This window comes from Mustela erminea, chromosome 1 (genome assembly GCF_009829155.1).
Source record: "Mustela erminea isolate mMusErm1 chromosome 1, mMusErm1.Pri, whole genome shotgun sequence".
Classification (NCBI taxonomy): Eukaryota; Metazoa; Chordata; class Mammalia; order Carnivora; family Mustelidae; genus Mustela; species Mustela erminea.
The window spans coordinates 147,965,999-148,038,087 of record NC_045614.1 but is presented as its reverse complement, the minus strand read 5'-3'; the positions used below and the strand labels follow the sequence as shown (position 1 = coordinate 148,038,087).

Genomic DNA, 72,089 nt, shown 5'->3' with positions numbered 1-72,089 from the left:
TTTTTGCTATTTTACTTCTCTCTTAACTTTTATGACCTCATACTATACATTTTATTTAAGTATATTCACCCATATTTCAGGGAAAGCCCAGGTCTGACTCTTCTTTGATTTTCTCAAAATAGCTAGCATATATCTTGTTCATTGTAAGTTCTCAATGGGAATTCTGGAATAAATGGTTATTCAAAAAATAAATTATTCAGTGTAGGGCAGCAGAAAAAAAAAAAAGAAAATGTTCACTTATAATATGCCTAAATTGAAAAGCTTTTATGCATTAAATCAAACCATAAATGTCTACTTTAGTCTTAGATCCTCTAATGTATATATAAAATGTCACAATAGTGATAACCATTATTTTTAACTAGGCACTGATTTCATTTTATTTACGTGTATTATAGCTTTGTATATGTGAAAGAAATACTTGTACTAAATTGAGTAGATAAAGATAAACAGTTGCATTCTAAAGAACAATTTTTCAGACTTGGCAGTGGCATTGGACTGCGTAGAAACTTACTTGGATTCTGCTTCTACTAGTAGAATTCCTGAAGGATATGGAATCACTGCTTCTCTGAAATACCTGTATTTGAGGAATTTAGGATGGGAAAACCCTTTCAGGAAATAGACCTACTGTTGAGCGAGACTAACAGTGCACACTAGAATTTTCAGTAGTGATCTGGAGCCAGTATGTTTGTCCTTTTCCATGAGAAAACTACTGTTGCGTTTATCTTATCATCAACTATGAGTCCATATATTCTATGTCTATATATTCTGTTCATATTTCAAGATTTATTTTTCTCCAGACACATCAAGCACTTTAATTTATACGAAGTGACTGAACTACAGCACAAGAAGTTACATATTCAAGAGTGAATATATCAGTGTGTTTGGCACATACCTTCCAGAAGATTAAAACGTTGACACACTAGTAACTGATTTATCTAATAGAGTAGAAAATAAAGATAGATGGTATGAAGTAATTAAACTAAACTTAAAGCACCTACCAAATATACACATACATTAATACCTATATTTAGGATATTTAAAGCAATTGACCTTTATCAACATCTCTCATTTTTTCTGTTAAATGTCATATACTAGTCTAAGTGTGAAGTGTTTTTTTTAGCTATCCATACATAGTATGCTCTAAAAATGTTTTTATTGAATTTTAAATAATTTACAAGTACTGTTAGACATTTAGCCACAGCAAAATTATAGGTTAAAAATAATTATAAATATGACTTAAATAGAAACCCAAACCTATCATGCAAGGGGGTAAAATTGCTTGATACTCTCTTTTGAAAAGTAAAGGATGAGGGGGAAAAGGTCTTCTATTCCATGTGAAAGATAGTGAGGACTACAAGAATTTACATGCTGTAAGTGATTTTCTGTGACCAAATTGATAACCCTTTGCCAGATTTAGTAATACAAAATAAAACAAAGCAAAAAAAAAAAAAAAAACCCAAAAAATAAAAAAACCCAGGATGCTCAGTTAAATTTGAATTTCAGTTAAATACTGAGTAGTTATTACTGTAAATATATGCCAAATAATGCATGGAAAGTACTTAACCTAAAAAAATATTTATTTATCTGAAATTCAAATGTAACTTTGTGTCTTGTATTTTATCTGGCAATCTTATGAATAGGCAAATGCAAAAATGAAAAAAGAGGGATTTCAACCCCCTGCCACTTGGTGGACTGTAGAGATTAAAAACAATATGTTTGCAACCTTATGTTTGTTGCAGCATCATTTATAATAGCCAAGATATGGAAGTGACCTAAGTGTCCATCAATAGACAAATGAATAAGAAAAATGCAGTATATGTACATGCAATAAAATATTATGCTCCCATAAAAAGGATGGAATTGTGCCATTTGAGACAACTAGATGGAACTAGAGGGTATTATGCTAAATGAAATAAGTCATACTGAGCAAGATAAATATCATAAGATTTGACTCAGAACTGGAATCTAAAAAACCCTATCAAATGAATAAACAAATGAAAAGCAGAGTCAGACCTATAAATATGAGAACTGTATTGGTTGCCTGATGGGACTTGGATATGGGAAGTTGGGAAAAATGGGTGAAAGAGAGTGGGAGGTACAGGCTTCTTATACAATGACTAAATCACAACAATAAAAGGCACCATATAAGGAATATAGTCAATGATACAGTCATAGTGGTGGATGTAACAGGACAGTTCACTTGATAGTTTCACTTGTGGTAAACATAGCACAAAGTATAACTTTGTCAAATCACTAAGTTATACAACTGAAATTCATATAGCATTATATGTCAACCATACTAAAAAACAAAACAAACAAAAACAAAACAAAACAAAAACCCAAGCAGTAAGGAACTAAAGAATCACTACAGTGGCTCAGTGGGTTAAGCATCTGCCTTCAGCTCAGGTCATGATGTCAGGGTCCTGGGATCGAGCCCCACATCAGGCTCTCTGCTCAGCGGGGAGCCTGCTTCCCCCTCTCTCTCTGCCTGCCTCTCAAATAAATAAATCTTAAAAAAAATAAAAAAGAATCACTACATTGGTTATTTACACAGACCAATATCACAGTGAGAAAATATAATGATTAATCCAAATGCTCTAAGGAGCAATCTAGATTTTTTCAAAGCTAGTTTTATAAATGTTTTTGAGAAACCTTATTGATAAAAGTACATTTTTAATTTGTAGCAGTCAAAGACAAGCATGATTACCCCAAAGAAAGATGAGCTTGAAACAATGGATGTAGAAGCAGGTATTACATGTGCATGAGGAGTTTAAATATTTTGTGTAATGAATACAATGATTACAGAGTCAAGGTCATCTTCTAAGTTGAGACTATTAGCCTCAAAGTTTAGAGTTCCTTTCTATCTTTTACTATTGCATTTTCTAGCTTCTTCCTGAATATTAGGAGGGTTGTGGGAGTGTGGGAGTGATACCTCACTAGGAGAGTTTAACTACATGTCTCTGTAAACACTCTGAATCAACAAAGGGCTTTTGGGGCTGCCTACAGATATGTGTGGACAGAGAAAAGATAACAAACAATCTGAATTCTGGAGCATGAGAAATCTGAAAAGATGGGTGGCATAGAGATGTGAAACTGTAAAGAAAACATGAACTGAGGGTCAGAATGCAATCATCTGAGCAGTGTTAATGTTACTTCAAAGGAGGCAGGACACTCGGGTGGATGTATAAACCTGGCTACACCATCAGGGGATTTGGTCTTATAAAGTGTTTAAAAGCTTTAGCTTCTGACTGCTTTTCACCTATTACCATGGCTTATATCTTAAAATAATTAAAAAAATAGCCTGGGCAACACTCAGATCCTACATGGTGTCTTTATGAGTTGTTGCTCTGTCCCTGCATACATAACACTTAAGTAGGTTTTGAAATAATTCCAGCATTTCTTTAAACCAAAAGATCCGGTAGCTAAGGATTTCAGACATAGAGAAATTGGGATGGATTGATTAGATCTCCTCCTTTGCATGTAAGGGAGAAATAATCATGAAATATACACCCACTAAATAATCTAATAATAATAATATATAATATAATAATCTAATCAATCCATCCCAATTTCTCTATGTCTGAAATCCTTAGCTACCGGATCTTTTGGTTTAAATAGTTTCTATCATTCAGTGGGTTGCTTTTCATTTTATTGTTGGTTTCCTGTGCTGAGCAGAAGCTTTTTAGTTTCATGTAGTCCCACTTGTTGATTTTTTTCTTTTATTGCTTTTGCTTTTGTTGTCAAAGCCAAAAAATCATTTCCAAGACCAATGTCAAGAAGTTTAACTCTTTGTTTTCTTTTAGGATTTTATATTTTCAGGTTTTACATTCAAGTCTTTCATCTATTTTGAGTTGATTCTTTGAATGGTGTAAGGTAATGATCCAGTTTCATTTCTTTGCGTGTGGCTACCAGTTTTTCCTGGCACCATTTATTGAAAAACTATCATTTCTCATTATACATTCTTGACTTATTTGTTGAAAATTGATTGACCAAATATGCATATATGGATTTATTTCCAAGCTCTCTATTCTGTTCCATCTATGTGTCTGTTTTTATTCCAATACCATACTGTTTTGTTTAGTATGGTTTTATATATAGTTTGAAACCAGGATGCCTCCATTTTTGTTTTTCTCTCTTAGGATTGCTTTGGCTATTGGGGGTCTTTTGTGGTTCAGTTTGGATTTTAGGATTTTGAAAAATTTGTTTCTGAAATATAATAAGTGTTGCATTTAATATGTAGATGGTTTTTGGCATTATGGACATTTAACAATATTAATTCATCTGACCCAAGAACGTGGGATATTTCAATTTATTTTGTCTTCCATCTCTTTCATCAATGTCTACAGTGTTCAGTGTAAAAGTTTTTCACCCTCTCAGTTAAATTTATTCCTAAGTATTTTATTGTTCTTGATGCCATTGTAAATGAGATTGCTCTCTTCTCTTTCCGATAATTCCTTGTTAGTCTATAGAAACAGAACTGATTTCCGTATGTTGATTTTATATTCTGCAACTTTGCTGAATTTGTTGATTAGTTCTAACAGTTTTTTATGGGAGTCTAAAAAGTTTTCAATATTTAAGATTATGCCATCTACAGAGACAGTTTTACTTGTTTTTTTTTCCAGTATCAATGCCTTTTATTTCTTTTTCTTGCCTAACTACTGTAGTTATTAGTTCAAATATTATGTTGAATAGGGCTGATGAAACTGGACTCCCTTGTCTTATTCCTGATCTTAGAGGAAAAACTTTTAACTGTTCACTGTTGAGTATGTTAGCTGTGGGCTTGTCATATATGGATTTTAAAATGTTGAAATACATTCCTCCTATACCCAATTAATTGAGAGTTTTTATCATGAAAGTACATCAGATTTTGTCAGATGCTTTTTCTGCATCTATTGACATGATCATATGGTTTTTCATTTTTATTTTACTAATGTGGTATATCACATTTATTGATTTGCACATGTTGAAACCCCCTTGCATCTCTTGGATGAATTCCATTTGATTATTTTAATATGTTGTTTCATTTGGTTTGCTGTATCTTGTTGAAGATTTTTGAATCTATATTCATCTGGGATATTATTGACCCATGATTTTCTTCTTTTTTGTAGTGTCCTTGGCCCAGTTTTGGCATCAGGATAATGTTGGCCCTATAAAATGATTTTGGGAGTGTTTCCTGCTTTTCAAATTTTTGGAAGTTTGAGGAGGATTGCCATTAAGTTTTTAAATGTTTGGCAGAATTTACCAGTGAAACCATCTGATTCTGAGACTTCTTTGTTGGAATTTGTTTGATTACTGATTCAATCTCCTTATTAGAAATTGGCTAATTCAAATTTTCTATTTTATCATGATTCAGTATCAGTAGGTGGCATGTTTCTAGGAATTAATCCATTTTAGGTTCTCTGATAGCATATCATAGTTCCTGGTAGTCTATTATGAGTCTCTGTATTTATGTGGTATCAATTATAATGTTTCCTTCATTTCTGATTTGATGTATTTGTCTTCATTCTTTTTTTTTTTTTTCTTCTTAGTCTAGCTAAAGTTTTGTTGATTTGTTTATCCTTTCAAAAAATCAGCCCATTTTGTTGATATTTTCTATTGTTTTTCTGGTTTCTATTTCCCTTATTTCTTTCTAATTTTTGTTATTTCTTTTTTTCTTCTAACTTTGGGCTTGGTTTGTTCTTTTTTTTAATTATTAATTCCTTTATGTGTACAGTGAGGATGTTTATTTGAGATTTTTCTTTTTTTCTAATGTAGCTGTTTATTGCTATAAACTTCCTCATAGGACGCTTTTGCTGCATCTCATGAATTTTAGTATGCTATATTTACAATTTCACTTATTTTAAGATTTTTTTAACTCTCTTATTTTTTTGGCCTTTGGTTATAAAGGAGTGTTTTGTTTAATTTTCACGTATTTGTAAAACTTCTAGTTTTCCTCTTAACTGATTTCTATTTTCATACTATTGTCATCAGAAAAGATATTTGGTATAGTCTCAGTCTTCCTAAATTTGCTAAGAATTGTTTGTACCTGACATATAATCCATCTTGGAGGATGTTCCATGTGTATTTGCCAAGAATGTGTATTCTGCTGCTGTTGGATGGAATGTTCTGTGTATGTTTGTTAGATCCATTTGATTATAGTTTTTATTTATTTATTTATTAACAACCTAGATTTGAATTTTGGTTTTGGCCTTTACTAGGTGCACAACTTCTTTTTTTTAAATTAAATTATTTTTAGTGTTCCAAGATTTTAGTGTTCCAAGATTCATTGTTTATGCACCACATCCAGTGCTCCATGCAATACATGCATGCCATCTTATTTTTTCTATTTTTTACTTCTCCTCTTGCTATTTCCTTTATGAACTGATGATGTTCCATAGTGCTATGCTTTGATTCCCTTTCTTTATCTTTTGTATTTCTACTGTAGGTTTTTGCTTTGTTGTTACCAAGAGGCTTACATAAAATATCTTATAGCTATACCAGTCCTTTTAGAACAGTTAACAACTTAACTTCAATTGCATACAAAAACTCCACACTTTCATTTCTCTCCCTCACATTTTATGTTTTTATATTGTGTATTCATTAGCAAATTATAGGTATTTTTCATCCTATTGTCTTGACTTTTATACTTAAGTTACGTGATCAACACACTATTACAGTATGAGAATATTGTGAATTTGATTTTGTACTTATCTTTTCCATTATGTTTTATATTTTCATAAGTTTTCATATTACTAATTAGTGTCCTCTCATTTCAGTTTGAAGAACTCCTTTCAACATTTCTTGTAAGGCAGGTGTTCTGGTGATGAACTCCCTTAGTTTGTATTTTTTGAGAAAGTCTTTATTTCTCCTTCCTTTTTGAAGGATGACTTTTCCAAATAAAATATTCCAGGTTGGCAGTTTTTTCCCCCTGCATTTTGAATAGATCATCCCATTCTCTCCTAGCTTGCTAAATATCTGCTGAAAAAACTGCTGATGGCGTTATGAGGGATTCCTTTGTATGTGAGGGTTTTCTCTCTCTTTTTTTTTTTTTTAATAATTATCTTTAAAAATTTTAGACAGTTTTGTTGTGGTGTGTCTTGGTGAAAATATTTGGATTTGAAATTTTGGTGGAACCTATGAGCTTTATGAACCTTATGTCCAACTCTATCCTTAGATTTGGAAAGTTTTTGACTATTCTTACATTAGGTAAACAGTGTGCACTCTTCTTCCTTTCTTATACTTCTGTCAGCCCAGTTAGGGATTCTGAGACTTTCTCAGACCTTTCCTATGGATGTGCTTGCTTCACATTCCTTGTTCCTTCTTTGTGGTAAACCTTAAGATTATATGATTCTCTTGATGCTAGAGGCTATATACTGATAGCTTCCTATTTGCTTTCCCTAGGTCAGTGCTGAATGCTCAAGTTTGTGTGATTTTTTATAGTTCCACATAGTTGGGCCTGTTTTCTTTGTGCTCACTAGCTAACTGGAAAAGTTTCCTTTGGCCACTTTTGGGAGTATGCACAGGGAGATGTTCATGAGGAAGGGATGTGTGTGTGTGTGTGAGGCAGACAGAGTGTTGTGAGTGCCTGTGGGCCAGTTAGGAGGATCTGCCAGGGAGGCATCCCCAGTGGCTTGTGGACGGGTTATAGTTGGAGTTTGTGACAGAGTTGGTAGGATCCATGTCCTTTAATGCCCTCGCATAGCCCTAGATGCAGTTGTCCAAGCTGCCTCCTCATTGTTCTACTCAGTATTCAGGATGGAGAAAGAAGTAGGTCTCTTTTGCACATATGGAGAAGCTGGGCACCCATCTATTCAACTTTCTCCTATGCAGAAACCATGAACCAAAATGGTCTTTCTTGACAGTGAGCTCTGCTTCCTTGGAGGAAGTGTGATGTGGGTAGGGTGAAGCTATTTCTCTTACCCTCTTCAGTGTGTATAATCTCAGAGATTTGTCCTAAATTCAGAAACCCAGGTATCCTCTCCAAAAGGCAGCCCCCTTTTCACATATAACAGAAGAGCAGTAATAAAGCCTCTGCAAATTTTTAGATCCTTTTGCCTAAAGATGATAGTTTCCTAATGTAAGTTTTAAAATCTCCAATAGATAGGCCACAAAGAGGGCCATAGGCCTAAAAAAGGGCAGAAGTAGTTTATGGTGACTGAGAGTTGGAACATATCATTCTCTGGAAGCTTCATGTGACATGGCTACCTGGTAGGTAAATTAGAAGAGGCTTAATCCTCTATCTGGCCCACATCCACAGCCTCTCAAAGTTGTGAGGAAGAGATAAGATGCCCAAGCAGCCATGGCAAGGAAACATTCCATTTAGAACTTTGAAGTTAATTCGTTCTATGAATACTTCCATGTGTATTTGGATATAAAGTTAATGATTCTCTGGCAGTCCTGGTCCCTACACTTCCAATATTGGTTTACTTTTTTGCACCTTGTGCAAGGGAATGTTCTTGAGAAGTCTCCCTTTATAAGACTTCATCCAAATTAATACATTGAGAACTTCCCCATTTTCTGAACCAGGAAGGTGCAAGTGAGCAATTCCAAGGACTGTACCCTGTTGGCCCTAGTAAACTTGCATCATTTAAATAAGTGATTAAAAGAAACATAGAGATATTATGTCTAACTTAAATTCTAGTATTTCCAGAATTTTGAAAGAGACGTGTTATCACTTCACAAACCTCTTTATTCAAAGTTACCCTCTTAATTTCCTTTTCTTTTAGTCATTGAAAACAATAAGCTATGTTTCCTACTCATACAAAATTATAAGATATATAAAAACCTCAAAAATAAGAATTGTTTAAGGGTTATATTCATACCATGAGCTGTATCTTAACTATCTTAAAAACATTAGAGTCTCAATTTTCTTACCTTATATATACTTTCATGTTTCATCTAGTTATTTAAATTTCCAGTTGTGCATATACTCTCAAATACTCCTTTTTGAACACTAAAGGAAATTCAAGTATTTCTCTTTTAGTATGTAGAAATCAATCTGAATTAAAATTATGAGTACACAATTTAAGATAGAACTTTAAGAAAACTAAAATTGGAAAACGAAACTATAGAGTGTGTAAGTTGTTTAGTAAGTAAGTACACACACATTTGTAATTATTATTGGAATTATATATCAAAACCTAAATTTAGGATGTCACAAATATGCATAGTAGTCTAGGAGAAGACTTCTTTCCTCAGTGCAGAAAACACCAGCTATATCCAGTGCTAGGAATGGATAAAATTATTCTTAAAAAAATTGTCTATCAGAACATTTTTGGCAATATCTGAAAGTCATTTAAAAAAATGCTTGCAGTGTAACATCATTTGAGTTGAGAATTGATGGTGCATTAACAATAAACATAATAGTAATGGTAGTAAACAATGTTTATCTAATCCTAATAAAAACCTTAAACCTTAAAATAAAAACCAATGTTTATCTAATCCTAATAAAACCTTAAACCTTAAAATAAAAACCAATGTTTATCTAATCCTAATAAAAACCTTAAAAACCTTAATAATTAAATTATTAACTTAAGTATAGAAATACATCAAAGCATAGAGTGGTTCCATTAAGATTTTCATCCAGAATCACACAGCTAGAAAATTTAGGAGCTGAAATCAAATCCTGATCATATTTTGATTTGATAAGGAAAATGCTGTAGTTTTACCTATTTCTTACCTGCTCATTTGGTTGAATTTATCTACCAGTTACTCTTAATTCCTTAAGGCTACATGAAGTCAATTACTTAAAAGACTTTTATGAATAGAGTATGTCAACTAATCCTCTAAAGATCAACTCCCATAAAACTTTGAAGAGGCACGAGGTGAACCTGGCACAATTTCTCCAATTGAAAATTTGATCAGTTCCACCCTTCACAGATGGAGACTTGTGACATATCCAATAACACAGAAGAGTGCTAGAAACCATGCATGAAAAAAAGGAGAGAGAGAGAGAGATACAGACTACTCCTTACAATGGGTTTTACAGATCTTTGTTACTTTAAGACTGAGCCTTGAGTCTTGAGTGGTGTCACCTGAGCTGGGAGCAGTCTCTGATCATTTGACAAAATTCCAGAAGATTTTGTTCCATAATTTGACCACTAGAGAAGACCGGTGTCATTTTTTGTCTTTAGACTCTATATACATTAACAAAGAATGATAAGACTCAACTCTTTCTCTTAAGTATGTGGTGGTTGTAGTAATGTACATCAACTTTTCAGCAAGATAAGAAAATGTAATAAAATCACTTATCAGTTTAAATCTGTTCCTGTTGCTGGAAACATCCAGTTTTTCCTACTTCAAATCTATATGCCTTCTACATTTATGAAAAACTTCATAAATATGCCAAGTAAGGTGAAACTAGAGTCAGTACCCTCCATATGAGTACCTACTGCCACTCTTAACAAGAGTGGCAGAGCAAGGTTTTTCAGTGTTATCCTGAGAACATTGGCACAAACTTAAATAAACAAGACTCATTTACAAAATACAAGCTAACTCTGGTTTCAATTGGCATTTTTCTTCCTTAAATTATTACTATGATGCAACTAATACTTATTAAAAATTCAACATCACATAACCTAAAACACTTCATAATTATGTTTTTTTCAAAAGGAATACCACTTTTCGAGAAATAATCCCAGAACGTCTCATACATGTGAAAACATGTCAAATTACATATGAAAACAAAAAAAAATGTTTTTTATTTGTTGATTATTTTTTTAATTGGAGATGTACCAAGAAAGGGGAAAATGGGCATAAAGGAGGACATTTAGGGTACTTACTTGTTCTAAATGAGCAGTGAAGACCTATAAGATAAGGACAAGTTGATTAGTTAGTCATTTTGAGAAACTAATCTCGTGTCAATAAAATATTTAAACCATTTTAAAAAAGATTTTAATTTATTTATTTGGCAGAGAGAGTCAAATAAAGAAAGCAGGGGGAGTGGCAGGCAAAGCAAAAGGGAGAAGCAGGCTCCCTGCTCAGCAGGGAGCCCCATGCTCCATCCCAGGACCCTGGGATCATGACCTGAGCCAAAGGCAGACGCTTAACTAACTGAGCCACCCAGGCGCCCCAATTTTGATTCATATTAAATGTTAAATATATGTAGTAAAATGGAAGATAATCAATGAAAGAACACCTTTGTTTCAGGTGCCTTGAAATAATATATTTAAAACACATTCTAATAATGGCAACTTAACAATGGTAGAAGTGTTAAATAAATGTTGAACATTCCAAATATGCGTATTTGCACAATCCCTTAATAAGTCTGACCTTTGGGGCTTGAACTCATGACCCTGAGATCAAGACCTGAGTTGACTGAGACACCTGGGTGCCCCATTTCTCACTTTTAATCATGAGAAAATGCTGATGTTTATAATAAATTGTTGAGATACCTATATTTTATTTATGGATTATTTGCTTCTGAAAAGTAATGCATAGGTGTGACAACCCTATTGGTAAGTCAGTACAAATAGAGACCTTTGGACCTAATCAGGCCAGCCTGCAGGTCAGGATTTGGCCAGCAAAGTGGTTTGCTTGTTTGTTTTTAATTTGAGAAATACTGGGCTGAACTGCACTACCAATTCCCGACTCCCCTACATTACCTTACTCCCTAATGTCTTATACCTGCAGCCCCATGAATTTATCTTACTTGCCCAGAACTAGCAGGCAATTAAATAACAGGAGGTTCAGTTGACTAGTTAATATGAGTCTTAAAACAAAGCTCTCAAAATCATAAGCTCATGGATGCCTGGGTGCCTCAGTTGGTTGAGCATCTGCCTTCGGCTGGGGTCTTGATCCTGGGGTCCTGGGATGTAGCCCCGTATCGGATTTCCTGCCCAGGAGGAGAGTCCGCTTCTTCCCTTTCCTCTGCCCCTAACTGCTGCTCATTATCTCTCTCTCAAAAAAATAAATAAAATCTTAAAAAAAAGAAAAAAAATCACAAGCTCAGTTGATGGAGTGTTTACTCTTTATTCCTCATCTGGCATGAAGGCTTCTTTGTCCACATGAAGAGTTCCTCTGTGGCAATTTCATTCTATTCACCCTAGATGCCTGAGTGTGGTCTGGCATGCATAACAATGAACAAGAAAACAAATGGGAATCAACAGAAGCTATTTGAACAATCAGGTCCCCAGGGTATATATTTTCTATTTTGAGTTACAGATTGAAAAATGAGTCAATGAACATAAGCTGATGCAAATCACATTTTTGTTCTTTTGTTTTTGGTGATGGATGAGTCAGTATTTATTAACTAATATTTGTCTTCATCTTTAGTTTCTTTTTTCTGCTTTACTGAGACATAGTTGATAACATTGTGAAGTTAAACATGTGCAATGTGATCACGATATGTGTGTGTGTGTGTGTGTGTGATTACAACAATATGGTTAGTCAACACATCCATCATCTCACATTTACCAGTTTGTCTGTGTGCATGTGTGTGATAACATTTAAGGTCTACTCTCAGCAAATTTCAAGTATACAGTGCAGAATTGTTAATTAGAGTCACCGTGATATACACTGGATCTTCCCCCCATTCTTTTTCAAAGTATTTATACTAATTGAGGCTCCCTGTTCTCCACCCACCAAATCCACAGGTGGCTGAAACTCCTGGTAATTACGGAAAGACAAGGGCAGCGATCTAAATCGAGTCACAGCCTCCTGTGATTGCTCTTATCACAGTCATCAGGAAATACACATTTTTTTTTCCTGGCCTGGGTTTCCCATTTTGGTAGAACAGACTAGACCGTATGTCCCCATTTATTGGAATAGGCCCAGTCATGCCCTACACAATTTGTTAACCACACTGATTCTGACCTGAGGCAGCAGGGGAAACAAGAGGCTTGAGAAACCAATGAGCCTGCAAGTCAAGCCACTTTGCATACTTCAAATACTTTCTTTGTCTCTCCCTTAATTTCTGAAACAATTTCCTTCTAAGACGTTCCCCTAGGAGGACACCAATAAGTCCACATGTCGTCTTAGTGCACACAGATTTCCCCTCTTATAATGCCACTGTTAAATAATGTGGTGAGTGCCCCCATTGCCAGGGTCAGAGAGAGTGAAGCTTATGTAGATTTAGCGTGACTAAGACCTTACCCGAGCATGGCCCGATTCTCACTACAGTCTTAACACTTCTGCAGACATTCTTGGTTCTGTCTCCTTTCTTTTCTTGTTCTGCCTCACTCTCTGGCTAATGATTATCCATTTTCAAGCATAATGAACTTAATATTAACTTAGTTTAATTAATTTAATAATCTAACAGTAATTAAAATAGATAGCTGTCCCTGCTTTTACACAATAGCAGACTGTATAATCCGTATAGTACCATTTGCATTAATAAAACTCTAAAACATTACTTATTTAAAAAAATTACTTATTTAGGTTCTACTTATATGAGGTGTGAATATAAAATAAAAACTATTCTCTAAGTCATAAAAAGCCATCATACGTTAGGTCTACACACCATATACTTCAGCCTCAAAACTTCTACTTTCCATCATTTTTTAATAAAAAGCTGCAATATCCAATGATTTAAAAATATGCACTGTGTATCCTAAAATATTTTACATAAAATTGATAATGTTGGTATAGGTAACCTATTTAAATGACAAAATTTGACAAACTTCTAGTTTATTTTGACTACCATATTTCTTTCTTACCATGATTAACTTGCTTCCAAAATAAAACCAAGAAAAAACCAAGATAAATAATAGATACCTGGTAAACTACTGGAGACTAATTCATTTTAACAAGACATTAAATATCCTGCTGTGGCATGCTCTTCCCCATTGCCTGCTCTATGGCCTATGGTTAAAAGGTGGATATTCAAAGGAGCCAAATCAAAACAAGATTCAAGAGAAAATATGCTGTCAAGGAAATTTGAAGGGAATTACTGATATAAAAATAATGAGCATTTTCCCACATATATATGGATCAGGAGAGGAGGACAAGAAACTGATAAAAAAATAAAAAACCTATGAAAATTGATTCCAGTAAAGGTAAGTACCAGAAACAAAGGAAGAGATAACAATTTATTGATATTGGAGTGCTTATTTATGTAAAATAAAATTAGGTATCTCTCACACTATACAAAAAAAAAGTTCCAAGTGGATTAGTGACCTATGAAATATAAATCTGCCAAACAAAAATAAACACCTCAAAAATGCAAACCATGAAAAACAGTAGATAAATATCGCTATTTAAATTTTTGCACAAGGGTGCCTGGGTGGCTCAGATGGTTAAGCGAATGCCTTCAGCTCAGGTCATGATCTCAGGGTTCTGGGGATCAAGCCCTGCTGTCAGCTCTCTGCTCAGTGGGGAGCCTGCTTCTCCCTCTTCCCTGCTCCCCATCCTCTCGCTCTTTCTCTCAGGTAAGTAAATAAAATTCTTAAAAAAAAAATTCCTGCACACACAAAAAAAGACATCACAAATACTGTGAAAGAAATGCCACAATCTGGGAGAAAAATTTGCAATGCATAGAACTTACAAAAGATTGGTAATCTGAAAAAGTACTGCAAATCAATAGGAAAAAAGATAAGCAAACCAAAAGGAAAAAAAAAAAAAAGATCCAAGTGTGTAAAAAAGTAATTCCTATTACAGGAAATGTGAACATCCAACAAACAAATAAAAATGTGTTCAACCTCACTAGAAATCTCAGAAATGCAAATTAAAACAATGAGATTTCTTTTAAACATATCAGTTGACAAAAACTGACAATATCAAGATGTGGTAGGTATATAAAGCAATAGCAATATTCATACACTACTGTTGAAACAATAAATTAGTATAACTGATTTGGAGAGCAATGTTACAATATCTCATGATAACGAAGGTGCTCATACTTTTAGAACTACAATTTCCAATAATAGGATTAGCTCCAGAGAACCTCTTCCATATGCATATAAGGAAATATGCATAGAAATATTCTGTTAAGATTGATGATAGAGAAATGTTAATGTATTAGAATTCTCTAGAAAAAGAGAATGAGGGAGAGAGATGGCAGAAGAAGAAGGGGAGGGGAGGGGAGGGGAGGAGAGATTTTAAGGAAACTGGCTCACATGATTGTAGACACTGGCAAGTCCAAAATCTGTACGGTAGGCCAAAGAGTGGACATCCAGGGAAAAAATGATGCTGCAGTTTGAGTTTGAAAGGAGTATTTGGCAGAATTCTCTTTTCTTTGAGGGTGGTCAGTCATTTTTAGTTAAGGTCTTCAACTTATAAGATGTGGCCCACCAATGTTATGGGGGGTAATTGGCTTTAGTTAAAGTCTACTTTAAATGTTAATATCATCTAAAAAATGATTCTTCACAGAATCATAATTTTTGACCAAATATCTGGGTACCTCAGCCTACCCAAGTTAACATAATATTAACTGTCAGCCCATCCAGGGTAGGATAGGTAAACTCATGGTATTATAGTCATAAAACAGAATACTATATATAACCATAAAAATGTGCAAACTAGAGATACACATATCAACATGGGCAAGGTACGAAAGAAAAAACAGTGAATGAAAAATTTCAGTTGCTGAAGGTATATATAATATGATGCCATTTATATTGTTTTTAAGCAAATGAAAAGTAATGCTCTATGTTATTTATGGATATTTATATGGAAATATGTATGTATAAATATATATGTATATACATACATAAATATCCACACACACAATGAGAAGAATAATGACCTCACAAAAATATCCATATTCTAAACCCGTGTTATGTTACATAGCAAGGGAGAGTTAAGTTGCAGATAGAATTAAAGTTAGTTATCAAGTAAAGTTAAAATAGGGAGTTTATCCCTGATTATCCAGGATGGCCCAGTGTTATCCCCAGGGTCCTTTAAATGTGGGAGAGAATACAGAATTGGAGTCAGAGATAGAAATGTTACAATGGAAGCATTTGCTAGTTTTCGCGATGGAAAGAAGCTATAAGTCAAGGAATATAGGTGGCCTGAACGATGGAAAAGGCAAGAAAAAGGATTGTACTCTAGTACAATTGTCCTCTAGTGCCTCCAGGAAGAACGAAACTCTTTCAATATCTTGATTTTAATTTGGTATATTAATCTGCTTAGGGTACCATAAGAAAATAGCACAGATTAGAAGGCTTAAACACAGAAATTTATTTTCTCACAGTCTGCAAATTTGGAAGTTCGAGATCCAGATACCAGCATGACTGGTTTCAGGAGAGCTCCCATTCTGATTTTTAGATGCCCCTTTTGTATGTCCTCGCAAGGTCTTTCCTTGGTTTATGTGCATGAATAGAGGACCCTAATCTTATTAGATCAGGGCAACATCCTTTATGCTCATTTAAACTTAATTAGTTCCTTAGAATGATTAAGTTACATTGGTGTTAGGGCTTCAACACATGAATTTTGTGGAAACATAAACATTTAATTAATGAGACCTAGTAAGACTTATTTCAGACTTCTGACCTCCAGAACTATAAGATAGTAAATTTGTATTGTTTAAAGCCACTAAGTTTGTTGTAGCAGCAATGATAGACTGATACAAACTTTGGGATCTAGAAATGGGGTACTACAGCAACAATTCCTAAAAATGTAGAAGTTTTGGGATTTGGAAATGGGTAGAAGCTGGAAGAATTTTGAGGAGCATGATAGAAAAAGCCAAGATTGCCTTAAGTAGACTGTTCACAGAAATATGGATAAAAGTGACTTTGCTGTCAGTACTCAGAAGGAAGTGAAGAACATGGTAGAGAAAAGATGTACTATTTAGAGAACTTATACCTCATCGTGAACAGACTGATGGTAGAAATATGGGATATTTCTATTCAATCTACCCTTTGAATTTATCTGACTTCTTGGAGAATTTCTAAAATCCCTTTTACTTTATCATGTTATCCTTCTACTTTGTGCAATCTACTATTCCAGTGTTTCTACCATATTTTAAAATGTGGCGTCAAATTTTTCCACACTATTAAAATTTTGTCTCAACGGAACGTTCCTTTTTCTCTACTGTCTTTTCCAGAATTAAATATGCAGCATTCCTTCAAGTCTCATTGAAATTATAAACTGTGTACAAATGTCAAGACACTTGCTTTCTTATTTAAATTTCTAACTTTTCATGTGTGATGATTTTCACTTTATTAATTTTTCATGATAACATATTTTTCTAGTATTTGAACTTAAATGGGTTGGTTCTTCAGTGAGTGTGTGGGTTTCTGTTCAACTCCTCCTTGCATGTCCTTGAAGAAGGAAAAAGTTGTTTAGATCAGTTGTAGTTTTACTTTGCTTAATCAGAGATCCTGAATCCTATGCAAAGAACAGGGAGAAAGAGTGGAGAGCAGAGAGAAAATCAAAGTAAGATGTAGTTGTCACAGGAATAAGGCCAGCACCTCTAGCCTCATTTGGGGTTGGTTGTGGTACCTGACATCTAACTTGGGTAGCCTTCCCTTTCTCCACCAGGCATAAGTAAAGCCACCAGAAAACAGCCATGCAAGTTCCTTCACTTTACCTGGCATGCTGTCTATACCAACTGCAAAGTTAACACCAGTGATTTGGTTACACCTCATTATTGGAATCTGGCATGGGGGGGCTGCTTGGGCTAATTAAAGGTGGTCACTCTCCCTGTAGCTCCCTTGCCATCCCAGTGTTCTCAACATTAGGAGCTAGTGGTGGTGTTGGAGTTCTGCTAAAGATGAACAGGAGTCTTTCCCCCAAGTCCTTGTTTCCTAAAAATACTTTTCCTTTGTATGAGTTAAATTGTAGGTTAGACGTCTCTTCTCACTTGATCCAGTCTTTCCCACAAAATAGAGTACATTCCTTTAAGTTTCTGATGGGTAGACATGTTAGTGTCTCAGCAGGGCCGCTCCCCTGCTGAGCTTGCTCTCCAGCCACTCCCCTGCCACCTCCCGAGCTCCTTGCCATGCTGCAACCACCAAGGTTGGTCTGTTCCCTCCATAGAGGTCGTGAGGACCAAGTGTGGCCTCAGCAAGCTCTGCCCAGACAACTTCTTTGCTTTTAAAATCAGCAGCGGAGCCACTAACGTCATGGGTCCCACCATGTGCTTCGAAAACCTTGTGATCATGAGTCCTGTGAAAAACAACGTGGGCAGAGGCCTGAACTTTGCCCTGGTGAACGGAACCACAGGAGTGGTGCTGACACAGAAATGTTTCGACATGTACTCTGGAGATGTTATGCTCCTGGTAAAGTTCCTTAAAGAAATCCCAGAGGGCACACTGGTGCTAGTGGCCTCCTATGATGACTCAGGAACCAAAATGAATGATGAGACCAGGAAGTTCCTCACCAACTTGGGCAATTCCTATGCAAAGCAGCTGGGATTCAGAGATAGCTCATTCCTCTTAGGGGCCAAAGACCTCAGGGATAAAAGCCCTTTTGAGCAGTTCTTAAAGAACAACCCAGACACAAACAAATAGGAGGACTGGCCAGAGCTGCTGGAGCTGGAGGGCTGTGTTCCCCAGAAGGTATCTTAGGGCAGCTGCAGGACTGAAGAAGCCCCCTCGCTGTCCTAGAGTCAGCGCCAGCTGCAGCTGCAAGAAGGAAACCAGGTGGCCTATGGAAAGTTCCCTCGGCGGGGAGGGGGTCTGTGCCCTCTGCACACTTCCCCTTTTCGGAAGCAGCGCCCTTCCAGGGGCGGCCCAGCCCAGGTGGCCTGCCATCAGGGGTCCTTCCGGAGCCTCTGCAGGAAGAAGGAACGGTGTGTTTTCCCTCAAGATGGCCGGCGGTCGCTCCCAAGGAAGGACAGACTGCTGCACCTGCGGCCCACCATTAAATTTTATTTTTGCTGATTTTGAAAAAACAAATGGATTTTAATAAAGATCATCTATGCTTTTGCTCCTTTTAAAGGAGATCTGAAAGCAAAAAGGTGGTAAATGTGTAATGTTCAGAATACCACCTAAATTGACTATTCACAGTTTATTTAAAAATAAAAATCAAATATGCAAATATATCAATAATTTTTAAATCAGTTATTTGATTGTTGGTGTAGATAATCCAACAGACCATTACTGAAGTTTCTACTCAGATGAATATATATGTTCTATTTAACATCTGGGTGATCTCATAACTGTTATGCTCTATGAATGATAAAATAAATACAGGAGTTAACCATTCGTTCCATGTGTAAATAATTACTTCAAAAATGATAACAATGTTTCAGTTTTATAGAGTCTTTGAATGTGTTCTTCTTTACCACATACCTTTTTCCTTGGAAATCATTAAAACATCAATAATTTATTGTCTTGTTAATATGAAAATCTTTTTATAGTAGTAGATTAACTTATAAAAGAAATTACATATACTGGAATTTGCTGAACAAAAACAAATACACATTTTATGTTCCTTGGTAATATGAATATTAAGTATTATTTTAACATAGTTGTAAAGGAAATTGAAATTATATCGATTTTTAACTTATGTGATTATATGGTATTTGCAAAGTAACAGTTTTTACACATGTGAAGTAAACTGGAACTATATTTAATAAAATGTAACTTATATTAAATTACTTTAATAAGGCTTTAGTTAATTTTCTATAAAAATTGTAAATAAAAGAAATTACAGTTCAAAACAATTTACCATGGGAAGTTTCATGATTAAATGTAAAAATTCACATGTCCTTTCTCCAAAATACACAAAGAAAAAGAACATGTATGAAATAAAAGAAAATGCACAAAAACACTTAAAAGTAAGTGATATAGAAAATAAACTCATAATTCCAAAAGTCATATATAACAGGAACTTCAGGTATCACAGTATAATTCACGTATGCCATTAGTTATTTCAACAAAGAAAAAAAAAACAGCTTTTCTTTTACATAGTCCCAATCAATTCACAGACTTCAAACTTTCTGAGGAGATTTTCATTAATTCACATTTCCAGGCTCCTTTTTATTCGTTGTTTCCACTCCTTTCAAAAAACATGAAATCCTAGATAAGAACAAAAATATGGAAATGAATTTTCAGCAACAAAGCAGAGATCAGCATCTGGGGAAAGTTGATAGCTTTCCAATACAGTAGCAAGTACATCCTGTAATTCTGTTCATTTACTGATTGCCTGCATGAATTTAATTTATTCTCTGGTAATGTTTCTAAATTTCACTTTTTCTCATGCCACTCAAAATATTTTTCATTTTGATTTTTCTTTCTTAACTTTTGGTACTCCTTCTCTAGTAATACACCTTTTCTTAAGACTGGAATTCAAAGTACAACATTCAGATTTTTTCAGGAGAATGACAGCCATCTCAGAGGTAGCATGCATCTTAGATTTTTTTTGGCCCAGTTTTATGATTTCTCTTGCAAACTTGTCCACTGTGTTCCCCAACTTGTCTCACTATATCAGTGTCTCTTCCCTATGACTTTTATCAAATCCTATGGATTTTCTGTCACATCTATCATTTTCATTATCTGTTCACAAAGAAATAATTTAATCCTTATCATCATTCACTTGCAACTGCAGTATGATAATTTTACCTCTCCTCAATCCATTTCTTATATAGTCACCAGGATTTATCTTTCTGAGATTTGGATTTATAACTATTTTATTTATATCTGGTTTAAAACCAACCAATTAACTAAATAATTTTCAGTATCTTCCCCACATATACAAGAATTTGTCCAACCTTTATAAGTCCTTTAGAAGAGGCCCAATGTACACCATAGTCATTTCCTAATAACCTCACCACAACTCCCAACGCTGTTTTTCATCTATCCAAACACCTCAGACTGTCGTTTCTTCCTTTTACACCCCGTTCCTTTGGTTATAGTGTGTGTATGTCTGGTCAAACAATTTCCTAAGGTTAATTTTACTTTTCCCATGAAATAAACAGTGAGAACAGTTTTTAAACCGAACTGTGGTTATATTAAAACTTTATGTAGAAAATATTGGCCCTATACCAAATTAGATAGAATAGCAAAGTAAAATCTCAATATCCACTCACCAAGCTTTAATAATTATTAACCTGACCAATCTTGGTTCATTAATCACTCTGTCCCCTAGATCCCTCTGCCCTCAACTTCATTATTTAAAAGCAAATCTGTGATATCATACCATTTTATACTGAAACACTTCAGTGTATGCCCCTAAAAATTTGTACTCTTTTGTTTTCACAGCCTAATATCACTAGCATATTTTTAAAAAATAATAATCTAGTAATATCATCAAATAGCCAGTTAGTGTTCAAATTTCTCTGAATTCCTTCTAAATGTCTTTTTATATTCATTTGTTCAAATCAGTATCTAAATACGGTCTACAAACTGCAGAAGTTGAGGTCTCTTAAGTTTCTCTCTCTCTCTTTATATTATTTTTTATCTTTTTATTTTATGGACACTTATTTGTTGAAGCAACTGGATACTTTTTCTGTATATTCTCTCACTTTATAGTTTTTTGGGATTGCATCCCCATGTCAGTGTTTAAGATGTTCATCTAGTGGCTCCAAAACCTGCTTGTTTATTGGAGTCACTTGATAGTTCTAAACAGCTTGCAGGCTTGGTCCCACCTGCAGAGATTTTGACCACTATCTGCAGGCAGTCTTGACACAGGGAGTTTGAAAGCCATCCAGGTATTTCTATTGAACATCTTGGCTTGAAAACTGTTGCTCTGTCCCAGGAGCCCTTGATTTTGGCTGCAGAGTCACTTGGAGGCTATACAAACTTCTAATTCTGAGCCTTTAATTTAGTTAAATTGGGGTACAGCCTGACATTTGGGGTTTTTTAAAGTTCCCTAGCTGATTAAATGTGAAGACAAGTTCAGAATCACTGCACTATCCCACATAATTCCTCTCAAATGGCAGTTCTACTTAATGGCTCAATGGGATGTTTACTCTTAACTACAGTTTGCACTCCTGTATAAGATGATTTAATTTAATAATGAAAGCTGGGCAAAATCTTGTTTGACTGAGTCTATTCCATGCAAGTCCAAATTCAAACTCTTTTTCACAGCACTGACTTCAATTTTTAAATAAAAACCCCAAAGACTAGGGCCCCTCCTTTACACATGAGGTCCTTCTGTTACCATATGAAATTTCATAGACTCTCCAGAGAAACTAGTTACCTGCGAACCCAGAATACCAGAAGATAATGAAATTTCAGGGCTAGAATTAAATGGGCCCCATTAATAATACCTATAAATTTCACAAGGTCATTTAAAAATGTACAGTTTACTCAGTCATTTCAGAATGACTAAAGAAATGAATAGATTTCTCTAGAATGACTAGAGAAACCATCTAAACCCAAGATTAGCAGAACAGACTTACAATAAGGAAACATGCACCGAGCATCACAGCTTTCATTTTCACATCAAGGTCTAAAGGGAACTGGATACCAAAGTTATCAGCATCTGTAAATGCCTCTCTCACGAGACCAGTCCACTGCTTGGAAATCTTGCCAACCACATTTTCTTCATCAAGAGATTTAATCTAAAGTGAAAAAAAAAAATACAACCTTAAAGAATTCTAGAAAACTAGTAACAAACTAAAAGTTGAAATAAAATGAAATACTCTATCAAAATTATGTGTAATACTTAACTATGAACATTATATCACTATTAAATGCATATAGATTCTTGTATCTACTTTCAGATGCATGAAAAAAGAAACCTGTTTCTTTGCTGCAGAGAACTTACATGAAAGTAGTTTTGCTTAAATATTTAACATTTTCTGTTCTACGTTAAAATAATAATAAATAAGTTGATCTAAAACAAAATTTAAGCAGAAAATGTAAAAATATAAAATGTTTCTTTGGTGAAATTTCTAGAAGACCATCAGGTAGGTACTAAATGAGTCCCCCATGCTGTAAGAGAAGCACAGAGAGTTTATATAAGCTAAGTGTTTAAATGTAATGGGAGGGTTGGGGCACCTGGGTGGCTCAGTGGGTTAAAGCCCCTGCCTTCGGCTCAGGTCATGATCCTAGGGTTCTGGGATCAAGCCCCACATAGGCCTCTCTGCTCAGCGGGAAGCCTGCTTCCCCCCCTCTGCCTGCCTCTGCCTATTTGTCATCTCTGTCTGTCAAATATATAACTAAAAATCTTAAAAAAAAAAGTGATGGGAGGGTTCATTACCACCATTTGTAGAAAAATATGAAATGCAAAGAGCCTGGAAAAGAAGACTGGCAGTTTTGAGTAAAGGAAAATAACCAATAAGTAACTTGATGGGATGCTGCAGGTCAAGGGTTGGGGTAAGACTGAACAGTGGGGTGGATAGACAGTGAACAACAAAAAGAAGAAGGGTGGATGATAAAAAGGGCTCCAAAGTAAAATTTTTCTAATTTTACAATTCTGTCCTGAGGGAAGCCCAGGGCCATTATAAAGAGTTGAACATTTTGTGGCTGGACAAATGCACTCACCAAGTAGGTATGTGGGGGGATGAATGTAACCCACACTTACCATGGTATTTGCATGTAGAGTTTTGTCAAACCAGGAAAAGAAGTCCTTTTCAAATGTGCACACAGTACCACAGGTGCTAGCAACACCCACTGAAGCCCTAGCTCAGGTTGAGAACAGCAAAATAAATATGGGGAAACTAGGTGCCCTGGGTGGCTCAGTTAAGTGTCTGCCTTTGGCTCAGGCCCTGATCCCAAGGGTCCTCAGATGGGAGTCCAGCATCAGGCTCCCTGCTCAGCAGAGAGTCTGCTTCTCCCTCTCCCTCTGTTGCTCCCCCTGCTTGTGCTGTCTCTCTCAGTCAAATACATAAAAAAAATCTTTTTTAAAATGTGGGGAAATGAAAAACAGCAGACTCATTTTATTTTGGCTTGGGTTGATGGGTTCTTTACACATCTGAAATAAACTTCAAATATGACTGTGATAGTACAGATTATTGTTCAGCAAATACTCATGCACTACCCTCCCCCACCAATTGTAAGTAAGCCCAGAATATGTCCCTGTTCACTGACAGAGTTCCCCATATGACTTACTTGACTAATGGAATGTTAGTAGGTGCGACACGAGTAAAGGCCTTAAACATGGTTAAGTTGTTTGCCCTGGCTCTTGCTCTCCAGTGATCAGCTACTAGAAACACAGGATCCAGGTAGCTGCATTTGTTACAGCTCCAGAATGAATATACCTGGAGTGGACCTGAGGGCAACTTACATTCCAAATCAGAGCCATGTAGCTGAGCGTGGGTATACTCCTGGAGACACAACTGACCTGCATATTCATTAGCATGAGAATAAATACCTGTAGTTTTAAGCTACTGAGTTTTAGGGGTTATTTGTTATGCAACATTATTGTTGCTAAACAGATTAAAACAAATTCCTCCTGCATGCCTGCGTTTTTTGTTTTTAAAGGTTTATTTATTTATTTGAAAGAGAGAGCATGAGCAGGAGGGGTAGAGGGAGAGAGAATCTCAAGCAGACTCCACACTGAGCAGGGAGCATGACATGGGGCTGGATCCCAGGACCCTGAGATCATGCCCTGAGCTGAAACCAAGAGTCAGATACTTAACCGACTGTACCACCTACGTGCCTCTGCATACCTGTGTTTTATACATAAATAGCTGTCATTAGCATTTGAAGCTAGTAATAAAACCTTATATTTATTTTTAAATTTAGTCATTACTAATTTCAGAAGTGTTTTTAAAATAAAATATACAAAAGATAATTTATAAGCCACCATAATCCTACCACTAGATTTAACCAATATTGGCTTTTCTCCTTTTAATTCCAATAGGAAGAAATTTAAAAATTTACGTAAGTAGAACATGTAATTTTTTATGAAAAGGCTCATAAATGTGGATGATTTATAACTGAAAAGTAAATAGGATTAGATAATTTTTAGCTAAATTCTAGGTATTTAAAAATGGAAAATCTATACAATAAAATGATTGTAACTTCTAGAAATAATGAACTAATATTATATACCTATTCATGTATACTGAGAATTGATAGTGGTATTCTGAAAAAAATCTATAGGCTCATCTTATAATATAAATATAAATGCAAAAAATTCAAATAGAACATTAGCACATAGAACCTAGGTTAAGTGTCAAAAGAATGCTGAAAATGTATTTTATTTATTTTCTAATTAAGCATTTATACAACATTTAGCATATGCATAATATATAAATGCTTTGTAAGTATTAGGTGATTTTTCCCCCTCACAATATCTTTATAAAATATGTACTATTTTTTAATTATTTTTATTGACATATAATGTATTATTTGTCCCAGGGGTACAGGTCTGTGAATCATCAGGCTTACACACTTCACAGCACTCACCATAGCACATACCTTCCCCAATGTCCATAACCCAACCACGTTCTCCCTCCTCCCCTACCTCCACTAACCCTTGGTCTGTTTTGTAAGATTAAGAGTCTCTTATGGTTTGTCTCCCTCCCGATCCCATCTTGTTTCATTTTTTCCTTCCCTACTCCCCAAACCCCCAATTCTGCCTCTCAAATTCCTCATATCAGAGAGATCATATAATTGTCTTTCTCTGATTGACTTCAAAATATGTACTATTATTTAACACAGTTTTCATATAGAAAAACTGAGGCAAGAAAAGTTTAAATAATTTGTCTAAGTTCACACAGATAAGAAGTTGTGGGAAGGATTTCAAACCCAAACACTCTGTTTCAGAGTCTATTCTCATGACAATTGTGATACCCTGCTTTTAGACAGGTATCAATTCTTAATAAAAATCTACAACAAGGGTCAGCAAACAATGATCAGTGGGCCAAATCTAGCCTACCCACTTTTTTGTAAAAAAGTCATATTAGGACACAGTTATATGCTGTATTTATATATTGTCTGTAACTATCTTCATGCTATAGTGACAGACTTGAAGAGTTGCATACAATGACCATATGGCCCATAAAGTCTAAAATGTTTTCTATCTCATCTTAAAAATTATTATTTTTTTTTTGCTAATTCCTGCTCTCGGTAAAACAGGACTAGAAAAACAACATGTAAAACAACAGCCAATGTTTTTCTAAATTGTGAAACATTGCTGCTATTTCAATTGAAGTCATCAGCTTGGTAGGTATTCTCACAATTGGCATTACTATTCAGTTCTGCTGCTAGAATAGACTAGAAAAGAAAATGAGCTAATTGGTAAATAAACATGAGAAGAGTTAAAATGATTTCACTTTGCTCTATAATTTTTTTTTTAAAGATTTTATTTATTTACTTGACAGAGAGAGATCACAAGTAGGCAGAGAGGCAGGCAGAGAGAGAGAGAGGAGGAAGCAGACTCCCTGCCAAGCAGAGAGCCCGATGTGGGACTCGATCCCAGGACCCTGAGATCATGACCTGAGCCGAAGGCACCGGCTTAACCCACTGAGCCACCCAGGCACCCTGCTCTATAATTTTTAAATAGAAAAATTAAGTATAAATAAGCAAAAATGTTTCTTCAGTTAAATACTTAGTCCAGACAGAAGACTGGATAGAAGGTAAACAAATAGCCTTTTTCAATAAGAATAAGTACCTAATATATCTCTATTCCTTCTTAATAGTGAAAATGCCTCTAAATTACTTAGGAAATTTTTAACAAAAAAAGAAGTTCTATATAAAGAAACCCATATGATCTTATGAAGAATATAAAATTAGATATGAATGAATAAAAAGAGGTAACACTTCTGGGATGAGACAGGTTTAGCCTCATAAAAATGTTAATTTTAAAAAATGGTATACAGATTTAATACAATACTAATAGGATTCCAACTTCTGAAAAATTGCCTTGATACTCACAGGAAAGGAAAAATCTGATAGCAGCAAAAAACACAATAAAGAAGAATAATAAGTGGCTCTTTGGCTATGACTTAATATAAAATACATAATTAAGTTGCCATAATTGAATCATAAGGCACTGTTGTAAGAACAGATAATTAGATCAATGAAAGAAAAATCTAAAATAGATCCCATCATTTATAGGAATTTATTTATTTATTTATTTATTTGACAGAGATCTCAAGTAGCGGGGAGGCAGGCAGAGAGAGAGAGAGGAAGAAGCAGGCTCCCTGCTGAGCAGAGAGCCTGATGAAGGGCTCGATCCCAGGACATTGGGATCATGACCTGAGCCAAAGACAGAGGCTTTAACACACAGCCACCCAGGTGCCCCATTTACGGGAATTTAATGTATAGTATTTCAATTCATTAAGGAATGAATACTTCACTTAAATTGTGATGACACAGCTGTCTAGCCATCTGAAGGAAAAAGATGTTTGATCCTATCTTCTATAAGTAAAATTCCTGGTAAGTTAAAGATTTAAATATAAAAAAGATTAAAAAATGAGTAAATAAAATATAAAGTTGGGGATAACTTCCTAATCAAGACAGGAGAATGGCAAGATATTAAATATATGTGCCTCTATATGATATATATATGTGTGTATACACACACACATACATACACATACATAAATATGTAAGTGTCACAAAGTAAGTGTTGATATCTTCATATATGTAATATGTATATGTAATATGTAATATTTATATATTACATATTATGTAATATGTAATTTGTATGTGTTATATATGTCATATATGTAATATGTAATATCTAAGTGTGGATATCTTCAACATAAAAATTATATTTACATACAAATTACATTTATAAATTGACAAGATAAAAGTAAACAATCTGATAAAAATACAGACAATGGATATGAATATGCAATTCAAAGACCACAAACAAAAGTAGCCAGTAAACTTAGGATAAATTGTTCATAATTCCTATCAGTTAGGGAATTACATATTAGAGATAAACTTCCCCCTCCCACTAGCTGATTTTATATTTCCTTTTTAGATTGAAGTTTGCAGTTCAAGTTGTATCTGGGTGTCATTCCTTCTTCTTACTCAGAACTCCTTGTACTTTTTGAGTCTGAGAAACCATGGCATCAAGTCTGCATGATTTTTATTCATTTATCCCTTTGAATATTATCTTGGCACATTCTCTGTTTCTGTGACTCCTCTTTGGCATATGCAAGAGTAGTTTATTTTGTTTTCACATTCCTTTAAATATTTTTGGTCCTTTCAAATTTATCTTTTCCTATTCTCCCATTTACTTTCCTCATATAGATCATACAGTTCATTATTTCCCTCTTCACCTGTATCTAATTTTCAGCTCATCCCAATGTGGGGTTTCAGCTCCACCCTCCAAATGAGATTTCATCAATGAGTATTCCTTATTTCTGGAATTTCTATTTGGTTTGTTTTCAGATCCTCCTGTCCTTTTTTTTTAAATAATAGTCTCATTTTCTCCTTATGACCTTTTTTGTTTCTTCTTTAGCCTCTTTAATGTTTATTTAGATACTTCTTATATAATTGATTGCTATTATATGCAGACTATTATATGCAGTTTGTTGGTGGTGAATTCATTCTTAGAACATTATGTAATTTTTTATCTTTTCATGTGAATATCAGCTTTTTCTATAGGAACAGAGAGTGTTTTGGTCATCAGTCTTTGGCAATCTCCTTCTAGTGTGCTTTTGCATTTAGTTGTGTCATCCGTATCACCACTCAGGATCAATTTCTATGTTATGATGTTCCTCATCCATAAGAGTGGTATGAATTCACTTCAGATACATAGAGGGACCTATAATGTATTAGCAGTTTCATGGGTTTTTTCCCCATCTACCAAAACTCTTGGAAGGAAACAAATTCCCTTATTGCCTCCATGGGATAAAAAGTGTGCTTGTCTTTCTTCTACTCACCCTTTGGAGAATCTCATGGCTTCAACTACCATCTATATGCTGAAAACATCCCAAACTTTTTTCCTACATACCGAAAATCCAACATAACTGAAATACAAATTATGAGGTTCTCACAAATTAACTGTTTCTTCTCCAAGATCATTAACCTGACTAATGGCATCATTATCCATTCAACTGCTGCTTTTTTTTTTTTCCTTTTTTTTTGAGAGAGAGAGAGAGCGGGATTGAAAGATTGGGGGTGGGCAGGTGGTGGCAAAGGAAGATGGAGAGAGAGAATCTTAAGCAGGCTCCATCCCCAGGCTCCATCTGTCGGTCTCACAACCCTGAGATCATGACCTGAGGCCAAATCAAGAGTTGGATGCTTAACCAACTGAGCCACCCAGGTGCCCTCACTGAGCTTCTTAAACATCAGCTATTAGAACAACATGAATCAGAATCATCTCCAAATTTTCTTTCATGCTCAGCTGACATCAAAGCCATGAATCAGTTCCATTTGGTATACTTATGAAATGTCTCTGAATTAGTTCTCCCTTTAGAATGGCTCCTGCTCCTGCTGTGTTCAGGCCATTATCTCTTCTCTACTCTGTTTCCATACCATTAATACTAAGATGGAGTCCACATTCCACTGTGGCTCCTTACTAATAATTCCTGCTTTTCATTATACCTAGCCTACAGAAAATGATTCAAGGGACTACATTCTCAATTCTCTCAAAGATGTTACCTAGTTAGAACCATTCTAGATGCACAGGAGACTAGTTAATTCATTACATATAATGGATGCTTTAAGGCATCCACTGAAAAGGGATGCTGGGAGATTTCTAAATTCCTTAGCATTAAATATAAAAGTTCCACAATCCAATTTCACCTGTTGCACCAGTATTTTCACTTATTTTCTATAAATAAAGTCTATATCAGCAAAAATTCTATTAATATTCCCTGAAAGAACAATTACTTCTCAGTCTTCTGGCTCTTTCATAGGAATGATAACCCCTACATAGAGAACTATTATTATACAAAAACTATAAGGTCTTTACACATGCTTAGCATATATCCCCTCAATTCCCCCCTTACACTATGTATATGCCTTTGTAAGAGTCTTTATAAAGTCTCTATTATATCACGTGTTTTCTTAGAAGTGTCTGTCTCTCTCATTTGACTCTGAAGTTACTGAGGGGAAGAAGTCATTTTTATACAACCAGGGTCTAACGAAGGACTTAATATCATATGATTAGAGAAGCCAGGAAGATAATATAAAGAATGGAGCTGGAGAGTGGAAAACTGTAGGAAGTCAGGGGACAGTGTCAGACTGCATACACCTTATAAGGCAGCCCTGCTCAGTTTTAGATTTTTGCCCCTTTTTGTAGAAATGTTGGCCCAGCTTAACATATTTTATGATTTTTCCAAGAGAATCATGGGATTAATATTAAGTTATAAAATCTCCCTATTTTTAAATATTTGCAATAAATAATTTGGGCTACAAGACTAGGCCATCTATGGAAAAGTTGTAATGAAACCTCTTCATGTCGTAAATACACAGATAAATTATGGTTTACAGTGATCAAATTTTTTAAAAAAACATTTTATTTATTTATTTGACAAACAGAGATCACATATAGGCAGAGAGGCAGGCAGAGAGAGAGAGGGGGAAGCGGGCTCCCCGCCAAGCAGAGAGCCCAATGTGGGGCTCGATCCCAGGATCCTGGGATCATGACCTGAGCCAAAGGCAGAGGCTTTAACCCACTGAGCCACCCAGGCACCCCTACAGTGATCAATTTAACACAAGGATAAAGAGAGGCATAACTGGGAAGTATATGTTCCACTATCTTTCTTAAAACTCTCTTTGCATTAGTGAGCTTTTTGTAGGAACTCAAAGACGTCAGAACTTCTGAAGAGGATCTAGAGCTCTGGCAGCCTGTATTTCAGATTAGGGAAGGGTTCATACGCTTTGGCAATCAGACTTAGATGATGAAGGTTCACATTTTATTTTATTTATTTATTTATTTATTTATTTAAGATTTTATTTATTTGTCAGAGACAGAGGGAGAGAGAGCGAGCAAGCACAGGCAGACAGAGAGGCAGGCAGAGGCAGAGGGAGAAGCAGGCTCTCTGCCGAGCAAGGAGCCTGATGTGGGACTCGATCCCAGACCCTGGGATCATGACCTGAGCCGAAGGCAGCTGCTTAACCAACTGAGCCACCCAGGCGTCCCGGTTCACATTTTATTTTAAATGGATAATATACAGAGCATCCATATAGACACCACCATGTTCAAATGTTGGATGTTTTGCTTATATCTATTTGTTTATTTGACTACAAAGCTCTGCTTCTTTTTTTCCATTTAGTATAATCAACACTGATGCCTGATCACAGTATTAACCACCTTTCTTTTTTTTTTTTTTTTTAAAGATTTTATTTATTTATTTGACAGAGAGAGATCACAAGTAGGCAGAAAGACAGGCAGAGAGAGAGAGAGAGAGGAGGAAGCAGGCTCCCTGCTGAGCAGAGAGCCCGATGTGGGGTCTCGATCCCAGGACCCTGAGATCATGACCTGAGCCGAAGGCAGCGGCTTAACCCACTGAGCCACCCAGGCGCCCACCACCTTTCTGACCAAAGTTAAATATATAAGCACACTGCCTTCTTCTTGAAATATCAGGACACACACATCTATTTTATTTGTAATATCCTCCCAAATTATATTACACTTTATGAGGAAATCAAGACATGTAAACATTATCACATCTCTTACCTCAAAATCAACATCTGCACAACAGCTGCATACAACACATGGACCAGTAATTTTTAGTACATCCTCTCTCCTCTCATTTTGAATTGTAAACCTGGGCAGGCACGGATGCCAGTTCTGAATAACATAACCTATAGGTACACCGGGAGGAGCATAGATTGCTATCTACAAAAGCAAAAGAATATATATAAATCACAATAATTATAATGTCTAGTAATCACTCATTTACTGAATACTTTTGAAGTGTAAGACACTGTTTTAAGCACCACTTAATTTTTAACACATCCCTACAAGGTTGGTACTATTATCTATATTATAGAGAAAGTAACTGAGGCACAGAGAGGTGAATTAACTTGTATCAGATTCCCAACCTCAAAAAAGAAAAATGAGGTAAAAACTTGGGCAGGTTGCATGCATCGTTTCCACTCTTAAGCTTTGTTCCACTTGCCTTTGTACATTTTTTATTCTCCATATTTATAAAAATGTCTAAATTGTTAAGGAACTCTTTTCTTAAACTTTTTAAAAAACAGTGTTTAGATGTAGGAACACAGCTCAGAACAGTGGGGCAATTTCTAAATATAAGTAGCAGTGGTGCCAAAATGGAAAGAAAATGAAGCCTGGAACCTTGGCTCTGCTACTTAGCTAGGTGACCTTGAAAGTGCCTTAGTGTGGTCTTATTTACAATAGTGCATTATATGTTAATATATGCTTTATATTATAGAGCACATTCTATGAAACTCTTAGTTTTTCCTCAGATATTCCTTGATGAATATTACTATATATAACCTAAATGATATGGAAAATAAATAATTCAGCATGAACAACTTCAGTTATCTTTTTAAAATATGTACAGTATTAGATTTCAAATATTCATGTGTTTGTAACTGTGTCTGTCATGCTCGCACAGCTCCCTCTCTGGAATGACTGAGTGGGCCCAACAGGGCTGGTTTCAGGCCAATGGAAATATATGCAAAAATCAACTTCCCTTTAAACTCTCTGTGCCCCAGCATCTCCTCTGAGATCCACATTCTGTATTAGTGGGCTGCCAAGTAAATAAAATGGATACCTGGTCTTTATGGAGTTAAAGGTATTCATAACTACTGTATACCTCTTATGAGGGCTCAAATACATTCACAATTTTTATAGATATATTAAAAAAAACAGGCATTGAAATTTTTCAGAGCAGTCCCTTCTGTGAGGTTGGCCCACACTGTGAGATGAACACATATAAGATATTCTAGGATATTCTCTATGGTATCACTGTTCTGGCTTTGGCCAGGCTCTTCACGTTCATTGTAGGTAATGGATTTGACCAAGGTGCCCTACCTTCTCAGCTCTCCATGAAGATCAAGAAACCCTGTCTCTGAGATTTCTGATCTCAACCCCATGAGACACACTACTCATGGCCATGGGGCTAACTGTTCATTGTTTTTCACTGCCTTTCTTGGACAATTTACTCTCAAGTATACACTAAGAGCTTATGGACCAATCTTCCTTTAAATCTCATTTGATTACATAATCCAATGAAAGGGTAAAAAATCTTGCTGAACTACTTTACAAATGACCCTGGTAATTGCTCACTGACCTCCTGAAGGCAGCAAGGGAAACAACAGCTGTCACACTTTAGTGGTCTCTCCAGAGTTATAACTTCTCGGCCCATATTATCAAGAATTCTCATGGTAAATGGCCTAGAAGCCCCACAGCAATTTCGGGTACAGAAATCCGTATCCTCTGCTGCAAAGTAAATCCTCTGTCCAAAGCTGTTCTTAATTTCATATTTGTTATTAGTTTCAAAACCTGTTAAGACTACAAACATAAAAGGGGAATCATTATGACCATTATGTTAAAAGAATATTGAATCTATCCTAAGATACTATAATGTGCAGTTATGCCATTTTTAGACGATACTTCAAGTAACACAGGGAGAAAGAAAAGAAAAGGTGTTTAAAGATGATCTAGATAGAGGATAAATGGGAAAGGGAAAGAAGGAAAAGGTTTTGAGGCATAGAGAAATTAAGAGTCCCTATGTGAGACATGGAAAAGAAAACAACTCGTATATCTTTCTAATTCTGTAAACTCATGTCAGAAAGTCAGACTGCTGCTGAGGGGTGGTGCGATGCTGTAGATGGTTTTAGTTGTGCTAGGTGTATGCAGAAAATATCCACTTGCTTGGTATAATTTCCATATATTCAGTTATGTAGGAGAATGTAGGATGGTTGCTATGTTTATACTCTATGAAATATTCTATCAAATAAATTTTTTTATATATAATATTCATGGTTTATGTTTTTGCACTCTGTGAGGGAAGGTAATGAGAAGGCTTATTCTTAATGCATACACATAGAAAGGGAAGGTGAAAATGGAAGATGAATTAGAACATCACATTAGACCCAGAGCACCCTTGTTTAACTCAGCAGTAGTTGTTCAGAAATGGGAGATGGGTACTAGACAATGGGAAGAGGTCCTTAGCAACCAAGGCTGCAACTCATAGGCTATCTAGACCACTGGCATCCTAAGTAAGCTCTGTACTCTAGAGGGGGCTATCTCTTCACAGGGAGGCAGAGGTATGCTAAATGCTGATGCCCATGTGATAGCTTACCAATGGGGTTCCCATACTAAACCACACATTGCAAATGTCTCCTTGCTTAGAGCCAGAAAGGAACAATTAATGGTCCCACTAGTCTATAGTCCTTGTTAATGTGTGTCATGGGATGTCAGAGCCACCAAAATAATGAATGATTAAAAGATAAATATGGGACAAAAAACACTCCCTAATGTCTATCTGACTTTTAGTCAGGTAGAGATGTTCTTCATAAATTCTATCACCATGACCTCCCTGTATACCTTTGCTCTGGCTCAAACAGGCTTTGGGCTCTTTCTTTAAAAGAACCACCCTTGACCTCAACATCTGACAGTCACATGTTTTGTGAGAAAAAAATTAAACTGATGCATAACATGGACTCTATTATCTAAGTGTTTCATTAAGTAGTTTAATCTCAAAATTCTTCAGCTGGTTTATCTGTAAAATGAGGTCAATGGTTTTACACAATCTCTAAGTTACCTTCTAGTTACTCAAAAAAAATAAGAATAAAACAAAATAACTCTATGATTACCATAGCACTATTCTAAGAAAGTAGGCCTCCAGGCCTGCTGACCAGCATCCTCCAACACTGCATTAGCTCTGTACCCAAGGTGACAATCCATAGCCCACAGAACAAAGGTTTTACAGGGCTCATATGAACTCCAAAACATACTCATCCAAATTGAAGAAGTTTCCTTGCTTTTTAAATGTACTAAGGTAACTGAACTAGTGCATTTGGTTCTGTGTCAATATCAAGATCATCATAGGCTGGGAAGAAAACAGCTGAAGTCACTTCTAGAGAGAAGTGGGATAAAAGTAAGTTTTGATCAGTTTCCTTCTAAGTCAGGGTCTGTAACATGAGGACAGATGCTCAGAGTAATAGTATTTTACTAGAAATGAGCTACTGATAATTACCATAATTTCATTATCATGGTGACATTTATAAATAACCAGATTTAACTTTTCCACATCAGTGAAAGTGTTACATTTGTGGTTGCTGATATGCCCTTATCTGTATAAATATCTCATTCTAGAAATATCAATACAATGAATACATACCTTCCAGAAGCTCAACTTGCTGATGAACCAGTATCTGATCTATCTATTACAGCAAAAACAAACAATTAAGCTATAAGTATATTGCCATGCTTTTTACACCAACCAAATTAATGTTAGTGCTTTTATATTTTAAGGAATATATATAATCAATTATCAGTATTTATCCGTATTTAGTAATAGAATATCTAACTTCTAAACTTTCATACTTAAAAAAGTATAAAATTAAAGTTAATATTATCTTTAACTGAAAAACAATCTACTGAATGTGTTTACTATTAATGTGGGCAAATTCAGGTCAAATAAAATCGACTCACACTAGAATCCCTCTAACAATTTTTTTTTTAAATTTCCTTCTTGAAATGACTTAGGAAATATTAAGACTCTATTTGAAAAGCTTATTTGAAAAGCTTATTTCTGGATCTAAAAAAATTTTTTTTCGAAGTGTGCTTGATACCATCTTTTGGAGCAGGTAATAACTTCCTCTATATATTCTGTAAAGCCTTGATTTTAAAAAGAATCTGTTCAAGGTATTTGTCAGAGAATGTATGAACTACTAAAAGTTCTTACAATATATGCTGCCCGAGTGCACTGTGGGAAATTAGTACATAGAGTACAAGAGAGCCAATTCATTTGCTGAAAACTGGTTGGTTACCACAGGAATATATTTATTTGTTTATTGATCAGACACATAAAATTTCATATTCCTGCTCTACCTACCAGATTTCCAACACTGGGCAAATAATAACCCTCATACTAATCCTCATTGCTAGGATATGGTAACATGCAGTACACTAAAATCCAGGATTTTTTTTTCTTACTGGTGGCATTAATAAAATTGGTTCTTCCAAAGAACAAAGCATCATAAAATACAGTTTTATTACTTATAATAAAAAGTATATCATGTTGTACACAAAATATTAATCCTTTGTTGTTGGTTTCACTTATTGACACTCAACACCAAATTTAGTTTAATGTTTATTTTCACCTTCCAGAAAGTTACTTGGTGCTGAGATTAAAGATACTGAGATCCAGCACCAAGGTTCCAGAAGTAAGAAGCCATTCCCACTTCATTAGTGTTTTGGCTCCGAGTCAATTATATAATTTCTCTGGACCTCGGTTTCCTCTTCTGTAAAATGATGATAATTATAGCACCTATATTTCATAAAGCTTCTAAAAGGATTAAGTAAGTCAATACATGTGTTATACTTAAAAACAAAGTCTGGAAATAGTAATTAATAAAGGTTTGTTATTGGCCATTACCACAGATTATAGTAAAAAATCAAAGAAAACACAATTTTTAAGACATTTGTACTTTGCTTTAAAAGCAAACTTCACTTGGAAGAAGTATCGTAACTTCTGTGAATTAGTCATTTCTTAATTTCATTAAGTAAACTATAGGTACAGTTTTATTTTTTATGAGTGTTTCATTTATTTGAAATTACCTGACTTAAATATTCCAATCCAGGTGGACAATCTATTGGAGGTGGTGGTGCTGGCATCCATGGTATCCCTGCAGGTCCACCTGGCTGACTGTACACAGGCTGGTGTTGGACAGGAAAGCCTACCGGACCAGCACCTGAATAACCAGCTGGTGGAATTGAGTAGCCAGCCTGGGGGCCAGGGTAGCCAGGCTGGGGGCCAGGGTAGCCAGGTTGGGGGCCAGGGTAGCCAGGCTGGGGACCAGGGTAGCCAGGCTGGGGGGTAGGGTAGCCAGTGTGCTCTGGAGGTCCTGAAATATAAACAGATGAAATAATTTATAACTGCACAGAAAATGAAACATGAATTCTTTTGGGATTACTCAACTGAAATTTCAGCCCAGAAATCCTGTTTCTATGAAGCTTAAAGTTTATATTTTTATCTTCTATCAATTTTTCAATGAGATATTTGTGGTTTCATACCCCCTCCCATAGGGCTCAGGACTGTGAATAGAGTTGGCCCAAGCCTTATTCACTGTTCAAAACTCAGTTGAAAATAGTCTTGAAATCTAAGAAAGTGAGGAAAATCAACAACGATCTAGAGTCACCTACAAAAAGATTCTGGAATGCCTTAATAGAAAAGAGAAATGGCATTGCATCAAAGGCCCAAAATAAAGGCTTTGAGTTAGCATTACTAAAACCAAAGGACTTTATAGAAATATGAGTTCTGGAGTTGTAGGAGACAGTACCTCCCTTATGTAAAGAACTACGGGTGGTTTTGCCCCCTCAGGGAATATCTGGCAAAGTCTGGAGACATTTTTGGTTGTTTCGGCTGGAACACAGGGTGATAGTGGCATCTGGTAGACAGAGGCCAGTGATGATGCTAAATATTTCCTGAAATACCAGAACAGTACCCTGAAAATAAAGAATTGTAAATCCCAAAATATTATAGTGCTGCTGTTGAGATACTCTGGTATAGAGGTAAAAACATGTTGTTACATCCAGTATTGTCCAGGTGCTTATCTGGGTTAACAATCGGCCTGAACTTTAAACGCACATTGCATTCCTATCCTAAGATCTCCTACATGAAAAAAAAAAAATCCATTATGATAGGTTACAAATTTAGATTTCAAAACTTACTGCTCTCAGCACTCTGAAAAATACAATTTGAGAACCAAGGAAGGTAAAAAGTTACAAGAGGCAATTTATAAATACTTTTAAAAAATCAGTGATAGCAAAATACACCATTACAAAAATATTTAGAAGAGAGACTAAATTTCATATTAATACTTTTTAAATATAGTTTTTATAGTTTATTCCTTCTTAGAATAAATAAATATTTACCAATGTTCTACAATGTGACTGGCGTTGTTCTAGAATCAGAGGACACAACTATCAACAAGGTAACCCATCCTCAGGATGATTATAGGCAACTTTTGAGAAAACAAAAATAAATTATTTTTAAAAGATTTCAGATGGAACTCATAGAGAAAATGCATGGTGGAGAGAGAAAGGTATCAACTAGTTATTTTAGATAGTAGGGAAAAAAAAAAAAGGCCTGTTGAGATCTAGAATATGAGAAAGGAAAAGCTTTGTATAAAGACCTGGTGAGAAAGGTTCAAGAGGAAGGAAAACCAGACGTAAAAATCTTAGACTTTAAGAATGAATTTGGCATGTTTGAGAAAGAGAGAAACATCATAAAGAAGAGGAAGAATAGAATCTGTTGTCAGTGAGGAAGTAGGAGCAGTTCATCTAGAAAACCCATTCATAAGTTTCGATTTTATTCCAAGTGTGACTGACAGGACTTTGAGGATTTTAAACAGACAAGAGAATTCCATAATCTGATTTATATCTTACAAAGTTTTTAGGAATGCTGAGCACTGGGATTTAAAATGAGAAATGCAGATGAAATCCCTGTCCTCATTGCCTAAGGAGAATATAATCTTATATTATCTTTTACTTATATTATCCTTTACTTATATTATCCTTTACTTATCCTTTACTTTATTATCCTTTACTTAATATAATCTTATATTATCCTTTATCTTATATTATCCTTTACTTTACTTAAAGTATCCTTTACTTATATTATTTATATTATTATATATTATTATACATATATATTACTTATATTATTTATATTATTTACTTAATCTTATATTATCCTTATATTATCCTTTACTCTAGAGATCCGTAAGACTAGTATGATCAACTGATTAACGAGAGTCAAAGGCAAGCTCCTTGAAAGAAGGGACCAGATTTTTATAACTATATACGCCAAAACAAAGTGTTGGGATGGGGAGAGCGAAGAGGAAGGAGTTGGGACATCTTCCCTGAGGACTGCCTTTCAGCTGAGATCTAAAGGATACAAAGGAGTTCAGTGATCAGGGGCACAGGGAAAAAGGTTTCACAGAGAAGCCCTGGGATAGTAACACATCTGTAAAAAGCCATGTTGGTTTGAATAGCAGAGAGTCAGGCTTAAGAGACAGTCAAAGAGAAGGCAGGGGAGCCCCTCAGGTCTAGTGAACCAAATTAAGCATTTTGGCTTCTATCATAAAAGCAACAGCACCAGCTTGCATATATGAGGAATTTGAAAGGCAACGTGTGGGAGATAAACCATAAGAGACTCTTAATCTCACAAAACAAACTGAGGGTTGGGGTGGGGGAGGGAGAAGGTTGTTGGGTTATGGACATTGGGGATGATATGTGCTATGGTGAGTGTGTGAAGTGTGTAGGCCTGATGATTCACAGACCTGTACCCTGGGGCTAATAATACATTAAATGTTAATTTAAAAAAAGCAACAAGCCAATGATGTACATATTGAATACAGTCCATAATATGAACAGATAAGCATTTTTAAAGATCACTGGCTACAGTGCAAAGATCAGACCAAAGGCAAACCAAATGGGGATACATGAGTTAATAGGTGCCATTATTAGCATTATTTCAATCTTCTTGAGACTCTTGGAGAGGATAGCTGATTATTTCCCAAATCAATGAATTAAGCATACAGAATTACCTGAAATTTGGGTAATATTTTCATTTGTATGAAGTCCAATTGATTTAATATATTATTAGTATAATAGTCAACTAATATTAAATCACTTACTATTTGTAAATCTTTGTACCAGGTGTTTTACATATACTTTCATTCAATCTCCAAACAAAACTGAATTGGAGAATATTAGACCCAGTTTATAGAGAAGAACTGAGTCTTACAGGTTTAACAACTTGTTTGAATCACTGCACAACTATGAAGTATAAAAGCCAGAACTTGAAGCCTCAGACAGCCTCTCTATATCTTTCCCCCACCTGCATAAGGAGGGTGATTAATAACAACCTTATAAGGTTGAGAATTAAATGAGTTACTCCACATTACACACAGTGAGCTCTCAATTTTAAACCATCACTACTGTTAGCATTATTATCATATTAAGACCGGCACTATATGTGGCCTTAGGACTTGAGAAATAAAGTTAAGCTATTTTTCTTACAAACTCTTGTCTGATTATAACTGAATTTAATTATGTATCACCTACTTTTAATTAGCTGTGGGGTGGATTAAATCATTCTCCAAGTACCTTGGATACATACTGCAGCTTGTTAATAATTCTTCAAACAATCGCCATATAAGAATTTAGAGCAGTGGTTCTCAGCCCTGGCTGCACATTAGAATTACCTGGGGAATTAAAGAAATTACTAACCCTGGGTCCCACTACCTGAGCTTCTGCTTTAATTTTCCTGAGATAGTTCACTGGTAGAGTGTTTTTAAGAACTTCCATGTACAACTTAAGTGCAGGCACTCTTGAGAACTATATCTTAGAGATTTTCTAGCTCCCATTCTTAAAACTGCAAACATCTGGATGAGATCCAAGCCCTGCTGGGAAATTTCTGGCTAGACAATTAACCAGGCCATTTAATTCCCAAGCAGATTTATTTGCTCAGAGTAGAAAACAAAATAGATACACCCTTCTGCCCAAACATGATCCCTTTTGATCCTAAATCCCCAGGATGGTCTCTCAAGATGGTAGTAGTCAGACTACTTGCAAATTTGGGTGCACCATGATCTTTGCCATTTAGTAAAGTTCCAATAATTTTGATAACTGTATTTGTCTAACTGATAATCCCTGAAGTCTTCTATTTGTTGGTTCAAAGGGAAAAATGTACTCCCTAGTATGGAGTGATAGGATTCAACTGCTTTTCTTAGGTGCAAAGCATGATTCAAGATGCATACAAAAGCAAAGCTTTCATATATGTTATGAGATGAAAACGAGAATTATCCCCATGCAGCTGCATTTTTAATACTTACAGCTTCCAGTTTTAAGTTCTTTTCTGTGACTCTCACTGTACACAAGTACTCTCAACTAATACCTGACTCAAAAATACCCAAGGATAAATCTCCTAAATATGATTACATGATGAAAATTTTCAGAACAAATGAAGAATCAATTAAATCTCTCACTTTAAATGTGTATTTTGGGGTTTAATTTATGTGCAGACTTTATTTGCTAAATGTAACCTCTCTATTTTTTATTGACTCTATATCTTTACTATCCTGTATAAGTAAGAATTACTTTGATGATATTTATGATACTACGTAGTCAAGCAAAATAATCAAGAACTAGGCTGCCAATTTTATTATTGCACGTTTAGTAAAAGACATTACTAAAATATACATACAGAAATAGACACATAGATACATACATGCTTTGGGGAGTATCAGTAATTGAAAAATGGGGGGGTTATTCTTTTTTTTTATGATTTTATTTATTTACTTGACAGACAGAGATCACAAGTAGGCAGAGAGAGAGGAGGAGGCAGGCTCCCTGCTGAGCAGAGAGCCCAATGCAGGGCTCGATCCGAGGACCCTGGGATCATGGCCTGAGCTGAAGGCAGAGGCTTAACCCACTGAGTCACTCAGGCGCCCCTGGGGTTTTTATTCTTTAAACAAGTGTCTTACCTTGGAATGCTGCTGAAGGATATTCAGGGGGATGTCCAGGTGGTAAATTTATTCCTGGATAAGGAGCCCTCATTTGCCCATCTACAATTCAGGGAGAGGTAAAACATATACCTTCTTTAATAAAATATATGTCAGAAAGAAAAATATATTGTCCTTAGGCAATTTTCATTTATATGATCCTGTGCTGTACTAAAATTGATAAAGTGAATTCTTCACTTAACTACAACAAGCTATGCTTGCTATCAGACTTAATTTGCAGTAAAATCCTGTTTCAAACAAATTCCTTTTTTGATAAAATGAGATGGCTGGGTTGCTGGGGCTGAATTTCTGGTTCTCAAATACTCTGATGAATGTTCACTTCCATATTTTGATTCCATTAGTAGTAGGAAAACAGTGTTTTAAAACCACATGCAGACAGTGAAGAAAGATGTAGGGATGTAATGGAAAGATTATGGATGATTTCAAAGATATCTAAATTACTGCTACAAGAATTATTTTTTAAAGATGTAAAATAATGCATACATGTTTAAATATCCTTTTAACGCTTATTCTGCAACTCCCCCAATGAGGTTGAACCACAGAAAATTCCTAATATTTGACTGATTATGACCTACGAAAATCATAACTGACTGAATTACAAAAAACTAACATATTAAACTATGTTGAGTATTTTTAATCATTCTTCATATTTGTGTTTTCTTGTCACTTATTTAGTAGTGACCCCAATCAGACAAGAAATATTTGTTGAACACCTCCTGTACGGCCTCTGAGTTGACCTCTGAGGCGATACTGACTCTGTCTTTTTTTTTTTAAAGATTTTATTTATTTACTTGACAGAGAGAGATCACAAGCAGGCAGAAAAGCAGGCAGAGAGAGAGGAGGTAGCAGGCTCCCCACTGAACAGAGAGCCCGATGTGAGGCTCGATCCCAGGACCCTGGGATCATGACCCGAGTCGAAGGCAGAGGCCTTAACCCACTGAGCCACCCAGGCGCCCCACTGCCTCTGTCTTCATGCAACTTATGGTCTAGTAGACACTACACTTATACCATGTTTCATTATGGCTTGCTAACTCTAAATTCAAAATAGTTTCTAACCAAATGATGAGGGCATGGCATTAATACAGGAGAAAAAGTAAGTTGAACTTTCAATCTGATATATTTCCTATATCCTTCTTTACCACAGGTCTTCAAAGACCACTCAACTCATATGGTTTCAGTAGGAAAGCTGGATTGTGAGCCACCCTTCTCCATTCAATTGGCTTCATAATAACTTCAGTAGAATGGAGTCCATGGAGACTGTGCAAATTCAGGTAACAAAGAATCCTCTACTTCCATCAGGGCTTTTCCCTGAACAGATAGTGGGACATAACCCAATTTATTATAGATCTCTGAAATACTGCAGGTCTTTCCATCCCAACCATTCCCTTGTTTGTTGGCTTCAAGGGTTGGCCTACCTCCTAGTTCTCTAGCTCTCAAGGCCCTGCCCACAGCCCCCACTCCCAACCTGAGTGAGATCACACTTACCAGATCTCAAGAAAACACACTGCAAGTGTGACTAACGGATCTACTCTTGAATGATATGTCACATTTTGGCACCTATTAATAGGTAACACTGTTTGAACAACAGTAAATACATATACATATCTAGGAGCAGAAATTCATATAAAGGGAAAACAAGCAAATGGGGAAGAGGTCAAGTAGACCAAAGGGAATATGACTGATGAATGGATTTCTGCATTTGGGAAATGGAACTTAAAATAACTTACAGATATCATAGGGCTGTCATGTTATCATAAAGAAATTTTATTTTTACTTCTATATATATTTACATATATACATACAAACATTTTATTCCTATTATGCACACTTAAACACACACACAATTACATATATGAAGATGAAGAGTTAAAAGGTGACTATGACCTTGGCCAAAATAATGCTTCTAAAATGATCTAAAGCATCCTAATGCTGCAGCAGATATGGCAGTGTGATACTGTATCAATTTACATTTAAAAAGCCTTGAGTTGGGGCGCCTGGGTGGCTCAGTGGGTTAAAGCTTCTGCTTTCGGCTCAGGTCATGATCCCAGAGGCCCCGCATCTGGCTCTCTGCTCAGCGGGGAGCCTGCTTCCTCCTCTCTCTCTCTCTGCTTGCTTCTCTGCCTACTTATGATCTCTGTCTGTCAAATGAATAAATAAAATCTTAAAAAAAAAAAAAGCCTTGAGTTTTTGTAAGTAAAATTAAATTAATATAGCAAACATTAAGAGAAGAAAAGAAACTTCATGAAGGAAAGCTGAGGTTTCTAGTCTTACAGAGTTTTTAATATATCTAGCAAGGTTGACATTGTGGTGAAAGATAAATATCTCTTTGGTAGCTAAACAAAAATAAACAGAATATAAACCTTCTCACAAAACAGGATTTTGTTTTTCATACTTTTCCCCACATGGGGCTTGATCCCATGACCCTGAGATCATGACCTGAGCTGAAATTCAGAGTTGGCTGTTTAACTGACTGAGCCACCCAGGTGCCCCTAGAATTTCCTTGATAGTAAAAAGCCATAACATAATGATTGTTATTTATTTAAACCTGCCCACATGTGTCTGTTATGAAATACACAGCAAGCATATATAAGAAAATTTTATTACAATAGACTGACATATTAAATCTATTATCTGTTAATTTGAATTGAATAATGTTAATGCATATAAAATGCGCATAAAAAGGCAAAAACTGAACTAGATGGAAGATAGTGTAAATTATATACCATATTTCCCAGTAAGACTAAAATTCCTTAGGCTTACCTAAGGTTTTTTTAATATTTTTACAGGAAAAATTAGTGGTAGTGGATCTGTGTGTACTTTGTCTGTATGTCAAAACAATGAACTAACTAGACTCTGGGTTCTAAAGCACAAACAAAACAAAACAAATTTTATCTTTTCAGAAACTGTATAAAACATTATGACAAAGAACATACTAACAACAGATTTAACATTATAAAATGAAAGTAAACACCTAAATTACTTACTTTGTTTTTCCATGATTTAGAAAGTTCTGAAAAAGAAGACCTGATATTATTACATTGTTTACAAATTTATAGGTCAAATATGACAGTTGAAACAAAATATTCTGAAACTAAACATACACATAAGATATTCATCTATTCATCTCGTCTACCAGAATGGTCATTTGAACCCTTTGGTCTTGATCCCATTCCCCACTGATGCGGTTCTGCGTACAACTTAAGAAGTTGTGGGTCACCCCAGGATGGTGGACATTTTCTACAAACCTTCGTGGGGAGAGGGTCTTATAAGGCAGAAAGCCAAAAGGAAAACACTATGATCTTAGGATCTCATATTGCATCCAAGTTAAACTCCAAAACTGGAGCCTTCTAATCTACACAAAAGAAATGTGTGATCTAGCACCCAGCCTTAGGGTTGGGCTCTAAACATGCTTCACCAGGACAGGTTAGCTATCAGATTACACTACTGCAAGTATCTCTGGATTCCAAGTTCTGTGGATACTTTCTGCCCATCTTGAATAGTAAATCTGCAAAGGCCTGACCCTTTGTTCTATGTTTCAAGATACACTTTTAGCCAGAGAACCCACTCTCAGGGGTTGTCATAGTTGTGGCATCAGAACAATACAACCAAAATTTTGTGTTTGGTTATTTCTACAGAAAATAATAATAATGATAATAAGAATAAGAATAAGAATAAATACTACAACACAATGCACTCAGTACTTTCAGTTCTTTGATTCCCCCTGATCTCTCCACTTAAAATCCCAATCCCCTTTCTGCCTGCTAATTATAATTAACACATAAGGCAAAACCTCCTATCCAGAGATCCAAGGAAAGGAAAATAATAGACTCTAAAGCAGAACTTATTTGTCTGTATTTGTTCTTTTCTTTCCTACTTGGTTACATTATTTTGAGTCTTAAACTACAGACTTGTGAAAATGAGTCCCTGATGGCAAAACTACTATAGAACAAAATCTGGGTCCACACTATGCTGTAGGTTTTAGAATTTTTGCAATTACACAGTATCTCAAGCATGAAAAATGGTATGTCATAAGTTCAGGTACAAAATGTTAAGTGACAAGTTGTAGCTGTATGTGTGCCAGGTAAAATAAAGAACTTGTAGAATAAGGATGATACTCATCATGTCACCCTGTCCACTCTTGTTTGCTTTTGATTTTCTCAAACTTAAGGGTCTGTTAGCAAGAGGTAATGTCACTCAGTTTTGGAAATGACTAAGCTGAGTCCTGGGTGAATTAATTAATTAGTTAATTAACACAGTAACTTTTAAATAATGTCCCCACTACTCTTACTAAGAAACAAATCCTTGAAAAACTTCCAAGAAAAAGAACACCGTATTCATCCTGTACTAAAAGACATAAAAGTTTCTAAGGAAGTCATATATATTGTACCACTGGAATCTTAATCACCTCAGGACAAATATATAACTTCAAATTATAATCTGATTACTACACACTTCTTCCTAATTCTGTTAAATGAGAGTTTCTGAGGAGATTAGTGCATCATATACTATAGTTATGTAAGTGTATGTATGGTAAAATTATTGTATCAGACACCATAAGACCCACTGCTGCTCTGGACTATTTGAAAATTATAAACCTCTTCCATTAGAGAAGAGAAATAATGCAAGTGACATCAGTCATGGCTCCATAACTCATATTACAGTGAAATCCTTGACCCATATCTTGGAGTCCTGAAATTTCTATCTTATTGCTTTAAAAAATAGTAATGTACAATCTGGAATCCAAGGGAAGCATCCCTAATTTGGAAGATCTAAGACTACTATGCTTATAAACTAGGCATAAAGTAGATTTGAATTATTTATTCATATTTGCTTCTTAATTGTTTAAGAACAAAGAAGTTAACATTTTTCTGAGTTCCAAGATGTGGATATATGTTCTGCATTATTTTAGCAAAATGTTACTGCTCTAAAGACAGTGACAGAATTCTATATCCCTAACTTCCTTTGAATCTGAGAGCCAAAGCAAGTCTAAAATCAACCAGGCCATGGGTGGGGCTTGGGGAAAACTGAGGCATTATAGACAGAGAATAGTAGAAGTCCAGTGGCTAGAAGGAACTTTACTCACTTAAGGAAATGAAAGCTTTGTGGGTTACAGAAAAAAGAGAGGAAGAGGTCATCAGACATTAGGATAGAGAAGTGTATGGGGACAGTTCATAGCCTTTAATATCTCTCTACCTGAATTCTGTGCTCTCAAAGGCCAAAGGGTGGCCTGTCTAGTACAGCACAAGGCACTTCACAGGTGCTTGTTGACTGAACAAGGAGTGTACAGTATTATTTCGCCCCTTTTGGTCATAAGGAACAGCTCCCTTACAAATGTGAAGGGTGCTTAGTCTCTGATCCAGCCTCTTATTTTTACATGCCACTCTTCTACCCAGCTGCAGAAATCTGCTCATTTCCCTTTTCATTTATTCTTCATTCCTTGCGTCTATTCAGTGTTCAAAGCCTCACAGTCATACTCTAGGACATGCTATGAAGAGAAAGTTCTGCGGTTAAGAAAGTTCAACAATAAAAAAGGAAATCATGAATCCCTTGACTATTCCACTAAATGACACTTGTACTAATGTTTCTCACATTGCTAAACTAGGAGAAACAAGGCCTGCCTGTTCCTGAAACTGGGAAGTAGCCATTGTAGGACGTCCAGGAATAGCTGTATAAATAAAACCACATGGAAATCAGATAGTAATCTTGGAGAAGCAGGCATTTTACTATTAAATATATTAAAAGCTAACCCTACTGAGTACTTGGGGCAGTGCTAGATACAACAACAGCTTTATACTAATATACATCACACTCCGACGCTTGGTAACTCCTTTTGGATCTTTACACAATTTCAAAAAGACAAGGATGAAGGTGAAGAAACTGATTCTGAGGCCACAGAAATTAAGTAGTAGAGGCAGGATTCAATCAGACAGGTGGACTCCAGAGCTAAAAGTTGTAGCCTCTAAGCTGCAAACCACCTCTTTCTTTACAATTCATCTGGTGTTCCAGAGTGGCTAGCACACTTTGGGGGTGGGGGGGTGTCCATCCATACACGTAATTAATACTTACTGTTAAACGACAGCTGAGAGGGTCTATTAATCATCCCTTCTAATTCCATCCGCCCCTCCCCCTCCCAGTAAGTGGCGGATACCCCGAGCTCCGGCCCTTGCCGGGTTCCTCAGCGCGGCGGAGAGGTGAAGAGTACTAAGCGGGCGCTGAGCCTGCAAGGAAGTCTGGGCAGGAAACATCTGACGGGCCAGAGGGGTCCCACGCGAGTCGCCCGTCTGCTTCCGGGGTAGTTCCCTGGGGCCTCCGGGACCCTGACCGCCACTCACCCAGCCGGCACAAACCCAGCCCGCTAGCCCTCGTGTCCCGGCCCCCGCCAGCAGCCCGCCAGCAGCCCCCGCCAGCAGCCCGCCAGCAACCCCCCCAGCGCCCCGCACCCTGCCCGGAAGCCCGCGCGTCTCCCGCGCTCGGTGCGCGCCCACCTGTGGCTGTAGCTGCGCTGATGCCGCCGCCAGGCGAACTACGGGAACCTCTGAGCGACCTCGGTGCCGAGAAACTCTCCCGGTTTCGTTTCCTGGTTCCTCCCGGGTCCCCGAGCGCCCGCGTGCCTCCTGGAGGGCGCCGGCTGCGGGCGAGGCTGCCCCGCCTCCTGTCTTGTTCCCCACAGAGACTTCAAGGTTAGTTGTGCGGCGAACGAAGCTCAACAACGAACTGGACGTGGACGCCAGCTAGAGCTTAAAAGTCATCATCAGGGATGTGGCCGCCCTCGGGGTGAGGTCGTGGGCGCTAAATTCTCGGAAACTTCCGTTTTTCTGGCTTTAACCTCCATCCCTTAGATTTCTATCGCTCGCAAGGCTTGAGAGCGGTGGTGGTTCAGAGTACAACTGAGGCGGGCTCAAGTTTGTTTTTCTTCACGGTGGTGTTTCTCTTCAGCTCTCTTCGTCTGGGTCTCCCTGCTTCTCTGTCACTCGCACGTTCCCATTCTGTCTCTGTCTTTCCCTCTCCTTCTCCCTCATTCTCCACCAAACGCTGTTAACAACTTCTAAAAGTCAAACTGACTAGACGTGCTTAGAATGTTTAATTTTTCTCCCCGGACTGGCAAACACGCTCCGTAAATATTTGTTAGAGCGAACTGAAGGATTCATTGATTTTTTTTTTCTTTAAAATATCTTTTTTATGAATGTAACATAGGATCTTCCAACCAATAAAGCTGAATACGGAACAAGCACAATGTGCCTTCTGCACCTCCCCTCCGCTTTTCTTACTATGACCCTGGCCGCAGTGAAGAAACACGGGAGAGGAGGGAAGAGGGGGTGGGACGGGAAGAGAATAGAAAATGAAATTGAGAAAGAAGTAAAAAGGGAAGAGGAGGAGGCCAGCCACTTAGGTTTGAATCCCTTCTCATCTCTGTGACTGCAAATTAAAAATCCCCGTGCCTCTTTTTTTAATATGTCAAATGAGGGTATATTAGTAGTATCTATCTCATAAAATTAAAGTTAAAATATGTAAAAAGTTTAGAGTGATGTCTGCCATGGAGTAAGCACTCAATAAATATCATTATATACGCAAATGTATATATACCCTGTACATAGTGTTTCTTTCCATAAAGAAGATTGTTTCACAAAGAGTGTTCTCTGGTGCATTTTTTTTTTCTCTTTTAGTATGCATCTTAGAAATCTCCTTACCTCCAGTACAGAACGGTCTCATTGATCTGATCATCTGGGTGTAGTTTATTTCCTTTTTAATAATTAGAAATTTTGCTGTAGTCATCATCCTTGCGCATATCCTTGTGTTTACACTGTAGAAAACCCCATCATTCTATGCTGCCAATGAAGTATGAAAATGCTTGTGGTGGTGGATACTCCAGGGATATTTATTTTTGTTTTCTATCCAGTTTCATACTCAAAATAAGCAAGCTTCTTTCTTGCTGTCCTTTTCTTCATGGTACTGTGTAGGATTTTTAAATTTTGCATCTTGGTTGTGGCTCTTTGTGATTCAGCCTTTTTATTTAAGCTATTTAAGGTTATTTTTAGCCAAAAGCATTGTATGGCTGAAGATCTTAAATGTATTCTTTCTAAAATACTCCTCATTGCTCTAAGCTCTGTTTTCTTTTCTAGACTAAGTGCTATAGACATTAGCTCCATGAGGCCTACAGTCCCAAGGACGACTGATATAGTGGAAGCATCAGGAGAAGGTCCTGACATCTGGGTGCTTCAAGTTTATTTGCATTAGGACAAAACTTTCTGTATTGAGATATCAACCTTGGCAAAGATTTTTAGTTTTCCAGTTAGATTACCAAACACAAATTCTTTAGTTGTCAACATTGGGCCATACTATTTGGGAGAATGCTGGTGGCATTATCAACCTTCATCTCCAAACTTCAATGACACAACAGAAAGCTTTTTTTTTTTTTTTTCCCCCTTTTTATATGATGGACCAACCAAATGGAAGTGTTCCCCTTTGGTGCAGTGGAGCCTCTGCTTTATAGCTTGACTGAAGGACCCAGGCTAATGGCAGCACTGGTATCTTTAGTATATAGCTTCTGAGATTTTTCTGGGCTTTGATATTGAGTCTGCAGAGAGAAGAAAGGAGAAGTTGGTTGTACCTGGGAAGTCTTTATGGGCCAGGCCTGGAATTGACACATATCATTTCTGGTAACATTTCCTTGGTTAGAACTTAGTTGAACCGCCACACTGAAATGAAAAACAAGCTGGGAAATGCTATCCGGTGTCTTCCCAGAAAGATAAGGAAATGAATCTGTTACTAAGCAAAACACTTTTGTATCATTTTATACAGATTCTTACTAAAGATAAAAACAGCCCAAAAGTTCCTCCTTAACAAACTACATTGCCAGATGTATGGTCACAGCTGTTTACAAAATCTTAAGTTCTATTACCTTACTAACAATATTTTTTATTGAAAAATACAAAAATATTTTTATTTGTATTGAGAATCACTTCAAATGATTTTCCCAGTCCCACTGAAAAGAGAAATGGGCATTTTAAAGGTAAAAATGTATATGACTGAGTCTATCAAGATTTTCCAAGCAGCTCTTATAACAGGAAAACGGGATATTCACCCAGAAATAAGAGTTCTGTAATGGCTTTCTATACAAAAAGATGTTGCAGCTAGATTTTAAAAGAACAGTAGAAGATAGCCATGAACATAAGGCTGGGACATATGCAAAGTGAAGTCATGGTGTCTTTTAGGAGTACAAGTTGTTAAGTACGCTACATTGTAAGAGGGGACAGTTTAGGGAGTTGAGCTCTTGATGTTGATGCAGAGACAATGACCTGTTCATCAAAATTTGCGTTTTCTTTTTCTTGGGATGGAATTGTTGCTGATAAGTGCTCAGCTAACATGTGGCCATGTGGCAGAATTGCAGCCAATAGTTGTGAGAAGAAACAAGTTTATTACTTCTAAGCCAAGGTTCTTAAGAAGTAGGTGAGCCTTCATCATGCTCTTTCCCTTTCATTGGCTTGATTCTAAAGATGATGACACTGTGAAATGGTGGAGCCACAAAGCAGAAGGATCTTGTGGCCCTGAAACACCACATGAATAAAAGCTTCCCACAGACTAGAAACTCCCACCTTGATAAGTAAGGAAGAAAGAGCCTTGTATTGAGAAAGGTATTGAAATTGGTTAGATAAGTTATGATTATCTAATCAATCCTGGGGAAGGTAGGCAGGGACCACAAATAAAAGCTCATACACTATGCTCAAGAGATTGGGTTTGATATTGGAGAGTGGGTTGATAACACAACTGTAAGTATGAAAAGGACACTGTTAGGTTCTTGTTTTAGAAAAACTAAACTAGGTGGATTTGTAGGATAGGAGAAACAAGGGTAGCATTTTAGTGACAATTCCAGACATAAAATAATACAATGCTGAGAAATATAGTGAGGTAGTGTTTAGTGAAATTAGAAAGGAGGGAATGTATTCCAGGGATAGAAAGAAGGAAAAAAAAAGGAAGACTAATTTGTGCTTGGTGAGATTTTGGGTAGGGAAAGGGAAAAGAATTATTTTAAGAATGTTTTTGTGGTGCCTGGGTGGCACAGTTGGTTAACTGTCTGACTCTTGGCTTCAGCTCAGGTTGTAATCTCAGGGTTGTGAGATCGAGCCTCAGGTCCACTTCTGTGCTCAGCATGGAGTCTGCTTAAGGCTCTCTCACCCTCTCCTGCCGCCCTTCTCCTCAGTGCTCCCTCTCTCTTTCTCAAATAACTCAATCTTTTTTTTTTTTAAGCAAGAATGTTTTAATCTTGAACAATTGAATGGACAGTAGTACACACATATAGATAGGTATCACAGAATGAGATTAGGATAGAGACCAGTTAAATTAGCTTAGTTTGAGATGCCTATGAGACAAAATGGAGACAACTGATAGATGATTAAGATATCCCTACTTACCTGTGAGAGAAACAGAAATATGCACGGTAATCAAATTATTGAAACCAGTAGACCCATACCATTGAAACTGAAGCATGAGGAATGAGTCAGGCATGGAGATAAATGACACCAATATTTAAAGAGCATGGAGTTTTGATCCTTTCACTGACAAAAGAAAAAAATGAAAGGGAAGACTAAGAGGGAAAACAGAAGGGTGGTATTTCCAAAACTGAAGTGGAAGAGACTTTTAATGAAGAAATAATCAAAGGTGTCACCAGCTGCAGGAAGGAAAAGAAGTTTCAGTTGTAGTGGCCAAGTGCTATGTATAAGTCACAAGATCATGCTTTTTGGTTTGTACCCAATGACAAGAAAGAGTGCTTGCTTACACATAGCTTGTGGTTAAACACAATGTCTAATCTATTGTGCCTTCCACCTCCCCAGTTCTAGATGGAAAGGGAGGTCATTAAACAGAAAATATATCCCATCATTTTATGCCACCATCTAAAGCCTAGTTGCTGGATATAACCACAATGGAAAGAAAATAGAATCTCACCCCATAGTTCCAGGTCGCTCAAATGTAGTAGTTCTCATTCTTTTTTAGGCAGAAAACAGAGAGAGACAGAGACTGGTGTGGGTGGGGATCCTGTGTTTTTAGTGGGCAGAGTGAGCATGCCCACACTGCAGTATTCAGGTTGCCCTGGAAGGGTCACAGAGCCAAATCTTTTCACAAGTTTTACCACTTGTAGCTATGGTTTATTAGTTACCGTCTGATAAGCTTACCTCTCTTAGTATTTCACTTTACACACATCAGACAATTTTCACTTACTCAAAATCCAAACGAACAAAACAAAACAAAACAAAATGATTGAATTGAAGGCCTAAAGTTTCTACTTGTTTAGCCAATATCAAACGACTGTCTAAAGAGAGGACTTATTATCAGGTTTAAAAGGGAAAGCCAGAAAATCTAACCGCAAAATAGGTTTTTTGTTTTGTTTTGGCTTTCAGTTAAAGATTTAATAGTCTTCATAGAGTCTAACATTTAAAAGGCCATTACCTTTCTTAGCAAGGGCAACTTCATTGGAATGGTAGAAGTGGAAACCATATCTCAGTGATTTGCAGAGTAAAAGAGAAGACAATAAAATATAAACAATAAGTTTAGGGTTTAAAAAACAAAAACTACAATTACTGCTAACCATGCTTAAAAGTAATTGTGAGCAAATGTCAAGATTATTAACTATGAGGATGTAATAAGAGACCTAAAGGAGAGTCAGGTTCATTGGACTAAACCTTTGTTAGTTGAAAGCGTAAACTTTCTCAGGAGCAAAAACAAGAGAAGAGACATTTTTATGAAACTCTAGGAACAATTTGAAACCCTATTAACTGAAGAACTTAATATTCAGATTATCAGCGTTCATGCTTATGAAGTACAAATATTTGGTTACTGAGTCAGAGGCTGAACTTGCATGTCATACTTTTTTATGAGTGTCAAATGTAAACAAAACAAAGGAAGACATTACAAATAGAGACCCGCAGAAGGTCAACAGTGCCTTCAACTCTTCAGTAGGTCATTATAATAAGTCTATCCTATGTCAGCCTGAGTTTGGCATATAGATTATATATTAAAAAGGTCAATGGGGGGACGCCTGGGTGGCTCAGTTGGTTAAGCAGCTGCCTTCGGCTCAGGTCATGATCCCAGCGTCCTGGGATCGAGTCCCACATTGGGCTCCTTGCTCAGCAGGGAGCCTGCTTCTCCCTCTGCCTCTGCCTGCCATTCTGTCTGCCTGTGCTCGCTCTCTCCCCCTCTCTCTCTCTGATAAATAAATAAAATCTTAAAAAAAAAAAAGTCAATGGGTAAAACCTCAATTACTTAATTACACTGTGTCATGTTTGCCTTCTGCTTGGTCTCTCATGTCCCTTTACTACTTATTTGTACCACCTACAATCAAGTTACCAGTGGAATCAACATTGATAACAAGTAGTAACAAGGCAACCACATATCATGGTTTTTGTTGGAGATTAGTTTTACTTTCCCCAGTTCAGTACTGGCGGTGATTCAACATTTAAAAAAAAAAAAAAAAAAAATATATATATATATATATATATACTTTTAAAATGTTGAATCACTAAAAAATATATATATATATATTTTTATATATATATAAAATATATATATATATATATATTTTTTTTTAGTTTTATTTATTTGAGAGAGAGACACAGTGAGAGAGCATGAGAGGGGAGGACAGAGGGAGAGGCAGACTCCCCATAGAGCTGGGAGCCTGATGTGGGACTCGATCCCAGGACTCCAGGATCATGACCTGAGCCGAAGGCAGTCGCTTAACCAACTGAGCCACCCAGGCGCCCCCATTTTAACTGTATTTTTAAAAGAAGAACACTTTAAACTTGATCTTCCCAAAAATAATATGATGTTATGTCTTTTGTAGAAAAAGGAAGAAATTGTTTGTTATTTGATGTTCAGTGTAGGCTTGTAAATTCAGATGGTGAACTAAATTCAATTGCAAGGTAATGTTTTAAATTCATACCAGAGAAGGAATTACATTTATTTTTTTGGTCATATATTCATCTGTAAAGAGATAATAGTGAGGAAAATTTTTCTTAGACATGCGTGATAACTTAAATATAGTGATATTTTAAGGAATGCAATTGTACTTATTAGCCTGGTAAAGAGATTCCAAACCATTCCTTCATTGAGTATTGAATTTCTATTTCATTCTTTAGACTTACAGGGTTAATGCACATGGGAGCATTCAGCAGGTGAGTTTAATCTGGGTTGTGTAGGTGAGGGATTCAAACAAATAAGGATAGATGTTAGATTTTTAAAAGCTAATATTGGAAGGAAATCTTTTAAATGGATTTAAATATTCACTTATCCCTTTTTTCTTTCAAATAATTTTATGAAGCTAAATTATCAGGTAAATTTCAGGGTCAATGAGCTTGATAATTTTAATTCATCAATTAATACATCTTGCTAAAAAACTTTTCAAAAGGATTGTATCAAATTTGCTTCCACCTGAACATTTGTTTGTATTTCTACTTACAGAATGAACTATTTTTTTAAAGAATAGATTTTCTAAGTTAAAACTGATATGCATAGAGTTATTAAGCTTTAAGTTAGATGCTGAAATATAATTTTAATGACATAAGATAGTTTCGATAGGGGTACCTTGGTGGCTCACTTGGTTAAGCATCTGACCCTTGATTTTAGTTCAGGGTCCTAGGATCCAGCTCCATGTTGGGCTCTGTGTTCAGCAGGGAGTCTGCTTATGCCTTTGCCCCTCCTTCAGTTCATGCTCTCTCTCCCTCAAATAAATAAATAAATAAAATCTTTAAAAAAATAAAGAAAAAAAAGTTTTGATAAATGTAGCATCCCTATATAATCATTTAAATAATTAATATAATCAGAAATTATTTCTTATAAACATATATACAAACCTTATTTTGTTATGCCAAATGTTATTATCAGGCAATGATAAAAGCACAAATGTTTTGAAAAGGAAAGTTGCAAACCATTTTATATGGTTGTCATATACATAAGGATATTACTTAAAATAATATAAGGAAAAATTAAGATAATTTCCCAATGCTTTGTGTTCTTGTATTTACTTTAAGAAAAAAAAGATTTCATTTATTTATTTGAGACAGAGAGAGGGACAGAGTGAGCACAACCCTGGGGGAGGGGCAGAGGGAGAGGGAGAAGCAGACTCCCCACTGAGCTGGAAACCAAGAGATCAGGACATGAGCTTAAGGCAGATGCTTAACCGATTGAACTACCCAGGTGCCCTTTGTTTTTACTGTATTAACTGACTTCAAAACTGGTGTAGGGGTGGGATGGAAAACCAGAAATATTATCTGTTGTGATTTAAGAGATGACATGCTTGGTGTTCAGAAAATACTCATGAGGGATGTATGCAATAGTGACATGAAGAGAAAAATAGCAAGTGCCAAATCCAAGTGATGACTCTAGGGAGATTTATTATAAAACTAGGGTTTTTTTTTGACACATCTTATTCAGATGTTCTTAGAATTTTTGTATTCGAAGAGATGTTAGGCCCTTTGAGTCAGTCCATTTATTTGGAAAATGAGGAAACCAAAGTGCTAAAAGTTTAATTTGGTGAAGTAATATATAGAATTAGTGGCATATGGATATGTAGCAAATCAATGCTACAGATTAATGCTTGCTTTAAAAAAAATCAAATTGTAAATAATATGAGTATTTTATAAAATATATAAAAACGTAAAAATTACTAATAAAAATCAAAGTATAAATAATATAGACATTTTATAAAATATATAAAAATATATATATTACTATAACTATCACATATTAATGACCACTATAACACAATGTATTTGTCTCCAGTCTTCTCTGTATGTACAAGTATTTTATATTTATAATAAAATTAGACTCAGTTGGTACAATTTAGCATGTCCCTTTCATTTAATATATAATGATCCTTTAAAAATTTATGGAAGGGTTGCATAATATTTCATGTAATAATTGTACCATAATTTCTTTATTATTAATATATATAATGTTGCAAACAATCTCCTACATCAAACATGTGAGCTTCTAGAATGCTTTGAGTGTTATAATCTTAAATATGAAATTATTAGGTATCAGTGCTATTTGTCCTTGGTAATAAATATGTGTACAAAATGGGTCTAGTCTTCATAGAGAAAAAATATTTGGGCATTTATTTTTGCATTATTTAGTTATAGATACAGTGTAGGAGGATATATGCACCACACAACTTTCTGTATTACAGCAGTTAATTGGACAGTAACAATAGTTTTAGGTAAAACATTACATGGCATAACCAGGGCCCATATCAGTGGTTGTGTGATTGCAGGTTGCTGCTATAACAAATCGCCACACATTTATCAGCTTAAAATAACATAACTTTGTCATCTCACAGTTCTGCAAGTCAGCAGTCTGGGTTGGCTTGTCTTAGTTCTCTGATCTGGGTCTCACAAGGTTTAGTCAAATCTTTGTCAGCTGGGTTCCTAATTGGAAGAAATCCATTCGAGTTGTTGGCAGAATCCACTGTGGTTGTAGGCAGATTTCAGTTTCCTTCTTGGCTGTCAACTGGGGGCCTGCCCATGGGGGTCCCTAAACCTCAGAGCTAGCGATTGAATTCTTCTTTTGCTTGAAACCTTTTGGACCTCCATCTCTGCTGTGCCTTTATAACTGTCTCTTCTGTTTTCCCTTGCTTTTTAGGCCTCATGTGATTACTTGGACCCACCCAGATAATTCAAGACACTACCCCTATCTTAAGATTGGTTGATCAGTAACTTTAATAACTTTCACAGTAGTACCTAGACTCCTGTTTGATCAAGTAAGCGGAAGATGGAAAATTGGGGGGGAAATCTTTATAATTCTTTTTTTTTTAAAGGTTTTATTTATTCATGAGAGACAGAGAGAGAGAGTGAGAGAGAGAGAGAGTGGAGCAGGGAGCCCCAGGTGGGGCTTGATCCCAGGACTCCAGGATCATGACTGGAGCTGAAGGCAGATGCTTAACCAACTGAGCCACCCAACATCCAAACTTTAGAATTCTATCCACTATGGGACCTGTTCTGATTGCTTGAGTACCATGCCATGCCAGTTATACTTTTGATTTTAATTCCTCAATATAATCTAATGCTGATAGCAAGGAGTTATGTCAGAACCTTGGCTGTTAGCCCTATTCCTCTACTCACTATTACTGGTTGAGGAAGCACCAGTTATTCCCCTGCATGACTGCGTATTGGGGTCCAAACCTTGCAGTTATAGCTATTTTATCCTGTGGACCAGTCCTGACTTCCCCTTGGCACTCTACCAGGGGTTCCATGAGGCTGACTCCCTCTCCCAGAGGACAGCCTCTCAGGGGTAAATCAAGTTAAACTTTACCATCTATTGTGCCTATAAAAATAGTTAAAGCTTTGGGGTTTGGAAAAATGCTGCTTGTTTATTTGGTACTTATCCTTGGGCTCATAGATAATAAAAAATATAGGTCTCTTTAGCTCCAAATGAGATAGCAATAGGTCTCAGTATGGTTTGCTATGGAAAGACCTTTTTTTGATTAGAGTGAAAATTCAGAATCTATTCTTCAGAAAAGTTTGAGGCTTCAATAACCATAGAATTGGCTCTGGATGTGGGATACAGAGAGATTTCTGAAAAATAAGAGTATTACCTCTTTCTCCCCCTTCTTCCTCCTTCTCCCCCTCCTCCCCTCCTTCTTTTTAACAGAGAGAGAAGTGCAGGGATGAGGTCAAGGGGCAGAGAGAGAATCTCAGGCAGACTCCCTGATGAGCACAGAGCCCAACTCAGGCTCCATCTCACAACCCTGCAATCATGACCTGAGCTGAAATCAAGAGTTGGACACTTAACCGACTTAGACCCCTACGCACGCCTCTCCCTTTATAATTAGAGCTGAGCCATTCTTTGCGAATAATACTTCAAGGACTCTCTCACATATTGTCTGGAATTATCCTTTGCAGAAGAGATGGATCATTTTATTCAAAAAAGTACTCATGACATGTGAAACGGAACACATAGATTCAGGAAACAGGTTCAGTTATCTTTGTCCTCTTCCCTCCCTCCATTCTTGGAAAATGCAAAACACAACCAGATTAGTTTCCTTTGGAAAAGAGTAGCCTGTTTTTTTTTTTTTTTTTTTTTTCCATGCGTCCAAAACCAGTTACAAATGTTACTTCTCATTTTAATGGCTATTTTTTTAAAAAAGATTTTATTTATTTATTTGACAAAGAGAGATCACAAGTAGGCAGAGAGGCAGGGGGAGAGAGAGGAGGAAGCAGGCTCCCTGCTGAGCAGAGAGCCCGTTGCAGGACTTGATCCCATGACCCTGGGATCATGACCTGAGCTGAAGGCAGAGGCTTTAACCCACTGAGCCACCCAGGTGCCCCTTAATGGCTATTTCCTAATAGGCTATTCCTATTAGGAATAGGATATTCCATGTTGTTTTCCTAATAGGATATTCAAATTCAACTTTTCCTCACTTGCATCCTCTTTTTCTTTCTCTCCATCCTCTCTGCCTCTTCTTCTCCTCTATTTTCCTTCTCCTTTTTTTTTTTTGTTTGTTTAAAATTCCTGAGATTTTTCTCCATTGATCTTTTATAGCCTAACCTAAGTTAAAACTTTTGCTATTGTCTTTTCAGCTGCTGACATTTGCCTCACCATGTTCTTCCTTATAGTTTTCTATTCTTATTTTGTAGATTGTTTTTATGTCTGGGAGGATATTGAATATGGGGTTTGGAGTCTACTTTTTTTCAGCGATGTATCTGTTTTCTCCAAGTTTTGATTTTCTTTTTGTTTGTTTTTCTCTCTCTTATCTGGGGCCTTCCTCAAGTATCTGGTGATATTTAGATAGCTCACGGACACAGATGTCAGGGGGAGGAAAATAACGGATTTCCGCAGCAGGCCTTGTTGATCGCTTTGCTTTACTGTATGGTAAAGGAGTAGAAAGCTGCATCTTTTTTTCTTTTAGGTGCCCCCCCAAATCTAGTTTCTTTTTCTTTGACCCTTCTGTTACTTTGAGCCTTTGAAAATTTTGTGACCATCTGCATATTGTGAAACAATTACAGCTTTCTTGCATCTGGATGAGAAAGAGTAATTAGAAACCTGAATTTATGTACCGTACAAGGGAGAGAGAGTCTGAGAGAGGAAGAAAGAAGGAAATGAAAGAGAAAAGTGCATTTGGATATCCTGTTAGGTGAGGACCACAGGTTTACCTTGTTCATTAGAAGAAGAAATAACCATCGCAACCAGGTTTGGATTCACTGACAGGCTAGGCTGCCTAATTCAGAGGGTAGTATCCTCTTCCATAGACAACAGTTCAAAGTAGCTAAAAACTAACTTCTATGTAGGTTCTGATCATTGAAATCATAGCCAAACAAAGCCACCAAGTAGCACACCCTCAGTCACACAGCACTTCACACTGAGCAGCTAACCACCACTGAATGAAATTCTCCCATTTTCTAGGACAGGTATATATCTCCAGTACGAGCCTTTATCAAGCATTTACCAGGTCCAAGGTTACCTAAACATGGAAACAGCCATAAATCCTCTCTCCAACATCTGGCTGTCACAGTTGGATTTTCAGAGAGCTGTCCACAAATGCCTTCACTCTGTCCTCATATTCCTAACAAACTTTACTCTGAGTATAAGCAAAACACGGTCTTCTCTTCTCCATTTGAAAGAACTACCTCAGACTCCAGTGCTTAACACAGCTAACTGGAGAGTGAAAGAGATAATGATCTACATCTATAGATTTGTGGAAGGGCAACAACTGAACTACTACTTCTATTAAGACTCCTGTTTCTGCTGCTACTATTTTTATAATGACTATTTCCACTACTACTAACTGGTTTTAATAGGAGTCTTGAGGTTCCTTTTTTTTTTTTTTTTTAAGATTTTATTTATTTATTTATTTGACAAAGAGTGAGTGAGAGAGAGAGTATAACCAGGAAGAGCAGAGGGAGAGAGAGAATCAGGCTCCCCCCTGAGCAGAGAGCCTGATGTGTACCCATAGTATCCTGGGATCATGATCTGAGCTGAAAGCATAGCTAACCTACTGAGCCACCCAGGCGCCCAGGAATCCAGAGGTTCTATCTTAATTACATAATAAAATGAGAAATGTCATCATTTTATCATATTACTGAGAGTAAAAAAAGTTATAAGAACTTCTCATGACAGTCTTGGTCCCTATTCAAATTCAAATTGTTTATTGCAAAATAGATTATGTTGGTGGCTATCTACATTTGGCTTTATGGCAGTTGTTAATAACGAACTAGAGAAGAGTTACCAAAAGTGATATAACTCACTTTATTGGGGTCAGTGAAGATAGCAAAGATAAGAAATGGAGGTGAGCTTTTGTACTTTTCTTCCTTCTATTAGTTATTTGTCAGAATAGGCCTCTAGTCACATTACAGATTTTTTTTTTTTGAAAGTATTTGGGACTTTATTAAGTCAGATACAGATTCGAGGCAAACAAGAAATGAACTATAAAGGCAAACTACTATCAGCAAATAACCTGAGCGAAAACAGCTCACAGTAAACATGAAGAGAATGCGGTAAGACTACATGTGAATACAGATGATGCTAAATGGGAAAGCAAGAAAAAAGGGAACACAAGGAGGAAAGAAAGGAACAATTTGGAAGCCATCTCAAACACCAGGACAACTTCGTTCTACTGTAAATAGGGGCAGTGCAGTTCTGTACAGCCACACACACCAGTTAGGAACTGAAGCACTGGTTCCAGTGAACCAGATCATGACAATCAGGAGACACCCGAGTCTATCAGAACCCAGCTGCTAGGTCAGCAGCCTCCAGCAAGCTAGAACATGAACTTCCTACAAGCTGTCTCCAGCTACACGACCACACATATACTTAACTCATTTAGTAAGTGAAGAGACACAGTTAAGTACAAAAAAGCAAACCATTTACCACCTACTACATAACTTATTTTTTATTGAAAGTATCTTGCATTCGTGATGATGCTTTCTAGGTTTTTCCAGACACTTTAAGGTTAAAGGTTAAATTACTTTTTTTACATGCAAGTAGTGTGAAGTTTCCCCCACATGGGATCACTGATTATAAAAAGATGACACACTGCATGGGTTATTTGTCTTTTTTAATCGAAAAGCTAACAGACTGGCTAGTTACATTTCCCCCCCAAACCACAAATTTAGTAGTAACTGAGTCTCTAGCCAACGTATTCCAAGCTGAGAATTAAAAATGCAAAAACAAGTCCTTAGATCCAATTAAGGGAGCCCTGCTACATACAGGCTAATCAATACCAGCGGTACTCCTTGACTCCAGGAAGCTGGAAGACACCCTAATAATCCCACTCAAAACATTTACCTCAAGTAGCCTTTTTCCAGTTTCCAACTCATGAATAAAGATAATACATTGTTAATTCTATTTCAGAAAACTTTTTTCAACTTGTTTTATTTACAATGCCAACTTTTAAAAGGTCATTAAACTAAAGTTAACTAGACAATAAACTAGGCAGAAATCGCTTTACAAAGAGAGGGAAAGCCCAAAATGCCACATTCTACAGAGAACTCACAGGTCAGGTTTATTTAGAGCAAAGAAAAAAAACTTTTGATCGTACTAGAAGAAACTCAGCCGTAAGTCTGGAATCTGTACTCAAACTACACATGCAAGGAGGACAATATTCTGCTTAAACAACTGATCGCTGCTGCCATTTGTCTACTGTTTGTCTAATATTAACAATTATAAACAGAGCAGTGCAACTCGTATTTGGAACAATCCTTACAGTGTTACAGTGTCAGGCATAACATTTCACTTCTCTTCACACCACTGGTTTTCTTTGCGTACCTGGGCTTCCTCTTCTTCAGTAAAGTCATTTTTTATATTGAAGGTCTTGCGGATCTCCTCAGGAGTTTTCCCCTTGATCATATTGGCAACAGTCTTGCATGTAACATCAAGCAAACCTTTGATGTCTAAGTAGTTCGCAGCCAGAATAAGTTCAAACAGTGTTCCTTGGTCAATTTTCAGGAATTCTTGGTCCCAAACTGGGATATCATCTGTCGGCTTTTCTTTGTTCTCATCATCCTCAGGAGGAGGGGGGTCATCCTTGTGATGGGTGCACCACTGAATGACCTTTTTTAATATTGCTGCATTAACATTTGGTAGAGGAACTGGATCATCATCTCCTTCATCGTCCATTCCCAAATCTTCCAACATGGTCTTGATAGTCACAGACTGTTTGGCGATTTCAACATCAACTTCAAATATCTCTCCATCGGAACTCTGCAACTTAAATGAGGGCATGGTGCTCGGTCTCAGGCCGACTGCGGGTCGGAGGCTGACAAAAACACAGCGGCCTCCGGGACGTGGGGAGAAGAGAGGAGAACAAGGCCACTACATTACAGATTTTTTGTTGTCATTTAGAAATATCACCAAATTAGTGAGCGTATATTGATGTAGGAAAGACTTTAGGGTTCAAAGCCTGTGGCCGAGAAAGAATTTCCTGAGACGGTCTTTGGTTCAAGAAGGTGGTTTACTAAAGCACAGAGACAGGACGTATGGGCAGAAAGAGCTGCACTGGGGTCATGGAGAGTGTGGCCCATTATGTACTTTCAAGTTGGGAGGGAGCTAGGGATAGTGTAAGCCTCCCATGTATTTTGGAAATAAGGTTTCCAGGATCCTGAGGGGGCTAGCTACTGTTAGGAAAAGGCCATTTATTACTGTTTAGTAGAAACTCAGTCATGAGGCTCTTCAGATGTATATTGATGGGGGTGCCTGGGTGGCTCAGTGGGTTAAAGCCTCTGCCTTCGGCTCAGGTCATGATCCCATGGTCCTGGGATCGAGCCCCGCATCGGGCTCTTTGCTCAGCAGGGAGCCTGCTTCCTCCTCTCTCTCTGCCTGTCTCTCTGCCTACTTGTGATCTCTCTCTGTTAAATAAATAAAATATTTAAAAAAAAATGTATATTGGTGGGTCATATGCTTGGAGGATGATTGCCAATATATATTTTAGGGTTAGAGGTAAAAGAAGTTTCCAAAGGAAGTTTTCTATGTTAAAGTAGACTTATAGGATCCTGGGGGTCAGGATAAGATTGCCTTTTACCCTCAGTGAAGTATTAATTTTGAGGTAGCTGAGTTCCTAGAGGAATGTCACTCTGCCTGTTTCAAGGACTTATCAATGGGCTTTATGTAGTAAGGAAATGTAATCATTTTTCTTCTACCTTTGTTTCTCACATCACATATCATTTATTCCTCTTCTATGACAGTGTACAATAACTGAATAGAAATAACATTCACTAGTTAAAATTGATTTTTAAAAAATGATCTATTGAGGTGTGATTGACATATAAAAAACTGTACATATTTAATGCATTTAGCTGTATGAGTTTGGGCATAAGTGTACATCCATGAAGCTGTCACCACAATCAATGCCATAAACAAGTCCATCACTTCCAAAAGTTTCCTCCTGCCTTCTTTATCACTACTTTTTATAAGAACACATAATATAAGATATACTGTCTTAGCAATTATTTACTATACAATATAGTGTTATTAACTATACGCACTATAGTATATAGTAGATCTTTATTCATCTTGCATAACTGAAACTTGTACCCTTTGCCTAATAACTTCCTATTTCCCCCTTTTCTGCCTCTGGCAACCATGATTCTATTCTCTGTTTCTGTGAGTATACTTCTTTTTTTTTTTTTTTTAAGATTTTATTTATTTATTTGATAGAGATCACAAGTAGGCAGAGAGGGAGGCAGAGAGAGAGAGGAGGAAGCAGGCTCCCCGCCAAGCAGAGCAGAGAGCCCAATGCAGGAGTCGATCCCAGGACCCTGAGATCATGACCTGAGCCTGAGGCAGAGGCTTTAACCCACTGAGCCACCCAGGCGCCCCGTGAGTTATACTTCTTTAGATTTCTCATATAAATGGTATCACATAGTATTTATCCATCTGTGTCTGGTTTATTTCACTCACCATTATGCCATGTATGTTCATCCACACTGTCACTAGTAACAGGAACTCCTTCTCTTTAAGACTGAATAATTTTCCATTGCATGCATAAAACACATTTTCTCTATCAATTTCATCCATCAGTGGACATCTAGGTTTCTTCCGTGTCTTATCTATTGTGGTAAATACTGCATTGAATATGGGAGTACAGATATAACTTTGAGATCCTGATTTCAACTCCTTTGAGTATATTTCAGATATGGGCTTGCTGGGTCACATTATTTATGTGTGTGTGTGTGTGTGTGTGTGTGTGTGTGTATTTTTTTTTCCCTGAGGATACGACATACTATTTTCCATTGTGGCTGCACCAATTTACATTTCCACCAACAGTATACAAGGGTTCTATTCTCTCCACATCCTGGCTAACATTTCATTTTTTTTTTCTTTCTCTTTTTGATAGTAGCCATCTTGTTTGGTGTGAGGTGATACCTAATTGTGCTTTTTTTAAATTAATTTATTTATTTTCAGAAAAACAGTATTCATTATTTTTTCACCACACCCAGTGCTCCATGCAATCCGTGCCCTCTATAATACCCACCACCTGGTACCCCAACCTCCCATCCCCCCCCCCCGCCACTTCAAACCCCTCAGATTGTTTTTCAGAGTTCATAGTCTCTCATGATTCACCTCCCCTTCCAATTTACCCCAACTCTCTTCCTCTCTAACACCCCTTGTCCTCCATGATATTTGTTATGCTCCACAAATAAGTGAAACCATATGATAATTGACTCTCTCTGCTTGACTTATTTCACTTAGCATAATCTCTTCCAGTCCCGTCCATGTTGCTACAAAAGTTGGGTATTCATCCTTTCTGATGGAGCATTTGACAAAATCCAGCATCCGTTCCTGATTAAAACGCTTCAAAGTATAGGGATAGAGGGAACATTCCTGAACCTCATCAAATCTATCTATGAAAGACCCACAGCAAATATCATCCTCAATGGGAAAAAGCTTGCAGCCTTCCCGTTGAGATCAGGAACAAGACAAGGATGCCCACTTTCACCACTCTTGTTCAACATAGTATTAGAAGTCCTAGCAACAGCAATCAGACAACAAAGAGAAATAAAAGGTATCCAAATTGGCAATGAAGAAGTCAAACTCTCTCTCTTCGCAGATGACATGATTCTTTATATGGAAAACGCAAAAGACTCCACCCCCAAACTACTGGAACTCATACAGCAATTCAGCAACGTGGCAAGATACAAAGTCAATGTGCAGAAATCAGTGGCTTTCTTATACACTAACAATGAAAATACAGAAAGGGAAATTAGAGAATCGATTCCATTTACTATAGCACCAAGAACCATAAGATACCTGGGAATAAACCTAACAAAAGAGGTAAAGGATCTGTACTTGAGGAACTACAGAACACTCATGAAAGAAATTGAAGAAGACACAAAAAGATGGAAGACCTTTCCATGCTCTTGGATCGGAAGAAAAAACATTGTTAAAATGTCTATACTGCCTAGAGCAATATATACTTTTAATGCCATTCTGATCAAAATTCCACCGGTATACTTCAAAGAGCTAGAGCAAATAATCCAAAAATTTGTATGGAATCAGAAGAGACCCCGAATCGCTAAGGAAATGCTGAAAAACAAAAATAAAGCTGGGGGCATCACATTACCTGATTTCAAGCTTTATTACAAAGCTGTGATCACCAAGACAGCATGGTACTGGCATAAAAACAGACACATAGACCAGTGGAACAGAGTAGAGAGCCCAGATATGGACCCTCAACTCTATGATCAATTAATCTTCGACAAAACAGGAAAAAATATACAATGGAAAAAAGATAGTCTCTTCAATAAATGGTGCTGGGAAAACTGGACAGCTATAAGTAGAAGAATGAAACTCGACCATTCTCTTACACCGTACACAAAGATAAACTCAAAATGGATAAAAGACCTCAACGTGAGACAGGAATCCATCAGAATCCTAGAGGAGAACATAGGCAGTAATCTCTTCGATATCAGCCACAGCAACTTCTTTCAAAATATGTCTCCAAAGGCAAAGGAAACAAAAGCGAAAATAAACTTTTGGGACTTCATCAAAATCAAAAGCTTCTGCACAGCAAAGGAAACAGTCAAGAAAACAAAGAGGCAACCCACGGAATGGGAGAAGATATTTGCAAATGACAGTACAGACAAAAATTTGATATCCAGGATCTATAATGAACTCCTCAAACTCAACACACACAAAACAGACAATCATATCAAAAAATGGGCAGAAGATATGAACAGACACTTCTGCAATGAAGACATACAAATGGCTATCAGACACATGAAAAAATGTTCATCATCACTAGCCCTCAGGGAGATTCAAATTAAAACCACATTGAGATATCACCTTACACCAGTTAGAATGGCCAAAATTAACAAAATGGGGAAAAACATGTGTTGGAGAGGATGTGGAGAAAAGGGAACCCTCTTCCACTGTTGGTGGGAATGCAAGTTGGTGTAGCCTCTTTGGAGAACAGTGTGGAGATTTCTCAAGAACTTAAAAATAGAACTTCCCTATGACCCTGCAATGGTACTCCTAGGTGTTTACCCCAAAGATACAGATGTCGTGAAAAGAAGGGCCATCTGTACCCCAATGTTTATAGCAGCAATGGCCACGGTCGCCAAACTATGGAAAGAACCAAGATGCCCTTCAATGGACGAATGGATAAGGAAGATGTGGTCCATATACACTATGGAGTATTATGCCTCATTGTGCTTTTGATTTACATCTCCCTTATGGATAGTGATGTTGAACGTCTTTTCACGTATGTGTTGGCCATTTGTATGTCCTTTGTGGAGAAATGTCTAATTAGTTTCTCTACTCATGTTTTTTAAAAGATTTTATTTATTTATTTGACAGAGAGAGATCACAAGTAGGCAGAGAGGCAGGCGAGAGAGAGAGAGGAGGAAGCAGGCTCCCTGCTGAGCAGAGAGCCTGATGCTGGACTCAATCCCGGGACCCCGAGATCATGACCTGAGCCGAAGGCAGCGGCTTAACCCACTGAGCCACCCAGGTGCCCCTCTACTCATTTTTAAATTGGATTTTTCCCCTTGAGTTGTATGTGTCCTTAATACATTTTGGATATAACATCTTATTAGATATATGTTTTGCAAATATTTTCTTCTATTCTATAGGCTGTCTTTTCATTTTGTTGATAATTTCCTTTGCTGTATAGAAGCATTATAGTTTGATGTGTCCCACTTAAATAATTTGCTTTTGTTCTGTATGATTTTGATGTCATATCTAAGAAATCATTCCTAAGACTAACCTCAAGAAGATTTTCCCGTTTTTCTCTAGGAGGTTTGTGGTTTCAGTCTAACATTTAACAACTTAATCAATTTTGACTTGATTTTTGTGTATGGTATAGGATAAAGGTCCAACTTCATTCTTTGACATATGGCTCTTCAGTTTTCCCAACATCATTTATTAAAGAGACTGTCCTATCCCTTGATATCAGTGTCCATGGCTAGGCCTAAAATATCTTAGGATATTTTTAAGTCACCCTTAAAATTCACATTTTAATATTGGAAAAAGTAATCTATGTAATATTTTTTCCTATAGATTTCAAAAATATTTAGATAGATCATCATAATTCTAACATTTCTAATAGGCATAATATCTGTGACTTCTTGTAAATGTTCTTTGGAGAATGCTGAGCCATTTACCTCATTCATAGTATTTCTTAGATAATAAGAGATTTAATGGAGAGAATTTCTTTCTGGAACACTGGAAGAGTTGAGACTGTTCAAGGATATTCGAGTACTGATATTGGTCAACCTTACCACCCCAGATATGGCCTCGCTAGTATTGAATTTGGTCCAAAAATTGGGAGAGCTTGATATAGAGAGTCTCTTAAACTTGAAAACCTAACGTATTAAAATGAATTCTTTCTCAATGGCAATGTAAGTCCAAGTGTAAAAAAGTAGGATATCCTTATTAACCCTGCCATGATTCTGTGTGAATGGAAAGCCTTAAGCAAATAAATGCTGGGAACCAGAATGGGGGAAGAGACATTAAAAAACATGTGTCTCTATCATCTAGAAATGTCTTTTTGAATTCTGAACTTTTTCCCAACTTTTTGTTAGAATATTCCAATCCCCCACCTTGCTTTTGCTTTTTGTCCAGTATGAAATTAGTTTTTAAAGTATTTTTCTAAAGTTTCCTTCTCTTTGTTATAATTTGATGAATGTTTCATGTGTGCTTCAAAACAGTATTTGTTCTTTATTTGTTCCATGTAGACAACAGTTCTCAAAATGTGGTCAAACTATTTACCACAAAGATGTTACTTGCCTTTTCCACTCTCTCTCATATGATTATACAGTGGAAATTTCTAGAGGTTTGTGGTATGTGATGATAACATCATCACTCTGACAACTAATGGAATGTGAATTTGTACTTTTTTTTTTAACAGTTTCTGTTTTAATTTTTAATTCTGATAAATGTCAGTAGGTAAAACCCATGTAATAAAAAGATCTTTGGAATCTTCATTGAATCTGGCTTCTGTTGTTACATTTTCAGAGGCCTTAAATAGCTGCTCTGTGTCCAATCCAGCTTTTTTTGTTTGTTTGTTTTTTAAAGATTTTATTTATTTACTCGACAGACAGGGATCACAAGCAGGCAGAGAGACAGGCAGAGAGAGAGGGGGAAGCAGGCTCCCCGCAAATCCCAGAAATCTGGGATCTGGACCTGAGCCAAAGGCAGAGGGTTTAACCCACTGAGACACCTGGGTGCCCCTGTCCAATCCAGGTTTTATGGTGCTATTAAGCAGGAAAGACAGGATGCATTGTAGTTAATCAATATTACCTGGACCTGGAACCTTTGTAGTTTTTTTTATTCTATTCTTTTTTATGACATACTGAATATTGTATGTGTTCATATATGTGAACATTATGAATCATGCATCATGTAATGTGTTTAATCAGGATAAATTATAGGTATAGATAGGTTAAATATTTGTCATTTGTGAGCAATTATATTTTGATAATTTTTTTAAACACTTGCCATATTTACTTCCAATCTTTTAAAAAAATTATAAACTATTTCAAACATAGGAAAAATACAGAGAATAATATAATATGTATAATATGTATACATAATAATATATAGATACATACATATTGAGGGGGCTAAGAGCCTTCATTCTAGATCCAGGCTACCTGGCTCTGTAGTGTGACATCGAGGAGGTTAGTTAAGCTCTCTGTTCCTCTGTGATTTTTTTCCTCCTTATCTTCTGAGATAAGATTAGATCAACTTACGGAAATAGGGAGATATGACCTATCAGTATACTCACATCTGAAGTATGATGAGGACATCACAATGCAGGATAAACATACTTAGAGAATTTCTATCTTTTATATATTCCACTGTGTGTGTGTGTGTGTGTGTGTGTTGCATTTTCTTTCTTCATTCATTCTTCAACAGACACTTTGGTAGTTTCCATGTCTTGGCTTTATGAATAATGCTGCAATGAATATGAGGGTGAAGATAGCTCTTTGAGATGCCATTTCTTTTGGCATATACTCAGGAGAGGAATTTCTGGGTCATATGGCAGTTTTATTTTTAATATTTTAATATTTTAATATTTTGAGGAATGTTTATAGCATTCATTAGTGGCTATGCCAACTTAGAGTTCCTTTTCCCCACATCCTCACCAGCATTCCTTTTAATTTGCCTTTTTTATTATAGCCATTCTAACAGGCGTGAAGTAATAATCTCATTGTGGTTTTGATTTCATTTCCCTGATCATTACTGATATTGAACTTTTTATGTACTAGTTGTTAGGTTGCATATCTTCTTTTGAAAAATGTATATCCGGGTCCTCTGAACATATTTAAACATTCAACTACATAAGATACAGGTTAAGTCATTCCATTCACTACAATAACATTCCTGTTAGCTTGTGTAGTTACTAACATTCTTAGAAATATGGTGATTGTCTTTAAACACTCGTCTGTATGCTTTACGGAATCATCACATCCATTCACTGAAATATCACTTTTTTAAGCATGTTAAGTAAGAAGCACACTTAGAAATATATGCAGTGAGAAGCACATCTGTGAACTGATATAACACTGTTCTCTAGTGCTGAGCACGAAACCTCTTAGACTCAGAATCATCTCTTCCATGAGGTTTAACAATCCTCTATGTCCATTCCAAAACAGTCACATCCATTCAATAAAGTTCCATTCCAATCAAGTTACGTTACTTACCAAGCAAGTAGTAGCCCCATTATTTTTTCTCTTTAAAAATTTGTATAGCTTCAGGTGCTAGAATTAAAATTGACCTGTTATCACAAAAAAAAAAAAAAAATTTCTTCGTGTTTTCTTCTCAGTCCTTTCACCTATTTCTCCCACTTCTACTACCACCTGATTCTGGCAACCATCAGTCCGTTTTCTGTATCTCTGAGCTTGGTTTTCTGTTTGTTTATGTTTGTTTGTTTGCTTTAGATTCCACAAAAAAGAGATCACATGGTATTTGTCTCTCTATGTCTGACTTACTTCACTTACCATAATCCCCTTGAGGTCTGTCCTGGTTGCTGTGCATGGCAGGGTTTCATTCTTTTTATGGCTGAGTAATATTGTCTGGTACACATATATACCACAGTTTCTTTATTCATTCCTTCATTCACTGATGTTTGGTAGGATTTACCAGTGAAGCCATCTTGTCCTGGACCTCTGTGTTTTGGGAGGTTTTGAGTACTATTTCAATATCCTTTCATGTAATTGGTCTGTTTAGATTTTCTATTTCACCATGTTTCGATCTTGGTAAGTTGTGTGTTTCTAGGTATTTACCCATTTCTTCTAGGTTGTTTAAATTGTTGGCATATAATTGTTCATGATAGTCTCTTATGACCCTTTGTATTTCTGTGCTATCAATTGTAAAGTCTTGTCTTTCATTTCCAATTTTAAGTACTCTCTCTTTTTTTCTTGCTGAGTCTAGCTAAAGACTTGTCAATTTTATTTATCTTTTCAAAGAACCAGCTCTTAGTTTCATTGATCTTTTCTATTATTTTTTGTAGTTTCTTTTCCATTTATTTCCACACCGATCTTTGTTATTTCTTTCCTTATACTAACATTGGGATGAACTTGTTCTTCTTTTTCCAGTTCTTGAGGTGTAAACTTACATTGTTTGAGTTCTTTATTATTCCTGAATGTAGACAATTATTGCTGTGAAATTCCCTCTTTGAACTGTTTTGCTGCATCCGATAAGTTTTTGGTATGTTTTATATTTTTTTCATCATATATAAGGTATGTTGTATTTTTATTTTCATTTGTTTCAAGTTTTTTTTAATTCTTCATTTGTTTTTTTTTCTTTGATCCATTGATTGTTTGGTAGCATATTGTTTAATGTTTACATATTTGTGAATTTTCCAATTTTCTTCTTGTAATTTATTTCTATTTCATGCCATTGTGGTCTGAAATGATGTTTGGTTTGATTTCAGCCTTCTTAAATTCATTAATAGTTGTTTTGTGGTCTAAAATATGCTTTGTCCTGGAGAATATTCCATTTGCTTTTAAAAAGAATGTCTATTCTGCTGCTTTGGGATGGAATATTCTGTAAAGGACTATTAATCTTTCTTAATGTAAAATTTCAATCCAACAGTTCTTTATTGATTTTCTGTCTTGACGGCCTATCCATTGATGAAACTGGGATATTGAAGTCCCCTACTATTATTGTGTTGCTGTTTTTCCTTTTTTGACTTTTGACATTTGTTTTATATATTTAGTTGCCTCTATGTTGGATGCATCAATATTTGTAAATGTTTTATCTTCTTTTTGGATT

At 36.4% G+C, this 72,089-nt stretch overlaps 3 protein-coding genes across 4 annotated transcripts; 1 reads left to right on the top strand and 2 right to left on the bottom strand.

Annotated features, from left to right (window-relative positions):
* The first annotated feature begins 17,895 nt into the window (after positions 1 to 17,895).
* Positions 17,896 to 18,382, top strand: LOC116592842 (protein FAM3D-like). The gene has a single exon (XM_032346418.1). The coding sequence runs from the start codon at positions 17,982 to 17,984 to the stop codon at positions 18,366 to 18,368; it is 387 nt and encodes a 128-aa protein (XP_032202309.1). The 5' UTR covers positions 17,896 to 17,981; the 3' UTR covers positions 18,369 to 18,382.
* A 349-nt stretch (positions 18,383 to 18,731) lies between these two features.
* On the bottom strand, positions 18,732 to 47,973 carry PLSCR1 (phospholipid scramblase 1). Of its 2 annotated transcripts, XM_032346392.1 has the most exons (9): positions 47,876 to 47,973; positions 44,375 to 44,400; positions 41,352 to 41,432; positions 36,418 to 36,704; positions 34,976 to 35,018; positions 32,921 to 33,141; positions 31,339 to 31,500; positions 22,205 to 22,366; positions 18,732 to 19,880 (listed from the first exon to the last, which is right to left on the bottom strand). In XM_032346392.1, exons 2-9 carry the CDS (start codon positions 44,385 to 44,387, stop codon positions 19,842 to 19,844), a joined length of 1,008 nt encoding a protein of 335 aa, XP_032202283.1. In that variant the 5' UTR covers positions 44,388 to 44,400; positions 47,876 to 47,973; the 3' UTR covers positions 18,732 to 19,841. The 2 variants fall into 2 exon arrangements, with proteins under 2 accessions (XP_032202283.1, XP_032202290.1); XM_032346399.1 differs by lacking the exon at positions 41,352 to 41,432.
* Positions 47,974 to 61,411: 13,438 nt separating this feature from the next.
* On the bottom strand, positions 61,412 to 62,686 carry LOC116592832 (S-phase kinase-associated protein 1-like). Its single transcript, XM_032346408.1, has one exon. The coding sequence runs from the start codon at positions 62,592 to 62,594 to the stop codon at positions 62,103 to 62,105; it is 492 nt and encodes a 163-aa protein (XP_032202299.1). The 5' UTR covers positions 62,595 to 62,686; the 3' UTR covers positions 61,412 to 62,102.
* Positions 62,687 to 72,089: the final 9,403 nt, after the last annotated feature.

Coding starts and splice junctions, on each gene's coding strand:
- LOC116592842 (XM_032346418.1), top strand. CDS start 17,982: ATGGGTCCCACCATGTGCTTCGAAAACCTTGTGATCATGAGTCCTGTG.
- PLSCR1 (XM_032346392.1), bottom strand. Junction 31,501..32,920: donor TCCCTTGCTGCCTTCAGGAG/GTCAGTGAGCAA, acceptor TTGCTTTTGTAG/ATAGCAATCTATGCTCCTCC. Junction 22,367..31,338: donor GTGCAGATGTTGATTTTGAG/GTAAGAGATGTG, acceptor TTTTCACTTTAG/ATTAAATCTCTTGATGAAGA.
- LOC116592832 (XM_032346408.1), bottom strand. CDS start 62,594: ATGCCCTCATTTAAGTTGCAGAGTTCCGATGGAGAGATATTTGAAGTT.